A 72,089-nucleotide genomic window follows, 5' to 3' on the forward strand; every position below is an offset into this window, starting at 1 on the left:
CAAATGTATAATCTTATAGTCAACAAGAACACTCTCCATACCATATTTTACATATCATTAGTGAGGTCGAACCAACATAGGCCGATTTATGAACGCCTAGGCTGATGTCCCTTGTGACAAGCTATCCCATGAATTGATATGTTGTACCCTAATGCAATTGATTCAGGAATGGTTTATGCCTGATATTACCCCCTAATTGTCCTTCGTGCCCGCTCCCATCTTCTACAATTCTATCTATCCTTGTCCTTGTGATTGTAGCACATATACAGGTAGACAAGAGAGGCCATCCCTGATTGCCAGAGGACCAATGACCCTGGTTAGAAGCACCTGCACTGTGCTCACCTGTGTTTCCTACAAAGGCTGTTTCTTAATGTAAGATTTGAACCTGCACACTGAAAACGTCTGTGTGTGTTACCTCCATGATGCAGTAAAAATGATACAAATCGAAAAATGAAGAAGAAAGCTTTGAGGCAACATCGCACATTTTTTACTTAGGATATGTGCATGAGATGTAACATTTAAACCACACACATTTTCAATGGGAAATGTGCATTTAATGACTCCACCACTGGCAGTCAGTGCCTGGGAAATAGTTAAGGGATGTTGTTCATTGTCACATGGCATTATGACTACCAACAGAACCTGATACCGCCCCCTGCTTTTCTTTCCAAAACGTCCCCCAACCCCCCTAGCCGCCCAGCTCCCAGCTCAGAACCCCCAACCCCACACATCTTGCCTGCAGATGTGACGAAACCACAAACACTTCAAAGTGCCTCCCCTCAGACCAGCACCATACCCTGACGCCATCTGTAAATGCCCTGGACACGGCGCACGGAAAATATTCAACCCCCTCGGCTCTGCTCTCAATGGCCAGGCAAAAACACAAACCCCCACAAACACCCACTAAAACATTTCAATGAGTCATCATCCTGCACTGCGCCACTGGTAACCACGGCAACAAAGGAAGGAGCCATCTCTTTTTTGTCCGCAGGATAGTTACCTATCCAGTCATCACGTTATGAGACGCTTACCTGGCCTATAGGAGTGGAACCAAGTTGGTCTACACAAACCTGATGACTGGTCGATTTTAGGCCAATTGGTTATGAGAGAGAATTGAAAGAGAGATTTAGGGAGAGAGATTGGATGAGTGAAAATGTGAAGTGAAATATAATGGAGAAATGAGAACCAGAGCGATGGAGGAGGGAGAGAGAGAAAAAGCATGACTCTCCAGATGGATGTGTTTGTGAATTGTTTTAGTGAAGAGGGTCTCAAGGCCTTTTCCTTCAGAGCCTCCCATAACTCTGCCAGATAATTGTATAATTGCTCTGGGCCCCTAAAGAGCTCAATAACACAGAGCTATAATGTAGTGAGTGGTGGGCTGGAGCTGCTTGCCTTACTACACTATGAGGCCGCATCCTCTCTTGTCCCTGTGTTCAAGCCGTTTATCATAGAAGATGAAATACACTCGGTTTCTCCCAGGGGGTATTGGGAAAGGGGAAATATGGCAACGTCTCCTTCTGATTCTCCATCCTGGAGAACTCTGACCTCCAGCTAAAGAAGGAAAATAAAATACCCTCCATAGTGATCCTATTAAATTACTAGAGGTGCTATGTCATAAGCCCATAAAGTTCCAGAATGGGTTGAAAATGGCAGCCATATTGGTCAGGGAGAAATCCAACCAGTCTAATTGGAATGACTGGTAGTAGAGACATAATTCTGAATTTACTTATGCAGGAAAATAAAAGTAAGTATTGTGATATATCACTACCTAAAATATTGTCATATAATTATAAATGCAGTTTATAAGAGATGCCGTATATACACATTTTCTTTATGAATAGACTCTAAAATATGTCTCAATTGTATTCATCTCAATACAATATCAGTACTTGTTGCATTTACAACTTGTCTGGGTCCTATTATCAACTGTTTTCAGCCACTTGTATGGCTGTGGATTGACTGCAAAGTTTCAACGGAATGTTGGCCTATTGGCAGTTAATTAGAAACATTTATGGAATCATTCCACTTAAACTGGCTAGCTAGCTAACAAACATACACTGCAGTTAAATTCTTAAAATGCATTGTTTTACACTATATCTTATCACATGACTGGCAAACCATGGTTGACCAATTCCCTGACCAAAATGGCTGACCTTTATCCCATCATAAGAACATTCATGTCCATTGTAGTATTCTAATGTCTCATTTTATGATCCTCTCTCTCTCTGTCATGTATTGTCATGTTATGTCTTGTTCCTGTTCTTTCTCTTCACTTCGTTTCCCCCTGCTGGTCGTATTCGGTTACCTTATCTCCCTTTCCTTCCCCCAGCTGTTCCTCATCTCCTCTAACTACCTCGTTTACTCTCTCCCACCTGTTCCCTTTTTTCCCTCTGATTAGGTCTCTATTTCTCTCTCTGTTTCTGCTTCTGTCTTTGTCAGATTCTCGTTTGCTTCACCCTTGTCCCGTCCTGTCGTAATCTGCCTCTTCATCAGATTCTACGTGTGATCAGGTACCTCTGTCCTCTACAACCCGCGCCTACCCGGAGAGACCAGCAGTCTGTTGCCGCTAACCCTGCTATTCTCCTCTGCTGCTAGAAGGGGACTCTCCTGTAAAGATCAGAGGACTTTATGATTTATTTGTCGCCCTCTCTGCGGGTTGTCTATTTTGTCAATCGTTACATCTGAAGAGGATATATGTCTTCCCTGTGTTTGGATATTAAAAGACTCTGTTTCTGTTAAACCGCTTTTGGGTCCTCACTCACCTGCATAACAGAAGAATCTGACCAAGAATGGACCCAGCGACTTCGGATCCTCTCCACTCAGCCGTCGAGATCCAGGGAGCGATGCTAGGCAGACACGAGCAGGAATTGTCTGCTGCTCGACATGCCGTTGAGACCCTGGCCGCCCAAGTCTCCGACCTCTCGAAACATATTCACCATATCCGCCTCGATCCACCGGCCACTTCCAGGGCTTCCGAGTCTCCGGAGCCCAGAATTAATAACCCGCCGTGTTACTCTGGGGAGCCCACTGAATGCCGCTCGTTCCTCACCCAGTGTGATATTGTGTTTTCTCTCCAGCCCAACACGTACTCCAGGGGCACAGCTCGTATCGCCTACGTCATATCTCTCCTTACTGGACGGGCTCGTGAGTGGGGCACGGCAATCTGGGAGGCGAGGGCTGAGTGTACTAACCAGTATCAGAACTTTAAGGAGGAGATGATACGGGTTTTTGATCGTTCTGTTTTTGGGGAAGAAGCTTCCAGGGCCCTGTCTTCCCTATGTCAAGGTAATCGATCCATAACTGATTACTCTATAGAGTTTCACACTCTTGCTGCCTACAGTGACTGGAACGAGCCGGCTTTGCTCGCTCGTTTTCTGGAGGGTCTCCGGGCGGAGGTAAAGGATGAGATTATCTCCCGGGAGGTTCCTTCCAGTGTGGATTCCTTGATTGAACTCGCTATTCGCATAGAACGACGGGTTGATCTTCGTCACCGAGCTCGTGGAAGGGAGCTCGCGTTATCCGTTGCCCCCCTCTCCGCATCACTACCATCTTCCTCCACTGGCTCGGGTGCTGAGCCTATGCAGCTGGGGGGTATTCGCATCTCGACTAAGGAGAGGGAACGGAGAATCACCAACCGCCTCTGTCTCTATTGCGGTTCCGCTGGTCATTTTGTCACTTCATGTCCAGTAAAAGCCAGAGCTCATCAGTAAGCGGAGGGCTACTGGTGAGCGCTACTACTCAGGTCTCTCCATCAAGATCCTGTACTACCTTGTCGGTCCATCTACGCTGGACCGGTTCGGCAGCTTCCTGCAGTGCCTTGATAGACTCTGGGGCGGAGGGCTGTTTTATGGACGAAGACTGGGCTCGGGAACATGACATTCCTCTCAGACGGTTAAGGGACCCCCACGGCCTTGTTCGCCTTGGATGGTAGTCCTCTCCCCAGGATTCAGCGTGAAACGCTACCTTTAACCCTCACTGTCTCTGGTAATCATAGCGAAACCATTTCTTTTTAAATTTTTCGTTCACCTTTTACACCTGTTGTTTTGGGCCATCCCTGGTTAGTGTGTCATAATCCTTCTATTAATTGGTCTAGTAATTCTATCCTCTCCTGGAACGTCTCTTGTCATGTGAAGTGTTTAATGTCTGCTATCCCTCCTGTTTCCTCTGTCTCTTCTTCACAGGAGGAGCCTGGTGATTTGACAGGGGTGCCGGAGGAATATCACGATCTGCGCACGGTGTTCAGTCGGTCCAGGGCCACCTCCCTTCCTCTGCACCGGTCGTATGACTGTAGTATTGATCTCCTTCCGGGAACCACTCCCCCCCGGGGTAGACTATACTCTCTGTCGGCTCCCGAACGTAAGGCTCTCGAAGATTATTTGTCTGTAGCTCTCGACGCCGGTACCGTAGTCCCCTCCTCCTCTTCCGCCGGAGCGGGGGTTTTTTTTGTTAAGAAAAAGGACGGGACCCTGCGCCCCTGCGTAGATTATCGAGGGCTGAATGACATAACGGTTAAGAATCTTATCCGCTTCCCCTTATGTCTTCAGCCTTCGAGATCCTGCAGGGAACCAGGTTTTTCACTAAGTTGGACCTTCGTAACGCTTACCATCTCGTGCGCATCAGGGAGGGGGACGAGTGGAAAACGGCGTTTAACACTCCGTTAGGGCACTTTGAATACCACGTTCTGCCGTTCGGCCTCGCTAACGCTCCAGCTGTCTTTCAGGCATTAGTGAATGATGTACTGAGAGACATGCTGAACATCTTTGTTTTCGTTTACCTTGACGATATCCTGATTTTTTTCACCGTCACTCCAGATTCATGTTCAGCACGTTCGACGTGTCCTCCAGCGCCTTTTAGATAATTGTCTTTATGTGAAGGCTGAGAAGTGCTCTTTTCATGCCTCCTCCGTCACATTTCTCGGTTCTGTTATTTCCGCTGAAGGCATTAAGATGGATCCCGCTAAGGTCCAAGCTGTCAGCGATTGGCCCGTCCCTAAGTCACGTGTCGAGCTGCAGCGCTTTCGCGGCTTCGCAAATTTCTATCGTCGTTTCATCCGTAATTTCGGTCAGGTGGCAGCTCCTCTCACAGCCCTTACTTCTATCAAGACGTTCTTTAAGTGGTCCGTTTCTGCCCAGAGAGCTTTTGATCTCCTCAAGAAGCGTTTTACATCCGCCCCTATCCTTGTTACACCTGACGTCTCTAGACAGTTCATTGTCGAGGTTGACGCGTCAGAGGTGGGTGTGGGAGCCATTCTTTCCCAGCGCTCCCGTTCTGACGACAAGGTCCACCCTTGCGCGTATTTTTCTCATCGCCTGTCACCGTCGGAACGTAACTATGATGTGGGAAACCGCGAACTGCTCGCCATCCGCTTAGCCCTAGGCGAATGGCGACAGTGGTTGGAGGGGCGACCGTTCCTTTTGTCGTTTGGACTGATCATAGGAACCTTGAGTACATCCGTTCTGCCAAACGACTTAATGCGCGTCAGGCTCGTTGGGCGCTGTTTTTCGCTCGTTTCGAGTTCGTTATTTCTTATCGTCCGGGCTCTAAGAACACCAAGCCTGATGCTTTATCCCGTCTCTTCAGTTCTTCAGTAGCCTCCACCGACCCCGAGGGGATTCTCCCTGAGGGGCATGTTGTCGGGTTGACTGTCTGGGGAATTGAGAGGCAGGTAAAGCAAGCACTCACTCACACTCCGTCGCCGCGCGCTTGTCCTAGGAACCTTCTTTTCGTTCCCGTTCCTACTCGTCTGGCCGTTCGTCAGTGGGCTCACTCTGCCAAGTTAGCCGGCCACCCTGGCGTTCGGGGTACGCTTGCTTCTATTCGCCAGCGTTTTTGGTGGCCCACTCAGGAGCGTGACACGCGTCGTTTCGTGGCTGCTTGTTCGGACTGCGCGCAGACTAAGTCCGATAACTCCCCTCCTGCCGGCCGTCTCAGACTGCTTTCCATTCCCTCTCGACCGTGGTCTCACATCGCCTTAGACTTTATTACCGGACTGCCTTCGTCAGCGGGGAAGACTGTTATTCTAATGGTTGTCGATAGGTTCTCTAAGGCGGCTCATTTTATTCCCCTCGCTAAGCTTCCTTCTGCTAAAGAGACGGCACAAATAATCATTGAGAATGTTTTCAGAATTCATGGCCTTCCGTCAGACGCCGTCTCGGACAGGGGTCCGCAATTCACGTCTCAATTTTGGAGGGAGTTTTGCCGTTTGATTGGGGCTTCCGTCAGTCTCTCTTCCGGTTTTCTTCCCCAGTCTAACGGTCAAGCAGAACGGGCCAATCAGACTATTGGTCGCATCTTACGCAGTCTTTCTTTTCGTAACCCTGCGTCTTGGGCAGAACAGCTCCCCTGGGCAGAATACGCTCACAACTTGCTTCCTTCGTCTGCGACCGGGCTATCTCCTTTTCAGAGTAGCCTCGGGTACCAGCCTCCTCTGTTCTCGTCCCAGCTCGCCGAGTCCAGCGTCCCCTCCGCTCAGGCTTTTGTCCAACGTTGTGAGCGCACCTGGAAGAGGGTCAGGTCTGCACTTTGCCGTTATAGGGCGCAGACTGTGAGAGCCGCTAATAAGCGTAGGACTAAGAGTCCTAGATATTGTCGCGGTCAGAGAGTATGGCTCTCCACTCAAAACCTTCCCCTTAAGACAGCTTCTCGCAAGTTGACCCCGCGGTTCATTGGTCCGTTCCGTATTTCTCAGGTCATTAATCCTGTCGCAGTGCGACTTCTTCTTCCGCGACATCTTCGTCGCGTCCACCCGGTCTTCCATGTCTCCTGTGTTAAGCTCTTTCTTCGCGCCCCCGTTCGTCTCCCCCCCCCCCCCATCCTTGTCGAGGGCGCACCTATCTACAGGGTCCGTAAGATTTTGGACATGCGTCCTCGGGGCCGTGGTCATCAGTACCTAGTGGATTGGGAGGGGTACGGTCCTGAGGAAAGGAGTTGGGTTCCATCTCGGGACGTGCTGGACCGTTCGCTGATCGATGATTTCCTCCGTTGCCGCCAGGTTTCCTCCTCGAGTGCGCCAGGAGGCGCTCGGTGAGTGGGGGGGGTACTGTCATGTATTGTCATGTTATGTCTTGTTCCTGTTCTTTCTCTTCACTTCGTTTCCCCCTGCTGGTCGTATTAGGTTACCTTCTCTCCCTTTCCTTCCCCCAGCTGTTCCTCATCTCCTCTAACTACCTCGTTTACTCTCTCCCACCTGTTCCCTTTTTTCCCTCTGATTAGGTCTCTATTTCTCTCTCTGTTTCTGCTTCTGTCTTTGTCAGATTCTCGTTTGCTTCACCCTTGTCCCGTCCTGCCGTAATCTGCCTCTTCATCAGATGCTACGTGTGATCAGGTACCTCTGTCCTCTACAACCCGCGCCTACCCGGAGAGACCAGCAGTCTGTTGCCGCTAACCCTGCTATTCTCCTCTGCTGCTAGAAGGGGACTCTCCTGTAAAGATCAGAGGACTTTATGATTTATTTGTCGCCCTCTCTGCGGGTTGTCTATTTTGTCAATCGTTACATCTGAAGAGGATATATGTCTTCCCTGTGTTTGGACATTAAAAGACTCTGTTTCTGTTAAACCGCTTTTGGGTCCTCACTCACCTGCATAACACTCTCTTTCACCGCGGGCCAAACCATTGCAAATAGAGGATGAGGTCGGGAGGAGGAGAGATGGAGAGAGAACAATGAGGCTCTCTCATTTAAAGACTGGTGTTATTTGTTCTACATTCTTTTACAAAGGGGTCCAAAAGGGATCTTCGTCTGTCTCCATAAGAGAACCCTTTTTGGTCCAGGTAAAACCCTTTTTGGGTTCCATGTAGAACCCTCTGTTCCACATGGAACCAAAAAGGGTTCTACCTGTAACCAAAACGGTTCTTATCAAATCTAATAATATGTTATTGGTCACATACACATGTTTAGCAGATGTTATTGCGGGTGTAGCAAAATGCTTGTGTTCCCATCTCCAACAGTGCAGTAGTATCTAACAATTCACAACAATGCACAGAAACCTAAAAGTACAAAAATGTAACAAAGAAATATAAATGTTATAAATATTAGATTGAGCAATGTCGGAGTGGCATTGACTAAAATAGAGTATACAGTATATAAACTCAGCAAAAAAAAAAAAACGTCCACTCACTGTCAACTGTATTTATTTTCAGCAAACTTAGCATGTGTAAGTTAAATGTGTAAATATTTGTAGGAACCTAACAGGATTCAACAACTGAGACATAAACTGAAGAAGTTCCACAGACGTGATTAACAGAAATTGAATAATGTGTCCCTGAACAAAGGGGGTGGGGGGTGGGTCAAAATCAAAAGTAACAGTCAGTATCTAGTGTGGCCACCAGCTGCATTAAGTGCTGCAGTGCATCTCCTCCTCATGGACTACACCAGATTTGCCAGTTCTTGCTGTGTTACCCCACTCTTCCACCAAGGCACCTGAAAGTTCCTGGACATTTCTGTGGGGAATGGCCCTAGCCCTCACACTCCGATCCAACAGGTCCTAGATGTGCTCAATGGGATTGAGATCCTGTCTCTTCGCTGGCCATGGCAGAACACTGACATTCACACACAGAATGAGCAGTATGGCTGGTGGCATTGTCATGCTGGAGGGTCATGTCAGGATGAGCCTGCAGGAAGGGTACCACATGAGGGAGGAGGATGTCTTCCCTGTAACGCACAGCATTGAGATTGCCTGCAATGACAACAGGCTCAGTCCGATGATGCTGTGACACACCGCCCCAGACCATGAGGAACTGTACTGACCTCGCCTTCAGAATGATAGTGGGTGAACAGGCCTTGGCTTGGGTGGTTGATGTCCTTGAGGATCTTTTTGGCCTTCCTGTGACATCGGGTGTTGTAGGTGTACCTGGAACCAAAAAAGGGTTATTCAAAGGGTTCTCCTACATTGTATTCCGCTGTGAGTGTTTTTTTTATGGATGATTCTCAACATTGAGGCTTATATGACAGTTTGTTCCAGCCCTGGGGAGCAGTGGTCAAGAAAAGGTCAGAAACTATGATCCAATACCACTCTGATGTGTTCTTATCCCACCCAACACACACTCGAATGCAGGGTTGGGTAAGGTACTTTCTAAATGTAATCTGTTGCAGTTACTAGTTACCTGTCCAAAATTGTAATCAGTAACACACCTAGAAGGCCAGCATCCTGGAGTCGTCTCTTCACTGTTGATGTTGAGACTGGTGTTTGTGGGTACTATTTAATGAAGCTACCAGTTTCTCAAACTAGACACTCTAATGTACTTGTCCTCTTGCTCAGTTTTGCACCGGGGCCTCCTACTCCTCTTTCTATTCTGGTTAGCGCCAGTTTGCGCAGTTCTATGAAGGGAGTAGTACACAGTGTTGTACGAGATCTTCAGTTTCTTGGTAATTTCTCGCATGGAATAACCTCCATTTCTCAGAACAAGAATATATATTGTATATATTCCATAAAAAAATCAGCTGTTTCCACCTACAATAGTCATTTACAACATTAACAATGTCTACACTGCGTTTCTGATCAATTTGATGTTATTTTAATGTACAGAAAATGTGCTTTTCTTTCAAAAATGTTACGAATCCCTTTTGGCCCGACAGTCTAGGGGGGATGGTAATGAGACCCGTAACATAACTCATGCAATTTATAATAGTGACAAAGTAAAAGTGTGAACGAAATAACCACAATAACTGTAATCTACCGTCAAACTCAGGGTTTATTGTAAAACACACGGTAATGGGGGGAGCAGGAAAAGGGGCTAAGCTGGACCCAAGGAAAGAAACAATAAGCATCCAAAAACACCCCTAAGCTAGACTAGCCTATTTCAACAACAGCTAACTAACTAACCAAAAATACAGTGGGTGGTCCGCCCAGTTCTAACTGGTGTATTTAACACCAGTTAGAACTGGGGCCACTTAGTGTATTTACACGACCAGTCAAAGGTTTGCACACACATACTCATTCCAGGGTTTTTCTTTATTTTGACTACATTTACATTACATTTACATTTAAGTCATTTAGCAGACGCTCTTATTCAGAGCGACTTACAAATTGGTGCATTCACCTTATGACATCCAGTGGAACAGTCACTTTACAATAGTGCATCTAAATCTTAAAGGGGGGGGGTGAGAGGGATTACTTATCCTATCCTAGGTATTCCTTAAAGAGGTGGGGTTTCAGGTGTCTCCGGAAGGTGGTGATTGACTCCGCTGTCCTGGCGTCGTGAGGGAGTTTGTTCCACCATTGGGGGGCCAGCGCAGCGAACAGTTTTGACTGGGCTGAGCGGGAGCTGTACTTCCTCAGTGGTAGGGAGGCGAGCAGGCCAGAGGTGGATGAACGCAGTGCCCTTGTTTGGGTGTAGGGCCTGATCAGAGCCTGGAGGTACTGAGGTGCCGTTCCCCTCACAGCTCCGTAGGCAAGCACCATGGTCTTGTAGCGGATGCGAGCTTCAACTGGAAGCCAGTGGAGAGAACGGAGGAGCGGGGTGACATGAGAGAACTTGGGAAGGTTGAACACCAGACGGGCTGCGGCGTTCTGGATGAGTTGAAGGGGTTTAATGGCACAGGCAGGGAGCCCAGCCAACAGCGAGTTGCAGTAATCCAGACGGGAGATGACAAGTGCCTGGATTAGGACCTGCGCCGCTTCCTGTGTGAGGCAGGGTCGTACTCTGCGGATGTTGTAGAGCATGAACCTACAGGAACGGGCCACCGCCTTGATGTTGGTTGAGAACGACAGGGTGTTGTCCAGGATCACGCCAAGGTTCTTGGCGCTCTGGGAGGAGGACACAATGGAGTTGTCAACCGTGATGGCGAGATCATGGAACGGGCAGTCCTTCCCCGGGAGGAAGAGCAGCTCCGTCTTGCCGAGGTTCAGCTTGAGGTGGTGATCCGTCATCCACACTGATATGTCTGCCAGACATGCAGAGATGCGATTCGCCACCTGGTCGTCAGAAGGGGGAAAGGAGAAGATTAATTGTGTGTCGTCTGCATAGCAATGATAGGAGAGACCATGTGAGGTTATGACAGAGCCAAGTGACTTGGTGTATAGCGAGAATAGGAGAGGGCCAAGAACAGAGCCCTGGGGGACACCAGTGGTGAGAGCGCGTGGTGAGGAGACAGATTCTCGCCACGCCACCTGGTAGGAGCGGCATGTCAGGTAGGACGCAATCCAAGCGTGGGCCGCGCCGGAAATGCCCAACTCGGAGAGGGTGGAGAGGAGGATCTGATGGTTCACAGTATCGAAGGCAGCCGATAGATCTAGAAGGATGAGAGCAGAGGAGAGAGAGTTAGCTTTAGCAGTGCGGAGCGCCTCCGTGATACAGAGGAGAGCAGTCTCAGTTGAATGACTATTCTTGAAACCTGACTGATTTGGATCAAGAAGGTCATTCAGAGAGAGATAGCGGGAGAGCTGGCCAAGGACGGCACGTTCAAGAGTTTTGGAGAGAAAAGAAAGAAGGGATACTGGTCTGTAATTGTTGACATCGGAGGGATCGAGTGTAGGTTTTTTCAGAAGGGGTGCAACTCTCGCTCTCTTGAAGACGGAAGGGACGTAGCCAGCGGTCAGGGATGAGTTGATGAGCGAGGTGAGGTAAGGGAGAAGGTCTCCGGAAATGGTCTGGAGAAGAGAGGAGGGGATAGGGTCAAGCGGGCAGGTTGTTGGGCGGCCGGCCGTCACAAGACGTGAGATTTCATCTGGAGAGAGAGGGGAGAAAGAGGTCAGAGCACAGGGTAGGGCAGTGTGAGCAGAACCAGCAGTGTCGTTTGACTTAGCAAACGAGGATCGGATGTCGTCGACCTTCTTTTCAAAATGGTTGACGAAGTCATCTGCAGAGAGGGAGGAGGGGGAGGGAGGGGGAGGAGGATTCAGGAGGGAGGAGAAGGTGGCAAAGAGCTTCCTAGGGTTAGAGGCAGATGCTTGGAATTTAGCGTGGTAGAAAGTGGCTTTAGCAGCAGAGCCAGAGGAGGAAAATGTAGAGAGGAGGGAGTGAAAGGATGCCAGGTCCACAGGGAGGCGAGTTTTCCTCCATTTCCGCTCGGCTGCCCGGAGCCCTGTTCTGTGAGCTCGCAATGAGTCATCGAGCCACGGAGCGGGAGGGGAGGACCGAGCCGGCTTGGAGGATAGGGGACATAGAGAGTCAAAGGATGAAGAGAGGGAGGAGAGGAGGGTTGAGGAGGCAGAATCAGGAGATAGGTTGGAGAAGGTTTGAGCGGAGGGAAGAGATGATAGGATGGAAGAGGAGAGAGTAGCGGGGGAGAGAGAGCGAAGGTTGGGACGGCGCGATACCATCCGAGTAGGGGCAGTGTGGGAGGTGTTGGATGAGAGCGAGAGGGAAAAGGATACAAGGTAGTGGTCGGAGACTTGGAGGGGAGTTGCAATGAGGTTAGTGGAAGAACAGCATCTAGTAAAGATGAGGTCGAGCGTATTGCCTGCCTTGTGAGTAGGGGGGGAAGGTGAGAGGGTGAGGTCAAAAGAGGAGAGGAGTGGAAAGAAGGAGGCAGAGAGGAAAGAGTCAAAGGTAGATGTGGGGAGGTTAAAGTCGCCCAGAACTGTGAGAGGTGAGCCGTACTCAGGAAAGGAGCTTATCAAGGCATCAAGCTCATTGATGAACACTCCGAGGGAACCTGGAGGGCGATAAATGATAAGGATGTTAAGCTTGAAAGGGCTGGTAACTGTGACAGCATGGAATTCAAAGGAGGCGATAGACAGATGGGTAAGGGGAGAAAGAGAGAATGACCACTTGGGAGAGATGAGGATCCCGGTGCCACCACCCCGCTGACCAGAAGCTCTCGGGGTGTGCGAGAACACGTGGGCGGACGAAGAGAGAGCAGTAGGAGTAGCAGTGTTGTCTGTGGTGATCCATGTTTCCGTCAGTGCCAAGAAGTCGAGGGACTGGAGGGAGGCATAGGCTGAGATGAACTCTGCCTTGTTGACCGCAGATTGGCAGTTCCAGAGGCTACCGGAGACCTGGAACTCCACGTGGGTCGTGCGTGCTGGGACCACCAGAGTAGGGTGGCCGCGGCCACGCGGTGTGGAGCGTTTGTATGGTCTGTGCAGAGAGGAGAGAACAGGGATAAACAGACACATAGTTGACAGGCTACAGAAGAGGCTACGCTAATGCAAAGGAGATTGGAATGACAAGTGGACTACACGTCTCGAATGTTCAGAAAGTTAAGTTACGTAGCAAGAATCTTATTGACTAAAATGATTAAAATGATACAGTACTGCTGAAGTAGGCTAGCTGGCAGTGGGTGCGTTGTTGACACTACACTAATCAAGTCGTTCCGTTGAGTGTAATAGTTTCTGCAGTGTTGCTATTCGGGGGCTAGCTGGCTAGCTAGCAGTGTTGTTTACATTACGTTGCGTTAAAAGAACGACAATGGCTGGCTAGCTAACCTAGAAAATCGCTCTAGACTACACAATTATCTTTGATACAAAGACGGCTATGTAGCTAGCTATGTAGCTAGCTACGATCAAACAAATCAAACGTTGTACTGTAATGAAATGAAGTGAAAATGTGATACTACCTGTGAATGCGACCGGGTTGTTGAGTTCTATTCAGAAGACGTTGGCTAGCGTTGGCTAGCTAGCAGAGTCTCCTACGTTAAGGACGACAAATAGCTGGCTAGCTAACCTCGGTAAATTAAGATAATCACTCTAAGACTACACACTCTAAACCTAAACAACACAATTATCTTGGATACGAAGATACGAAGACAGCAAAGACGGCTATGTAGCTAGCTAACACTACACTAATCAAGTCGTTCAGTTGAGTGTAATAGTTTTCCCAGTGCAGCTAATCAGTGGACGTTAGCTAGCTGGCTAGTGAAGACTACGTTAGGACGGCGAAATACGATAATTACGCAATTATCTTTGATACAAAGACGGCTATGTAGCTAGCTGAGAAGAAATTGCTAAGATTAGACAAATCAAACCGTTGTGCTATAATGAAATATAATGTAGAATAATAGTGACGATATCAAAACTATGAAATAACACAATTGGAGTCATGTAGTAACCAAAAAAGTGTTAAACAAATATACTTTATATTTGAGATTCTTCAAAGTAGCCACCCGTTGTGCCTTGTTGACAGCTTTGCACACTCTTGGCATTCTCTCAACCAGCATCATGAAGTAGTCACCTGGAATGTATTTCAAAGGTGTGCCTTGTTGAAAGTTATTTTGTGGAATTTCTTTCCTTCTTAATGCGTTTGAGCCAATCAGTTGTGTTGTGACAAGGAATGGGTGATATTCAGAAGATAGCCGTATTTGATAGCCCTATAAGTCCATATTATGGCAAGAACAGCTCAAATGAGCAAAGAGAAATGACAGTCTATCATTGACTGACCTTCATGTCTTAAAGTAATCTGGAACATTTCAAGAACATTGAAAGTTTCTTCAGTCGCAAAAACCATCAAGCACTGTGATAAAACTGGCTCTCATGAGGACTGCCACAGGAAAGGAAGACCCAGAGGTGCTACTACTGCAGAGGATAAATTCATTAGAGTTACCAGCCTCAAAATTGCAGCCAAAATAAATGCTTCGCAGAGTAACAGACATATCTCAACATCAACTGTTCAGAGGCTGCGTGAATCAGGCCTTCATGGTCAAATTGCTGCAAAGAATCCACTACTAAAGGATGAAAATAAGAAGAAGAAACTTGCTTGGGCCAAGAAACACGAGCAACTGACATTAGTCCAGTGGAAATCTGTCCTTTGGTCTGATGAGTCCAAATTTGAGATTTTTGGTTCCAACTGCTGTGTCTTTGTGAGACGCAGAGAAGGTGAATGAGATGATCTCCGCATGTGTGGTTCCCTCTGTGAAGCATGGAGTAGGAGGTGTGATAGTGTTTTGGGGGTTATTTCAAAAGTTTTGATGTCATCACAATTATTCTACAATATAAAAAATAGTAAAAATAAAGGAAGAACCCTTGAATAAGTAGGTGTGTCCAAACTTTTGGCTGGTACTGTATGCATTTCTATTTTTCTCTGCCTCAAGATCCCCCTACGGGCGTGGGCCCCAGGTCTCCAGCCCTGTTATAAGCCCCTCTTCATTAATCAGGCCCAGGATCCCCAGCTGTTGAAAGAGTGCATTTTTCACTGGTTGTCCACTGGTTCCAAAAACAATGATTGATAGGCAGCTTAAACTCTTTCAATTCTACCTTTATAGGCCATTCACAACAACCACAATCCATAATGTGCAAAAAGCTAAGTGAGAGAGCAGCAGTGTGATTCACTTCAATGCACTATGTAGAGTACATTCGGAAAGTATTCCAACCCCTTGACTTTTTCCACATTTTGTTATGTTACAGCTGTGTTCTAAAATTGTTTAAATCATTTCCCCCCTAGATCTACCTGACAGGTCGCTCCTACCAGGTGGCGTGGCGAGAATCTGTCTCCTCACCACGTGCTCTCACCACTGGTGTCCCCCAGGGCTCTGTTCTAGGCCCTCTCCTATTCTCGCTATACACCAAGTCACTTGGCTCTGTCATAACCTCACATGGTCTCTCCTATCATTGCTATGCAGACGACACACAATTAATCTTCTCCTTTCCCCCTTCTGATGACCAGGTGGCGAATCGCATCTCTGCATGTCTGGCAGACATATCAGTGTGGATGACGGATCACCACCTCAAGCTGAACTTCGGCAAGACGGAGCTGCTCTTCCTCCCGGGGAAGGACTGCCCGTTCCATGATCTCGCCATCACGGTTGACAACTCCATTGTGTCCTCCTCCCAGATCGCTAAGAACCTTGGCGTGATCCTGGACAACAAACTGTCGTTCTCAACTAACATCAAGGCGGTGGCCCGTTCCTGTAGGTTCATGCTCTACAACATCCGCAGAGTACGACCCTGCCTCACACAGGAAGCGGCGCAGGTCCTAATCCAGGCACTTGTCATCTCCCGTCTGGATTACTGCAACTCGCTGTTGGCTGGGCTCCCTGCCTGTGCCATTAAACCCCTACAACTCATCCAGAACGCCGCAGCCCGTCTAGTGTTCAACCTTCCCAAGTTCTCTCACGTCACCCCGCTCCTCCGCTCTCTCCACTGGCTTCCAGTTGAAGCTCGCATCCGCTACAAGACCATGGTGCTTGCCTACGGAGCTGTGAGGGGAACGGCACCTCAGTACCTCCAGGCTCTGATCAGGCCCTACACCCAAATAAGGGCACTGCGTTCATCCACCTCTGGCCTGCTCGCCTCCCTACCACTGAGGAAGTACAGTTCCCGCTCAGCTCAGTCAAAACTGTTCGCTGCTCTGGCTCCCCAATGGTGGAACAAACTCCCTCACGACGCCAGGACAGCGGAGTCAATCACCACCTTCCGGAGACACCTGAAACCCCACCTCTTTAAGGAATACCTAGGATAGGATAAAGTAATCCTTCTCACCCCCCCCCCCCTTAAAATATTTAGATGCACTATTGTAAAGTGACTGTTCCACTGGATGTCATAAGGTGAATGCACCAATTTGTAAGTCGCTCTGGATAAGAGCGTCTGCTAAATGACTTAAATGTAAATGTAAATGATCTACACACAATACCCCACAATGACAAAGCAAAAACAGGTTTAGAATTTTATTCAAATGTATTAAAAACCCAAAACTGAAATATCACGTTTACATAAGTATTTAGACCCTTTACACAGTTCGGAAGCACCCTTAGAAGCGATTACAGCCTGTCACACCTGTATTTGGGGAGTTTCTCCTATTCTTCTCTGGACACCCTCTCAAGCTATGTCAGGTTGGATGTGGAGCTGCATTTTCAGGTCTCTCCAGAGATGGTCGATCGGGTTGTCCCGAAGCCACTCCTGCGTTGTCTTGGCTGTGTGCTTAGGGTCGTTGTCCTGTTGGAAGGTGAACCTTCACTCCAGTCTGAGGTCCTGGGCGCTATTGAGCAGGTTTTTATCATGGATCTCTCTGTACTTTGCTCCGTTAATCTTTTCCTCGATGCTGACTAGCGTCCCAGTCCCTGCCGCTGAAAAACATCCCCACAGCATGATGTTGCCACCACCATATTTCACCTTAGGGATGGTGCCAGGCTTCCTCCAGATGTGACACGTAGCATTCAGGCCAAAGAGTAAAATCTTGGTTTCATCAGACCAGAGAATCTTGTTTCATGGTCTGAGAGTCTTTTAGGTGCCTTTTTGCCATCTCCAAGCTGGCTGTCATGTGCCTTTTACTGAGGAGTGTCTTCTGTCTGACCACTCTATCATAAAGGCCTGATTTGTGGAGTGCTGCAGAGATGGTTGTCCTTCTGGAAGGTTCTCCCATCTCCACAGAGGAACTCTAGAGCTCTGTTAGAGTGACCATCAGGTTCTTGGTCACCTCCATGACCAAGGACCTTCTCCACAGGTTCCTCAGTTTGGCCGGGCGGCCAGCTCTAGGAAGAGTCTTGGTGTTTCCAAACTTTTTTGCGGACTCTGGCCGCAAAACATGAACATATAGGGGAAGGTCTGGGTGGGCGTCTGTCTGCGGTGGCAGCTCTGGGGCAGAACGTGGACCCCACTCCACCATAGTCTTTGTCCGCCTCTTAACCTGCCTCCGTGGCCTCTTTAGAGCGGCGGCCCTCACCGCCGACCTCGGACTGGGGACCCTAGCCACAGGTCCCGAATGGAAGGGAGATTCCGGCAGCACCGGACAGGCGGGAGACTCCGGCAGCTCCGGCGTGAAGGGCGACTCCAGCAGCGCCGGAGTGACGGGCGGCTCTGGCAGCTCCTGACTGACCGGCGGCTCTGGCAGCTCCTGACTGACGGGCGGTTCTGGCAGCTCCTGACTTGCGGGCAGCCCTGGCAGCTCCTGATAGACGGGCGACACTGGCAGCTCAGGACAGACGGGCGACTCTGGCAGCTTAGGACAGACGGGCGATTCTGGCAGCTCAGGACAGACGGGAGACTCTGGCAGCTCAGGACAGACGGGAGACTCTGGTAGCTCAGGACAGACGGGAGACTCTGGCAGCTCAGGACAGACGGGAGACTCTGGCAGCTCAGGACAGACGGGAGACTCTGGCAGCTCAGGACAGATGGGAGACTCTGGCAGCTCTGGACAGGCGGGAGGAGACAGAGAGACAGCCTGGTGCGGGGGGCTGCCACCGGAGGCCTGGTGTGTGGAGGAGGCACCGGATAGACCGGACCGTGGAGGCCACTTTAGGTCTCGAGCACCGAGCCTGCCCAACCCTACCTGGCTGGAGGCTCCCCGTAGCCAGGCCAGTGCGGCGAGGTGGAATCGACCGCACTGGGCTGTGCTGGCGAACCGGGGACACCATGAGCAGGGCTGGTGCCATGTACCCTGGCCCGAGGAGACGCACTGGAGACCAGATGTGCTGAGCCGGCTTCATGGAACCTGGCTTGATGCCCACTCTAGCCCGGCCGATACGAGGCGCTGCTATGTAATGCACCGGGCTATGCCTGCGCACCGGGGACACCGTGCGCCTCACGGCATAACCCGGTGCCTGCCAGGTACACCTCTCTCCACGGTAAGCACGGGGAGTTGGCACAGGTCTCCTACCTGACTTAGCCACACTCCCCGTATACCCCCCCTCAATAAATTTTTGGGGCTGCCTCTTGTCCCAGTCGCGCTGCCGTGCTGCCTCCTCATACCACCGCCTCTCGGCTTTCGCTGCGTCCAGCTCTGGCTTGGGGCGGCGATATTCTCCCGGCTGTATCCAGGGTCCCTTGCCATCCAAGATCTCCTCCCATGTCCAGGAGCCTGGAGATCGCTGCTGCTGCCCGTCACCACGCTGCTTAGTCCTTTGGTGGTGGGTGATTCTGTAACGCTCGTCTGTGATGGACGAAGAGGAGGACCAATGTGCTGCGTGGTAAGTGTCCATATTGATTTAATAAAACAATTGAACACTGAAACAAAACAATAAAGCGACAACGAACAAAACGAAACAGTCCTGTAGGGTGAAGCACAAAACACAGAACAGAAAATAATAACCCACAACTCAAGGGTAAAAACAGGCTACCTAAGTATGGTTTTCAATCAGGGACAACGATTGACAGCTGCCTCTGATTGAGAACCATACCAGGCCAAACATAGAAATCCCAAATCATAGAAAAAATAACATAGACTGCCCACCCCAACTCACGACCTGACCATACTAAAACAAAGACAAAACAAAGGAACTAAGGTCAGAATGTTACAATATCGCTGTACACCCATAGAAAAACTGGTTCCTTATAGAACCAAAAAAGGCTTCTATCACTTGCCTCATATATGGAACCCAAAAAAGGTTCTATATAGAACCCTTATATAGGTTTGGCATGGTGCCATTTATGAATTATGGCTACTACTATTAATAGTAATATTTTGAGCTAAGAATTTAATTTAATAACCAATTAAATACATATAGAAAAGATTACCAGCATAGTTTTTTAAATGTATTGTCATTATTTGCAATTATACTGAAGTTTGGAAATATGCACTGATGGCCAGAGAGGCATCCCTTTGTTTGAATGATGGCCCAGGTCAACTCTGGATGACTTCTTGATGACAATACAATACAATATACTTTGTCCATTATTTACAGTGACCAACAAAAATGTGTCTTCTGCCTCATTCTCATCCCACCCAAACAGCAGACCTCACACAGACAGTTGAGACAAGCACAGGTTCAAGCTGCATGCAGCACCCCTGGATGGAGAACGTATGGTGGGGTTAAGGGCCTTGCTCAAGAGTCTAACATTAAGGGAATGTTTTGAGGATTGGAACCTATTAACCTTGGTCAGATTTGCCAAATGGAGGGCGTGGGAGAGTTTTGTATGTGTCCCTGTATGTGGAGTAAAGGTGATTTAGAGTTGTTTCGCATCTAGTTGCACAGGTAACATGCTGGTAGAAATGAGGTAAGATGGATTTCAGTTTTCCTGCATTAAAATCACCGGCCACTAGGAGCGACGTCTCTGGTTGAGCATTTACTGTGCAGCCGTCTTCATCGATCTGGCCAAGGCTTTCAACTCTGTTCATCACTGTAGTCTTATCGGCAGACTCAACAGCCTTGATTTCTCAAATGACTACTGTGTCAAATCGGAGGGCCTGTTGTCCGGACCTATGGCAGTCTCTATGCGGGTACCACAGGGTTCAATTCTCGGGCCTACTCTTTTCTCTGATATCAACGATGTCGCTCTTGCTGCGAGTGATTCCCTGATCTACCTCTACGCAGACGTTACCATTCTGTATACATCTGGTCCTTCTTTGGACACTGTGTTAACAAGCCTCCAATCGAGCTTCAATGCCATACAACACTCCTTCCGTGGCCTCCAACTGCTTTTAAACGCTAGTAAAACTAAATGCATGCTTTTCAACCATTCGCTGCCCACACCCGCCCGTCCGACTAGCGTCACTACTCTGGACATTTCTGACTTAGAATATGTGGACAACTACAAATACTTAGGTGTCTGGTTAGACTGTAAACTCTCCTTCCAGACTCATATTAAACATCTCCAATCCAAAATTATTTCTAGAATCGGCTTCCTATTTCGCAACAAAGCCTCCTTCACTCACGCCACCAAACATACCCTTGTAAAACGGACTATCCTACCGATCCTTGACTTCAGAGATGTCATCTACAAAATAGCCTCCAACACTCTACTCTGCAAACTGGATGCAGTCTATCACAGTGCCATCTGTTTTGTCACCAAAGCCCCATACTCCACCCACCACTGCAACCTGTATGCTTTCCTCGGCTGGCCCTCGCTACATATTCGTCGCCAGACCCACTGGCTCCAGGTCATCTATAAGTCTTAGCTAGGTAAAGCACCGCCTATCTCAGCTCACTGGTCACAATAACAACACCACCCGTAGCTCGCACTCCAGCAGGTATATCTCACTGGTCATCCCCAAAACCAACACCCCCTTTGGCCGCCTTTCCTTCCAGTTCTCTGCTGCCAATGACTGGAACGAATTGCAAAAATCGCTGAAGCTGGAGACTTATATTCCAATATGTGTGCGTTTCTATCAAAGTAAGTGCCGTATAACGTTGTAATAGCATCTGCATGTCGTGTCTACTGTAGCATAATCATTTTGTGTATATTCCTTATAACCACGGAGACGCGAGGTAACGTTACTCATTTCATAGCCTTTATGGTGTTATACTCAATGCTTAGAAATGCTTCAGTCTGGTTTTAGACCCCATCATAGCACTGAGACGGCACTTGTGAAGGTGGTAAATTACATTTTAATGGCATCGGACCGAGGCTCTGCATCTGTCCTCGTGCTCCTAGACCTTAGTGCTGCTTTTGATACCATCGATCACCACATTCTTTTGGAGAGATTGGAAACCCAAATTGGTCTATACGGACATGTTCTGGCCTGGTTTAGATCTTATCTGTCGGAAAGATATCAGTTTGTCTCTGTGAATGGTTTGTCCTCTGACAAATCAACTGTAAATTTTGGTGTTCCTCAAGGTTCCGTTTTAGGACCACTATTGTTTTCACTATACATTTTACCTCTTGGGGATGTTATTCGAAAACATAATGTTAACTTTCACTGCTATGCGGATGACACACAGCTGTACATTTCAATGAAACATGGTGAAGCCCCAAAATTGCCCTCGCTAGAAGCTTGTGTTTCAGACATAAGGAAGTGGATGGCTGCAAACTTTCTAATATTAAACTCGGACAAAACAGAGATGCTTGTTCTAGGCCCCAAGAAACAAAGAGATCTTCTGTTGAATCTAACAATTAATCTTAATGGTTGTACAGTCGTCTCAAATAAAACTGTGAAGGACCTCGGCGTTACTCTGGACCCTGATCTCTCTTTTGAAGAACATATCAAGACCATTTCGAGGACAGCTTTTTTCCATCTACGTAATATTGCAAAAATCAGAAACTTTCTGTCCAAAAATGATGCAGAAAAATTAATCCATGCTTTTGTCACTTCTAGGTTAGACTACTGCAATGCTCTACTTTCCGGCTACCCGGATAAAGCACTAAATAAACTTCAGTTAGTGCTAAATACGGCTGCTAGAATCCTGACTAGAACCAAAAAATGTTATCATATTACTCCAGTGCTAGCCTCTCTACACTGGCTTCCTGTCAAAGCAAGGGCTGATTTTAAGGTTTTACGGCTAACCTACAAAGCATTACATGGGCTTGATCCTACCTATCTCTCTGATTTGGTCCTGCCGTTCATACCTACACGTACACTACGGTCACAAGACGCAGGCCTCCTAATTGTCCCTAGAATTTCTAAGCAAACAGCTGGTGGCAGGGCTTTCTCCTATAGAGCTCCATTTTTTTTATTTTTTTTATTTTAATTTCACCTTTATTTAACCAGGTAGGCTAGTTGAGAACAAGTTCTCATTTGCAACTGCGACCTGGCCAAGATAAAGCATAGCAGTGTGAACAGACAACACAGAGTTACACATGGAATAAACAATTAACAAGTCAATAACACAGTAGAAAAAAATGGGCAGACTATATACAATGTGTGCAAAAGGCATGAGGAGGTAGGCGAATAATACAGTTTTGCAGATTAACACTGGAGTGATAAATGATCAGATGGTCATGTACAGTTAGAGATATTGGTGTGCAAAAGAGCAGAAAAATAAATAAATAAAAACAGTATAAAAAACAGTATGGGAATGAGGTAGGTGAAAATGGGTGGGCTATTTTCCTATAGACTATGTACAGCTGCAGCGATCGGTTAGCTGCTCGGATAGCTGATGTTTGAAGTTGGTGAGGGAGATAAAAGTCTCCAACTTCAGCGATTTTTGCAATTCGTTCCAGTCACAGGCAGCAGAGTACTGGAACGAAAGGCGGCCAAATGATGTGTTGGCTTTAGGGATGATCAGTGAGATACACCTGCTGGAGCGCGTGCTACGGATGGGTGTTGCCATCGTGACCAGTGAACTGAGATAAGGCGGAGCTTTACCTAGCATGGACTTGTAGATGACCTGGAGCCAGTGGGTCTGGCGACGAATATGTAGTGAGGGCCAGCCGACTAGAGCATACAAGTCGCAGTGGTGGGTGGTATAAGGTGCTTTAGTGACAAAACGGATGGCACTGTGATAGACTGCATCCAGTTTGCTGAGTAGAGTGTTGGAAGCCATTTTGTAGATGACATCGCCGAAGTCGAGGATCGGTAGGATAGTCAGTTTTACTAGGGTAAGCTTGGCAGCGTGAGTGAAGGAGGCTTTGTTGCGGAATAGAAAGCCGACTCTTGATTTGATTTTCGATTGGAGATGTTTGATGTGGGTCTGGAAGGAGAGTTTGCAGTCTAGCCAGACACCTAGGTACTTATAGATGTCCACATATTCAAGGTCGGAACCATCCAGGGTGGTGATGCTAGTCGGGCATGCGGGTGCAGGCAGCGATCGGTTGAAAAGCATGCATTTGGTTTTACTCGCGTTTAAGAGCAGTTGGAGGCCACGGAAGGAGTGCTGTATGGCATTGAAGCTCGTTTGGAGGTTAGATAGCACAGTGTCCAATGACGGGCCGAAAGTATATAGAATGGTGTCGTCTGCGTAGAGGTGGATCAGGGAATCGCCCGCAGCAAGAGCAACATCATTGATATACAATGGCAGACCGGTCTGCCTACCCATGTCAGAGAAGCAAACTCGGTCTCAACCTTTAAGTCTTTACTGAAGACTCATCTCTTCAGTGGGTCATATGATTGAGTGTAGTCTGGCCCAGGAGTGGGAAGGTGAATGGAAAGGCTCTGGAGCAACGAACCGCCCTTGCTGTCTCTGCCTGGCCGGTTCCCCTCTTTCCACTGGGATTCTCTGCCTCTAACCCTAATACAGGGGCTGAGTCACTGGCTTACTGGGGCTCTCTCATGCCTCCCCTGCAGGGGGTGCATCACCTGAGTGGGTTGATTCACTGTTGTGGTCATCCTGTCTGGGTTGGTGCCTCCCCCCACTTGTGCTGTGCCGTGGCGGAGATCTTTGTGGGCTATACTCAGCCTTGTCTCAGGATGGTAAGTTGGTGGTTGAAGATATCCCTCTAGTGGTGTGGGGGCTGTGCTTTGGCAAAGTGGGTGGGGTTATATCCTTCCTGTTTGGCCCTGTCTGGGGGTGTCCTCGGATGGGGCCACAGTGTCTCCTGTCGTCTCCTGTCTCAGCCTCCAGTATTTATGCTGCAGTAGTTTGTGTCGGGGGACTAGGGTCAGTTTGTTATATCTGGAGTACTTCTCCTGTCCTATTCGGTGTCCTGTGTGAATCTAAGTGTGCGTTCTCTAATTCTCTCCTTCTTTCTTTTTCTCTCTCTCGGAGGACCTGAGCCCTAGGACCATGCCCCAGGACTACCTGACATGATGACTCCTTGCTGTCCCCAGTCTACCTGGCCATGCTGCTGCTCCAGTTTCAACTGACCTGAGGCCTAGGACCATGCCCCAGGACTACCTGACATGATGACTCCTTGCTGTCCCCAGTCCACCTGGCCATGCTGCTGCTCCAGTTTCAACTGTTCTGCCTTACTATTATTCGACCATGCTGGTCATTTATGAACATTTGAACATCTTGGCCATGTTCTGTTATAATCTCCACCCGGCACAGCCAGAAGAGGACGGGCCACCCCACATATGCTCTCTCTAACTCTCTCTTTCTTTCTCTCTCTCAGAGGACCTGAGCCCTAGGACCGTGCCCCAGGACTACCTGACATGATGACTCCTTGCTGTCCCCGGTCCACCTGACTGTGCTGCTGCTCCAGTTCCAACTGTTCTGCCTTGTTATTATTCGACCATGCTGGTCATTTATGAACATTTGAACATCTTGGCCATGTTCTGTTATAATCTCCACCCGGCACAGCCAGAAGAGGACTGGCCACCCCACATAAACTGGTTCCTCTCTAGGTTTCTTCCTAGGTTTTGGCCTTTCTAGGGAGTTTTTCCTAGCCACCGTGCTTCTACACCTGCATTGCTTGCTGTTTGGGGTTTTAGGCTGGGTTTCTGTACAGCACTTTGAGATATCAGCTGATGTACGAAGGGCTATATAAATACATTTGATTTGATTTGATTTGATTTGGATTTGATTTGATTTAGATAGCTAGCTACATTATTCTATTAGCTCTGTAGACGATGCTAATTGCATCAGAGAAGTATTAGCATGTGTTGTATTTTGAAGCTACCCTGACCTTATGACTCCCAAGTGGCGCAGCTGTCTAATGCACAGCGTTTCAGTGCTAGAGGGGTCACTACAGACACCCAGGTTGTCACGTCTGCTCCACTAGAGGGGGGGTTACTGTCACGTCTGCTCCCACTCTTCCCTCCCCTGGCGCTTGAGGGTGCCAGGCTTGCCCTGCATCACGCACTCCTGCCATCAATTACGAACAACTGCCTTCCCTCGTCACGTGCTTCAGCGATATTGGACTCACCTGGACTCACTTATCATCTGTTTATTACCTCCCCTATATTCGTCAGTTTCTCTGCTCTGTTCCCCAATTCTGCATTAATTGCTTTTTGTCTGTATTACTAGTTTGCTGAAGCTGTTCCTGTCTCATTCCATGTCTGTTCTGTATTAAATGTTTGACTCACCGTACCTGCTACGTCTCTACAACGTCATCCACGTGACAGAATGCAGAAGCCAACACACAAGCATTGGGGAGTACTGGAGTTCCGGTTGGTATGGTGGCATCGGCTCTGGGTCGCCACCGATGGAACCGGGGGTGCCTAGCCAGCTCGTTGGGTTCCCACGCCCTAGCTGGCTTAAGAGGTTTCCTTGCCCCGGTAGGCTCGGATGGCGCCCATCTCACGTTGGGCATCAGCTGGATCGTCAGTTCTTGTTCGCCCAGCTGGTCCAGGAGGTTTTTTTGTTTGTTTTTTGTTTTGTTGGTGACGTCGGGGTGTATTCCACCGCCGATGGAATCGGAGGTGCCTAAGCCAGCCCGTCGGGCTTTCACGCCCTGGCTGGCTCGAGAGGTTTCCTTGCCTCGGTTGGATCGGCGGCTTCCTGGCCCACATCACACTCCACCGGATCTTTTGAGGTCCTTCTCTGCAGCGGGATCTACAGGTGTCTTGCCTCAGCCGGATCGTCAGGCTCTCACACTCCTGCCGGTTCGTTGGGCTTCCACGCCCCAACCGGCTTGCCCAGCACCCATGTCTCGGCCGGTTCGCCCATGTGGGACGTCGGCGCCCCTAGAGGGGGAGTACTGGGATGTCGGGTGGTGCCCCTAGAGGGGGAGTACTGTCACGTCTGCTCCCGCTCTTTCCGCCCTGCATCATGCACTCCTTTCATCAACACCTGCCTTCCCTCGTCATGCACATCAGAGATATTGGACTCACCCGGACTCACCTGTTATTACCTCCCCTATATTTGTCAGTTCCCCAGCTCTGTTCCCCGCTTCTGCATTGATTGTATTTTGTTTGTGTTGCCTGTTTGCTGACGCTGTTCCTGTCTCGTTCCATGTCCGTTATTTATTTAATGTTTTAATGTTTCCATGTGACACAGGTTCAAATCCAGACTGCGTTACTATCAAAGTAAGTGCCTTATTACGTTACAATACTTTCTGTAAGTCGTGTTATATCGTTTCTACTGCAGCTCACTCTATGTATGGAGCATAATATAGTTGTGTATATTCCTCATAACCGCGGGCACGCGAGGTAAGGTTACTCCTTTCGTAACCTTTATGGTGTTATATTCAATTATGCTTATGTAGCTAGCTACATTCTTCTATTAGCTCTGTAAAACAATGCTAATTGCATCAGAGAAGTATTGGCTTGTTGTATTTTGAAGCTACCCTGGCCTTATGACTCCCAAGTGGCGCAGCGGTCTAAGGCTCAGCATCTCAGTACTTGAGGTGTCACTAGACAATCTGGTTCAAATCCAGGCTGGGTTTCTATCAAAGTAAGTGCCTTATTACATCAATAGTTTCTGCATGTGAACTGTATGTCCAATTCCAAAAAATCCCTTGTTCAGTAATCATCTCAGCTGTTAGTCTGCAGTGAACAATGAGGGCTGCGTCAATCAGATGGAAAAAATATCTTCTTATACCACTTGGTCATTTCCTGAGTGCATTCCATAAAGCTGTTTATCATGTCTGCCTTATCCACTGCCCCCATTTTGAGGTAATCTGGTTTGATTTTTCTCTCTCCCGTCAGGTGGTCCACATTCCCTGTGGCCGACATGATTGCTATATGGACAGTGGAGAGGACATGGACATCTCGTTTGTCATGCCACTTTATTGCCAGCTGTTGACCGTTCTCCTTGAACTCCGCCTCCCCTCTCTGCATCTTCCTACATCCGAATGCCGGCATCCCCTTCCTGTTTGATCTGACTGTGCCACAGGCCCCTGTGCTGTTGGAGAGCAGATTCTGGAATAGTGTGGGACTGCTGTAACAATTGTCCACATACAAAGTGTGTCCCTTGCTGAAATGAGGAGCCAGCATGGTCACCACCACGGACCCGGACACCCCAAACCCCTCATACTCATCAATGCATACGTGCTTGTATGACACAAAGACTCAACCAAATGCTATTGTCAGGCTGGTAAGAACATTACTTATTTTGTATAACGGGTCATTCAGGATGGCAGTAGCATTGTAGATGAAATGCAGTCATCGCAGCAGTACTAGGAAGCGGTCTTGGGAAAAGAAGGGAGTTGCAAACATAGGATCTGTGCTCCAGTATTCTCTTAAGGAGTTCTTCTTTACTATCCCCATGAGAAGGACTGTCACCAGGAAGGTATACATTTCACTAATTGTGGTTGCCCCCCCCCCCCCCCACTCCCCACTCTCTCTTCTCCTGTAGCTCCAAGGCATAGTGATTGGTCTCTACTATGTCTCCCACCAGCTCCTGTGTCAGAAACAACTTGAAGCACTCTGCCTCAGATGGAAATGGCAAGGGGCGTTGCACTCCAGACTGGGACTCATCAAAGCAAACAGCAGGGCCAGGAGGGGTGAAATGGCTGGTGGCCTTCCAGCTACCACAGAACTCCTATACTTCATCCACTGTTGGTCTGCCTCCATCACCACCAGCATCTTTAAAGGGAACTGGGACTTTGTCAGTGGATAAGGGGTCCTCAGATTCAGGGTTCTCAATGACTGGGGGGAAGCTCCTCACTGTCAGAATCAGAATCTGATTCCTGATTCCATACTAAGACTCATTGTCAGAACTTTAACCAGTTCATATGGTATAGGGGACGGTTGCGTCCCACTTAGAAAAAAAACAGGGAAAATGCAGCGTGGCAAATTCAAAGAATTATATAAAAATCTAGCTTTCATTAAATCACACATGTAAGATACTCAATTAAAGCTACACTCGTTGTGAATCCAGCCAACATGTCAGATTTTTAAAAGGCTTTTAGGCGAAAGCATAAGAAGCTATTATCTGATGATGGCACAATGTCAACAAAGAGAGTAGCATATTTCAACCCTGCAGGTGCTACAAAACTCTGAAATAAAATATAAAACATGCATTACCTTTGACGAGCTTCTTTTGTTGGCACTCCAATATGTCCCATCACAATTTGATTAATTCCGTCCATATATATCCAAATGTCCATTTATTTGACGTGTTTGATCCAGAAAAAAACTGCTTCCAGACAACGCAACATCACGACAAAATATTTCAAAAGTTGCATATAAACTTTGCCAAAATATTTCAAACTACTTTTGTCATGCAACTTTAGGTATTTTTAAACGTTAATAATCGATCAAATTGTAGACGGCCAATCTATTTTCAATACAGGAAGTAAACAAACCATGCTTCTTTTTACGTCTTGCGCAACTCTCAATAGTGTAACGTTGTTCCTGGATGTGCTTCTTCTTCGTTGCACAAATGAATAACCTCAACCAAATTCCAAAGACTGGTGACATCCAGTGGAAGCGGTAAGAACTGAAAACAGGTTCCTAAGAAATATCCCTTTGTAATGACAGGGAACAGTCAGAGGCAAAAAAATAATAATTCTGAACAGTTAGTCCTCAGGGTTTTGCCTGCTACATAAGTTCTGTTATACTCACAGACATGATACAAACAGTTTTAGAAATGTCAGAGTGTTTTCTATGCACATCTACTAATAATATGCATATCTTATATTCCTGACATGCGTAGCAGGAAGTTGAAATTGGGCACGCTATTTATCCACAAGTGAAAATGCTGCCCCCTATACCTTAAGAGGTTAAAAAATATCCAGAATTTCCGCGTTTGTGAGTTGTCTCCTTTTGAAAGACGTTGCTAATGCTACAGCTTAGCTCACTAGCTACATACATTAACAACACTGAATGGCTCAAAGTGGGAGTGAGAGGTTACGTGATTGACTGCCAGCACGCACCATTTGTATCAATAAATCACAATCAGAAAATTATTTTTGTGGTAATTATTGATATATTTAGTGCTTTATTCACATGTTTTCAATTAACGGTGATAAATCATGCATTGTAAATAAATTGTAATGGTCACATATTATGTGTGTGAAATACTTTTTTGAAGGTTGTACTGATTACGATGAGCTATGCTAATTCCAGCTATGTGTGTGGAGCCATGTTTGTTGACATACAATGCATTCCGGGTTTCACATATTTGTCTGTTGGACCAAAGATGCTAAAAAAAATGAGGTGAGTAAAGGGTTCACTCATTTTTTGAGAACTTCAGGAAGTGACTGGTGAGATGTGAACGATGGTAGATGACACACCGCTTCAACATGCATACTATTAACTGACCAAATTAATATTTTGGTCTCTTATTATCTTTAGTTTCTGTGAGGAAAAGAAGCATGGCGGCACGCTGAAACTAATCATCGTTGGGTTACTTTCAATTTCTAGGAAGTGTTTTACTCAATTATTTTGATCTATGGTGAGCTCACCCATGATGTGATTAATTATAAATAGAAAATTCTATTAGCTAATTGATATTGTAGTTTATGTCAGCCGAGAGTTATACAATTATGACCTGTTGTGTTGCGTCAATCTTTCCTCAGTTAACGCTACATTTTTCCTGTTTGGATGATTGTGTTATGCTATAGATACTTCTGTGAATATCTGAACATTGCATCTAAAAAATAAACTGCTCACATTCTGGACATAACTTTGTAAGGACTGTGTTTGTGTAAATAGTTTCTGAAAAAAAGTGTGGCCAGCTCAAATGCTGATTGTTGCGTCATTAGAAACTGGCCGTTCTAAATAAGCATTTTCAATACGCATTCTAATCACACGGGTGTGATCATACGCTTCAGGGACCCTTGTAGAATGATCACACTCGTGTGATGGTATGTGTGGAAGGGTTAGTATTAGAGATCGAGCACAGCTGTTGTTGACAGACAGACACACAAAATCCCCATTGAGTTTACACAACACTGCCGTTCTGTCTTGCCAATGTACACACTCGCACACACAGAACTTCAGGGACTGCGTGAGAGAGTGACTCTGGGCTAACCTGTGTGTGTGTGTGTGTGTGTGTGTGTGTGTGTGTGTGTGTGTGTGTGTGTGTGTGTGTGTGTGTGTGTGTGTGTGTGTGTGTGTGTGTGTGTGTGTGTGTGTGTGTGTGTGTGTGTGTGTGTGTGTGTGTGTGTGTGTGTGTGTGTGTGTGTGTGTGTGTGTGTGTGTGCGCGGCAGTCCTCCGAGAGTTGGATGGCTGAGGTATGAGCCTGGCTTTATTCTCCTGGCTGTGACAGAGGAGCAGTCAAGGTTCAGGGCATAGTCCCACACGTTTCCCTCTATCGCTCTTTCATGCTGAATGAGTGAGTGGAGGAGGAGGCAAACAGTGACATGACTTTATTAGCTAAGAAAACAACTTGTTTTCAATTACAGTCTAATTTAAGCCACATCCAAACCTACACATCCCAATTATAATCCTATGTCATATGTCATGTTGTTGTGGTAGAGAGCCACGTTGCGGTATTTCAACTCTTCCCCATGGTCATATAAACTCATAGAACGGTTTGGGGTTTTGTTGAAACCTACTGCTCCCACCAGGTAGACTTTCCTTCTTATTCCCTTTTGACAGGATCTAATGCTTGAATCTTGAGTGTATGCATGGGCAGTACAGTGTATGCATGGGCAGTACAGTGTATGCATGGGCAGTACAGTGTATGCATGGGCAGTACAGTGTATGCATGGGCAGTACAGTGTATGCATGGGCAGTACAGTGTATGCATGGGCAGTACAGTGTATGCATGGGCAGTACAGTGTATGCATGGGCAGTACAGCAGCTTGTAAACAAAGACAATGTCTAAACATTTCTATGGCTGTTCTGATTGATTTCCAGTCCACTACAGTGTGGTGTGTGTGCCCGGGCATGCATGTCTGCATATCTGTATGTCTGTGTAGATTTGTCTGGATAATATGGCCTTGGACATTTCAAAGCTAACAGATTCTCCAGTTATGAGTGAAAGTGGGAGCAGATGTTTCTTTTTTTGATGTATTTTCTCACAAATTTGCTTCCATAAAGATATGGCAAGCTTCCAGTCATTTACTTGATAATGGCATAATGTTTATCTGTCCATTCTCACTAAACCAATCTCTTAGAATCATCAGCATTGTTACAGTGCAGAGTTAAAGGGTAGTATAATTTATGTCCACAAGTCGTGCATGCCAAGCACACACACACAGTAACTGACATGAATGTTAACAGGTGCCGTAGTTTAGCTTGATCATTATGTCAATCATGAGAGCTGCTGTACGTGCTTGGAGAGTATGTGCCTGTGTATGTGCACGTGTGTGACATAGAGAGCTTGTGTGTGTTTAGGGTCGCAGATGGTACTGTATGTCACTCCGCATTGACTGAACCTGCTCCTGAGCCTGGCAAAGAGAAAACACTCACACTTGCACGCACGCACACACACAAAGTATCAATCATGTCCATTAATTATAAATGCCATGACTTTGATTTAATCAGTGCATGAAAGTAACAGCATTCAAGCTTGTTCTACTCGTGTAATTCCATACAAATTAAGACAGATGCTTTGAGTTCTCTGCCCTCCACACATCAACAGAAATAAGCAAAAACACATTACTGGTGACTGTGTTGGCTGTCTGTGCCTGTGTGTTGGTTCTCTATGACCGTGTGTGTGTTTGTGCGTGCATGCGTGCGTGCGTGTGGGTGTGTTGGCGTACACGTCTGTGTGTGTGGGTGTGCACGTATGTGTGTGTGTGCCCTTGTGCATGCCTGTGCACATATGTGGCTGTGTGTGTGCGCTCTATACCCTGCAGTCAAATGTCCTAAACTAGAGGAGAGCGGGTGTCTGTGTCAAACCCAGAGGCTCCTTCCCATCGTCAGGCAGAAACATGAGTAATGAGCTCTGTCAGACATCGGTGGCTGACTGACATTTTCCACCGCACTAGAACCTCCCTTAGTGCTGACGGCTACATGCTAACGACAGCTCCATGCTAATGATGGCGTGTCTGACACAGCCTTAAAGAGGCAGCTGATGAAATGATTGGCCTCTGGTTCCCCTACAGGAAGCGCTGGGCTGACCACTGAGGTGGGTAACTGTGACTGTACTGCTGTAAAGACGGATAGAAATATAGACATGTACAGTATCTATATAGGGCTCTGAAATCCCAGATATAGAATGACAAACAGCCATGTTTTCTATTACCATTTAGAATCCTTTGATGGCTAGAATAATAGAGCACTATTAAGACTTTCATTCACTCATATACGATTTCTATCCCAAACATGAACCGAAACAAGAGTCGCGTGTGTATGTTTAAGAAATGTGGTTACCCTTAGGCCTATTTTTCATTTAGAGTGATTGCATCCCTTGTGAGGATTGCAGGCCCATTGAGGAGACATACAATAGAGAGCAGCAAAAACAAAAACTTAGAATACACTGTTTTACAGGACACACCCTTCATGTTACTGACACGTTAAGGAAACCTTGCGGGCTCTCATAAAATAAAACAACGTCCTTCTCTCCCTTACTCATAGAATAAAACAACATTTTATCCTTCCACAAAAACACACAGGCAGCACTTTTCCCTGTGTTTTTTTCTGGGACTAAAATATTTGTAGAGTGTAATTAGATTCATAAATAGTACTGGGTAGTAAATCACAGCCACTATCTGTGTGTGTGTGTGTGTGTGTGTGTGTGTGTGTGTGTGTGTGTGTGTGTGTGTGTGTGTGTGTGTGTGTGTGTGTGTGTGTGTGTGTGTGTGTGTGTGTGTGTGTGTGTGTGTGTGTGTGTGTGTGTGTGTGTGTGTGTGTGTGTGTGTGTGTGTGTGTGTGTGTGTGTGTGTGTGTGTGTGTGCGTATATGTCTGTGTATAATGGATGTTGTTTGTGTATGCGTTTGTGTGTGTTTACGGTAATTGCCTGCGTGTATGTATGTGGCTAAGGGGTGTGATGCTAAACAATGGTAACAAAATCATTAAATAAATGTTCCCCTAACCCACCAGGCCTGGCTCCCACTGCATTACCTCTAGCGGTTGGCTGGCTGGGCTAGGGTGGAGCAGTGGTAGGGTGGTGGTGATGTGGTGTGCTGGATTGTGCCAGTTTCTGTTGTAATAAAGATGTTAAAAAGCTCCCCGTTAAGCTATTTTAGGCACAGGGGTTGGCAAGGTGGGGTGCTGGGGCTTTAAAGGGGGCATAAACATAAAGAGAGTTAGAGAGAGGCCTGCGCTGAGCTCCCAGGCAGCCAGTGTTTCTGTGCCAGGACACCTCTGTGCCGCTGATGGCTGGAATGAAGTAATTACTAACACATGGTTATTAATGGGCTTACTGGAGACCTGTGGTATGGATGGATAGATGGATGAGAGAGAGAGAGAGAGAGAGAGAGAGAGAGAGAGAGAGAGAGAGAGAGAGAGAGAGAGAGAGAGAGAGAGAGAGAGAGAGAGAGAGAGAGAGAGATTCAGATTCAGAGACAAAAAGGAGTAAGGAGAAAGAGAAAAAGAAAACAAAGGAGTCAGTTGAGGTATCCTCCCTGGTTGGCGTGTACCCACAACTCTTTAACACCCCGAGAGATGGAACAATGGGTACCATCTGACTGATGAGGGTTGATGGGAAAGAGGGGTTTGTAGATCCATGAAAGCTTCTCCATGGAGACGGATCTAATGTGAGACATATAACGCAGAGCTTTTTCTTGATGTGGTGTAATGGTAATTATGTCACCCAGAGTCTGACTGTGCCGGTAGTGGAGACGCTGCTTGGGGAATTATCAACACCTACAAACCAATGCTGATGAAAGGGCTTGGCCACTGTTTCAAAACGCCTCATTGCGTTAAGAAAAACTCTTGCGGTGGTGACAGCAACATTTACAAGGTTGTAACACAAATTCGATAAACAAATAGCTGAAATCATATTACTAAGTGACTCCTCAACTTCTCACCCTGAAATGGGTGTTGCAGGACGAGAAGGTTCAGGACCATAATTTAACCTCCAAAGGTCAAATTCAGGCAACACCTAGAGGGCAACATTTTCTTAAGTAGCCTACATCATTTTCTGGTTAACAGGTCTTCTGGTTAAAGACACATAAAATAACAAGAGTACAACAAGGACTTGTAAAATCCAGGCAATACAACCAAATAATACAACTTGAACATGAGGTCAAAGTCAGCCTGACTTTATTGCAACTAGTTTTGCCTGCTTGGATTGTGTTGACACTTTAAGGTGCCGATCACTGGTCTATTTCCCACAGTCAGCATTACATCTGTCCAGTCATTCCTTGCGTTTAGTAATTCTGTCACATAAACCAATCACAGTACGACTATCTAGACTACTGGGATCTGCAACGTTAATGTGAAACTAATCTGAGCAATAAGGTGCACATGTAAAGCTAATGATCAAAGGGTGCCTGTGTGTGTTACTGGGTTCCCATGATATCAGACCACCATGTTGTCTGGGTCTCAGTATCAGCTGTGGTTATGTGACTTCATGAACGGTTTGGGGCATCTGTCACCAAGAGCTTAATGAATCCTGATGTTCATAATCGGAATACCTCAGTGCTAGAGGCCTGGATCTAATTAAGAGTGTATTTCTGTGTGTGTGTGTGTGTGTGTGTGTGTGTGTGTGTGTGTGTGTGTGTGTGTGTGTGTGTGTGTGTGTGTGTGTGTGTGTGTGTGTGTGCGTGCGTGCGTGCGTGCGTGCGTGCGTGCGTGCGTGCGTGTGTGTGTGTGTGTTGCATGAGCCTGTATTTTTAGACTGCTGGCTGGTGGCCATAATGTAATTACTTGTTCAGAATTTAAAGTTCAAATTCAAACATTGCAGATTGTAAAATGAATTTTTGATACAACAGCTTACTAATCAGCTACCAATAGATTTTTGGAAAATACTACTGTCCTGTATAGGCTACCTGAGCCGTCCTGGCGCTCTCTCCCAGCTTGGGTAGAACGGTGCTGTGCATAAAACCAGTCTACGACTGCCAAACAATACGGTCATAATACATCATTTAAAAAATTCTCCAAGCTCTGTCAACTTGGTTGTTGATCATTGCTAGACAAACATTTTCAGGTCTTGCCATAGACTTTCAAGTAGATTTAAGTCAAAACTGTAAGACATTCACTGTCTTCTTGGTAAGCAACTCTAGTGTATATTTGACATTGTGTTTTAGGTTATTATCCTGCTGAAAGGTGAATTCATCTCCCAGTGTCTGGTGGAAAGCAGACTGAACCTAGGATTTTGTCTGTGCTCCTTTCCAATTATTTTTTTATCCTGAAAAACATCCCGGTTCTTAACGATCACAAGCATACCCATAACATGATGCAGTCACCACTATGCAGTCACCACTATAGTCACCACTAATTGGAGAGTGGTACTCAATAATGTGTTGTATTGGATTTACCCCAAACACAGCACTTTGTTTTCAGGATGAAAAATGAATTGCTTTGCCATATTTTTTGTAGTATTACTTTCGTGCTTTGTTGCAAACAGAATACATGTTTTGTAATATTTGTTATTCAGCGCAGGCCTCCTTATTTTCACTCTGTCAATGAGGTTAGTAGTGTGAAGTACAAAAGCTGAAGAACATACGCACATCCAGGTACTTTTCGCAGGTGCATGGACAAAAGAAAGGAAATGCCACACACTTCTGCTCACGCTCCCAGGTGACATTTAGTTATAACAATATTTCAACCCTTAGGTCTTCATCAGGCATCCATTTGGATTATTGTGGAGTAACTACAATGTTGGTGATCCATCCTCAGTTTTCCACTATCAGAGCCATTGAACTCTGTAACTGTTGTACAGACACCATTGGCCTCATGATGGAATCCCTGAGCTCCTCTCTGGCAACTGAGTTAGGAAGGTTGTCTGTATCTTTGTAGTGACTGGGTGTATCGATACACCATCCAAAGTGTAATTAATAACTTCGCCATGCTAAAAGGGATTTTCAATGTCTGCTTTTTTTTTTTACCCATCTACCAATAGGTGCCCATCTTTGCAAGCTATTGGAAAACCTCCCTGAACTTTGTGGTTGAATCTATGTTTGAAATTCACTGCTCAACTGAGGGACCTTGCAAATAATTGTATTTGTGGGGTACAGATGAGGTAGTCATTAAAAAATCATTAACTTCTTTGGGATTGGTGTCCCTTCCACAGAACGGTTGAGCTAACGTAGGCTAATGGGATTAGCATGAGGTTGTAAGATACAGAAGGTTGTCTGACAACCTCTTCTGACAACTTCTTCTTAAGTAGCAAGAAAATGTCCCAGGACAAAGACATATCTGATATTGGCAGACAGCTTAAATTCTTGTTCATCTAACTGCACTGTCCAATTTACAGTATCTATTACAGTGAAATAATGGCATGCTATTGTTTGAGGAGAGTGCACATTTTTGAACATGAAAAGTTATTCATAAACAAATTAGGCACATTTGGGCAGTCCTGCTTAATAATTTTGGTTCATTGGATCAGTCTAACACTTTGCACATACACTACTGTCATCTAGTGGCCAATATCTAAATTGCACCTGAGCTGGAATAATACATTATGGCTTTTCTCTTGCATTTCACAGATGATGGTATAAAACATTTTCTTTTTAAATGATTCGTTTTTTCTTTTTATTATCTTTTACAAGATCTATTGTGTTATATTCTCCTACATCCCTTTCATATTTCCACAAATTTCAAAAGTGTTTCCTTCTAAATGGTACCAAGAATATGCACATCCTTGCTTCAGAAGAGCCTGAGATACAGGCAGTTAGATTTGGGTAGGACATTTTAGGCGAAAATTGAAAACAAGGGGCGGATCCTTAAGAGGACACAGACTGAGTCCATGCAGGTTATGTGACTTGCTAAGCAAATCCGTACTCCTGAACTTATTTAGGCTTGCCATAACGAAGGGGTTGAATACTTATTGACTCAAGACATTTCAGCGTTTAATATTTAATCAATTTGTTTAAAGAATTACAACATTATTCCACTTTGACATTATGGGGTATTGTGTGTAGGCCAGTGACAAAACATCTAAATGTAATCCATTTTAAATTTAAGCTGTAACTCAACAAAATGTGGAAAAGGTCAAGGGATGTGAATACTTTCTGAAGGCACATTTAGATGCTATTTAGCTGATATTTATAAACCTTTTGTAAAAAATTACACATCGAATACCCTAACAATGAGGGAAAAAGTACATTTAAATCTACATTTGACTTATTTTGCAGACGCTCTTGTCCAGAGCGACTCACAGTGGTGAGTGCATGCATTTTCATATTTGTTCGTACTAGTCCCCAGTGGGAATCGAACCCACAATAGAAACCCAGGATAAATTCAGCCATTATGTATTGTTGAACTCACTGGGTTTTGTCTAAGAGCCTACACAAATGGGCTGCAATATTCAAGATAAATTGAATTAAATCAAATCAAATCCAACTTGAGAGACTTCCCCGGTCTCCTTTCTTCTTCTTTTTTCACAAAACATAAAACATTCACAGACAAAAACAACTTAGCATTACATACATTGCCACAAACATGAATGACATCACACTTGCTCAGACCCACATGTTCCCACCGTATCCACACCCAATGTTGTTTCTATACACCATATGACTTAAGATTGCGTTATGTTGTTACCGTCTGTAGACATATTTTTTTGATTCTAACATTCTCTTAATGTTGGAGTATCATGTAACTTGCAGTGTTCAAGTAATACACTACATGTCCAAAAGTATGTGGACAGGTGTTCGTGGAACATCTCATTGCAAAATCATGGGCATTAATATGGAGTTGGTCCCCCTTTTGCTGCTATTACAGCCTCCACTCTTCTGAGAAGGCTTTTCACTAGATGTTGGAACATTACTGCAGGGATTTGCTTCCATTCAGCCTCAAGAGCATTAGTGAGGTCGGGCACTGATGTTGGGCGTTTAGGCCCGCAGTCGGGGGTTTCAATTCATCCCAAAGGTGTTTGATGGGGTTGAGTTCAGGACTCTGTGCAGTCCAGTCAAGTTTTTACACACTGATCTTGACAAACCATTTCTCTATGGACCTTGCTTTCTGCACAGGGGCATTGTCATGCTGAAGCAGGTAAGGGCCTTCCCCAAACTGTTTCCACAAAGTTGGAAGCACAGAATCGTCTAGAATGTCACTGTACTGTATGCTGTAGCGTTAAGATTTCCCTTAACTGGAACTAAGGGGCCTAGCCGGAACGATTAAAAACAGCCCCAGACCATTATTCCTCCTCCACCAAACTTTACAGTTAGCACTATGCATTCAGGCAGGTAGCGTTCACCTGGCATCCACCAAACCCAGATTCATCGATCGGACTGCCAGATGGTGAATCGTGATTCATCACTCCAGAGAATGCATTTCCACTGAGTCCAATGGCGGCGAGAATTACAACACTCCAGCCAACGATTTGAATTGTACATGGTGACCTTTAGCTGCTCGGCCATTGAAACTGATTTCATGAAGCTCCCAATGAACAGTTATTGTGCTGACCTTGCTTCCAGAGGCAGTTTGGTACTCGGTAGTTAGTGTTGCAATCGAGAACAGACGATTTTTACACACTACACGCTTCAGCACTTGGCGGTTCCGTTCTGTGAGCTTGTGTGGTCTACCCCTTTGCGGCTGAGCCGTTGATGCTCCTAGACATTTCCACTTTACAATAACAGCACTTACATTTGACAAGGGCAGCTCTAGCAAAGCAGACATTTGATGAACTGACTTGTTGGAAAAGGTGGCATCCTATGATGGTGCCACGTTGAAAGTCATTGTCATCAGTACGGGCCATTGTACTGACAATCCACTGAATCCACTAATATGAAGGGGTGTGCACATACTTTAGGCCAATATAAGTGACAAAAATAATATTGTCTAACCCACAAGTTCTCACCACACCCAATATGCATGTCTTGAAATATGTTGATAGACGGATTAAAAGTTAATTTACATTGTAAAACTTCTGACAGCCAACTTTCCAACTATGCCCATTACTGTTTGACTTCATAGCGCTCCCAGAAGGCATGAATTATTGAGTCATTGTTCGTTTTTACACTTTAGACATGACTCTGCCGTTGTGCTGTAGAATTTGTGAATTTTGTCTCTTGCATAATAAATTATATACATTTGTTGGTACCGGATTACATTTTTGCATTTTAAGTCTTGGTTCCAATCGTATATTAATTTTCTTCTAAGAGATTGTCAGTAGGATAGGCAATCTTTTTCTGACTCAAGTAGGATTACCTCAACATTGCCCTGATGTCCAAAAGCTTTCATGTCGAAATGTTGTGATATAAAACTTTTAAGTCGCATATATTTGAAAATGTTTACATTGTTCAGTCCAAAATTGCTTTGTTGTTATTTTATGGAAATCGTTTTATTTCCTATTACCACTTCATTTACGTTTTCTATGCCTTTAGTTTCCCATGTTGGCCAAATTATCAGTGAATTCTGAAAAGCTGTCCAAGAATTGTTCCATATGGGGTGTGTTTTTAGGGAGTGATATTGGTTCTTGTACAATCTCTTAGATTTTCTTCCATGTTGTGATGGTGTTCTTAATTATGAAGTTGTTTTAGTGTTCTTGGCTCCATCCTTTGAAAACAAGCACGTGAAAAAATTGTGGGGATGAGCATGCGTAGCTTCAATATGTACCCATTGTCCCTCTTCAGTGCATTTAACGATATGTCACAAGTGAAAGCCTTGGGTGGCAAGTTAATACAAATCCAAACCTTGATGGTTAAAACTACCCTCAGATTTGTACAACTTTCTGTTATGGTCAAGTATACTTTTTTAAAGAATGTTTTTGGTGGGGTAGTTGGTATTACCAAAAAATAAATATAAAAGATTTGGGAGCCATAATCATTCTAAATAGGTTTATTCTACCTGTAAGATTTATGGGGAGATTATTCCATTGAATTAGATCTGCTTTCATGTTGTTGATGTTACGGTAAATGAGTGAAGAGGTGTGGAGTCAGGCGCAGAGAGCAAAAGATGTGGGAAAAACAACACGCTTTAATGTCCCGGAAACATAACATGTACAAAAGTGGAAACACAAATGAACAGAAATATAAACGGACAGCGTGAAACCCAAATGCCAACAAAAATACACTCAAACAACAAAACAGACGAACAAGCCCGCACGAAACAGAAGCGGGCTAAACAGACTATATATAACCCTATCCTAACAACCAAACTAGAAACAGGTGCTACCAATTAGACAAAACTAAACGAACACAGAACAACGGATCGGCGATAGCTAGTAGACCGGCGACGACGACCGCCGAGCGCCACCCGAACAAGAAGGGGAGTCACCTTCGGTAATATTCGTGACAGTACCCCCCTCCTGACGCGCAGCTCCCGCAGCGCGCCGACGCCGGCCTCGGGGACGACCCGGAGGCCGAGGCGCTGGGCGATCTGGACGGAGGCGATGGAATTCACTCAACATGGATGGGTCTAGAATATCCCTCACCGGAACCCAGCACCTCTCCTCCGGACCGTACCCCTCCCAGTCGACGAGGTACTGCAAGCCTCTCACCCGGCGTCTCAAGTCCAGAATAGCTCGTATCTTGTACGCCGGGGACCCCTCGATGTCCAGAGGGGGCGGAGGAACCTCCGGTACCTCATTTTCCTGCATGGGACCAGCTACCACCGGCCTGAGAAGAGACACATGAAATGAGGGGTTAATACGATAATACGAAGGAAGTAATAATCGATAACAAACCTCATTTATTCTCCTCAGGACTTTAAATGGCCCTATACACTGCGGACCCAGCTTCCGGCAGGGCAAGCGGAGAGGCAAGTTTCGGGTCGAGAGCCAGATCCTGTCCCCAGGTGCAAAGACGGGGGCCTCACTGCGGTGACGGTCAGCGCTCTTCTTCTGCCTTATACTCGCTTGGCGTAATGACTCTTGGACTGCCCTCCAGGTCTCCTTAGAGCGCTGTACTCACTCCTCCACCGCAGGAGCCTCAGTCTGGCTCTGATGCCACGGTGCCAGGACCGGCTGGTACCCCAACACGCACTCAAATGGTGACATGTTGGTAGAAGAGTGACTTAGTAAATTCTGGGCTATTTCTGCCCAGGGAATATATCTCGCCCACTCGCCTGGCCGGTCCTGGCAATACGACCGCAGAAACCTACCCACCTCCTGGTTAACTCTCTCCACCTGACCATTACTCTCCGGGTGATACCCTGAGGTAAGGCTGACCGAGACCCCCAGATGTTCCATAAATGCCCTCCAAACACGGGAGATAAATTGGGGGCCCCGATCAGAAACTATATCCTCGGGCACCCCGTAGTGCCGGAAGACATGGGTGAAAAGAGCTTCCACAGTCTGTAGGGCCGTAGGGAGACCGGGCAATGGGATAAGACGGCAGGACTTAGAGATCCACAACGACCAGGATAGTAGTGTTACCCTGAGAGGGGGGAGGTCAGTAAGAAAATCCACCGAAAGATGGGTCCACGGCCGTTGTGGAACGGGAAGAGGTTGTAATTTACCTCTTGGCAGGTGTCTAGGAGCCTTACTCTGGGCGCACACCGAACAGGAGGAAACATAGAATCGCACATCCCTCCTCAAAGTGGGCCACCAGTACTTCCTCTCAAGACCTCTCACTGTCCTATAAATACCTGGGTGACCTGACGAGGGTAGACAATGAGCCCATCGAATCAATTGATCACGAACAGCCAGCGGCACGTACCTACGACCCTCCGGACACTGTGGAGGCATAGGTTCCCCCCTTAGCGCCCGCTCGATGTCCGCGTCCACATCCCATACTACCGGTGCCACCAGCTTAGCTGCCGGAATGATGGGAGTAGGATCAATGGACCTGTCCTCAGTGTCATAGAGTCTTGACAGCGTGTCAGCCTTAGTGTTGAGGGAACCACTATCTCACTATATGAGATAGTGAAACGAAATCTGGTGAAAAACATGGCCCACCTTGCCTGACGAGGATTCAGTCTCCTAGCTGATCGGATATACTCCAGGTTACGATGGTCAGTCCAGATAAGGAAAGGGTGCTTAGCCCCCTCAAGCCAGTGTCTCCACACCTTCAGGGCCTTAACCATAGCCAACAACTCCCTATCCCCCACATCATAATTCCGCTCCGCTGGCCCGAGTTTCTTAGAAAAAAAGGCACAGGGGCGGAGCTTTGGTGGCACACCCGAACGCTGTGAGAGCACCGCTCCAACCCCAGCCTCGGATGCGTCCATCTCTACTATAAACGCCAAGGAAGGGTCCGGATGTGCCAACACCGGCGCCTTAGTAAACATCGCCTTCAACTTATGAAAAGCTCCGTTCGCCTCTGCTGACCACTGTAAACGCACCGGCCCCCCCTTCAGCAGTGAGGTAATAGGGGCAGCTACCTGACCAAAACCCCGGATAAACCTCCGGTAGTAATTGGCAAATCCCAAGCACCGCTGCACCTCCTTTACCGTGGTCAGAGTCGGCCAATTACGCACGGCATTAACGCGGTCACCCTCCATTACCAAACCAGAGCTGGAAATGCGATAACCCAGGAAGGAAACTGATTGTTTGGAAAACTCACATTTCTCCGCCTTCACATACAGGTCATGCTCCAGCAGTCGTCTAAGAACCTTGCGCACAAGAGATACATGCGCAGAGCGTGTAGCGGAGTAGATCAAAATATCGTCAATATAAACCACTACACCCTGTCCGTGCAGGTCTCTGAGTATTTCATCCACGAAGGATTGAAATATAGCTGGAGCATTCTTTAAACCGTATGGCATGACGAGGTACTCATAATGGCCCGACGTAGTGCTAAATGCAGTTTTCCACTCATCTCCCTCCCAAATACGCACCAAATTATAAGCACTCCTGAGATCCAGTTTAGTGAAGAACTGCGCTCTGTGAAATGATTCCACTACCGTAGCAATGAGAGGTAGTGGGTAACTAAAACCCACTGTGATGGAATTTAGACCTCTAGAATCAATACACGGACGCAAACCACCATCTTTTTTCTTCACAAAAAAGAAACTCGAAGAGACAGGTGACATGGAGGGCTGAATGTACCCCTGTCCCAGAGCCTCGGTGATATAATTTTCCATAGCCACCTTCTCCTCCTGGGACAAAGGATACACATGACTCCTGGGGAGTGCAGCGTTAACCTGGAGATTTATCACGCAATCCCCCTGCCTATGGGGTGGTAATTGGGTCGCTTTCTTTTTACTGAAAACGATAGCCAAATCGTCATACTCAGAGAGAATGCGCACGGTGGAAACCTGGTCTGGACTCTCCACCGTTGTAGCACCGATGGAAACCCCTACACACCTGCCTGAACACTCATCAGACCACCCCTGTAGAGTTCCCTGTTTCCACGAAATCGTAGGATTATGAATAGCTAGCCAGGGAATCCCCAGAACAACTGGAAACGCAGGTGAATCGATAAGGAACAAACTAATTCGCTCCTTGTGATTCCCCTGCGTAATCATCTCCAACGAAATTGTGGCTCTCTTCACCAGCCCTGACCCTAATGGTCGACTATCTAAAGAGTGCACGGGAAAAGGGGGGTTTACTTTTACTAACGGAATCCTCAACCTCTGAGCGAGTCCGCGATCTATAAAGTTTCCAGCTGCGCCTGAATCTACCAGTGCCTTATGCTGGAGAGAAGGAGAATAATTTAGGAAACAAATTAATAGGAACATGTGACCAACAGGAAACTCTGGGAGAGTGTGGTGCTTACTCACCTGGGGTGACCGATGAGTGTTCTGCCTGCCCTCATGATTCCCAGATGAATTCCTCCAACACCGACCAGACGTGTGCCCTCTTCGGCCACAACTGGTACAGGAGGAGCTTCCTCCTCCGATCTCCCTTGACGCGGTACCTCCTAGCTCCATTGGGATAGGGGCGGGAGGATCAGGAGGTAGAACTGACAGGACCCTTTCAGAACGTCCACGAGCAGCTAGCAGATGGTCCAACCGGATCGACAGGTCTATCAGTCCATCCAGGCCAAGTGTAGTATCCCGACAGGCCAGCTCCCTACGGACGTCCTCTCTCAGGCTACACCTGTAATGGTCTATCAGGACGTCCTCTCTCAGGCTACACCTGTAATGGTCTATCAGGGCCCTGTCGTTCCACCCTGCTCCCACAGCCAAGGTCCGGAACTCCAGCGCGAAGTCCTGCGCGCTCCTCGTCCCCTGTCTCAGATGGAACAATCTCTCACCCGCCGTACGACCCTCTGGAGGGTGATCGAACACACTGTTCGTCATATTTTTTATTAAAACTGAACACTACACAAACTGAAAACGAAACAGTTCTGTGTGGAAAACACAGACACAGAAAACAATCAACCAAAATCTCAATCAGAGACAACGATCGACAGCTGCCTCTGATTGAGAACCATACCAGGCCAAACACAGAAATACAACATAGAAAAAAAGAACATAGACTACCCACCCCAACTCACGCCCTGACCAAACTAATGCAAAGACATAAAAAAAGGAACTAAGGTCAGAACGTGACACCCGACTGTTTTCTATAATGAGTATTGCCAACCCAGACAGTCTTTCCTGAGACATTGTGCATTATATGTCCATTGCGGTGCACACAATTTGAACGTAGTCTTGAATGATGCATGCCGAGATATACCAGCGAGAAGGGACTTGATATTGCCACCATACAACTCAAACGTCAGTTCACCAGTATGAACGAAACCGCAAACTGCTTTTTCTGATCAAGCCCATACTGTTGTCTGCTAAAGATGATCATCTGTTTGCATCAATTTATTGGCTGTCCAGTATCCCAGACAACCTGCCCCCAGAGATTCCTATACAGTTCATCTCTTTCTGTATTGTGTTGAGGTGGCAATGAAGGAGAATGAGAAGCTCAATTAAAGATGTTGCAGAACTGCTGTATTTGAAGCACCACCCCCTTCTGCCCAGTTTCCCTGGTGTTGCTGCTACGGCAATAACGTTGTTTTTACTATCCCTGTAAGTGTTGCTTCTGCGGAGAGATAGTTTTCTAAATTAAGACTTAAAAAGAACTACCTAAGAAGCATTAGGCTCTCGGTCTGATATGTGTTTTTGAAAACCTGAGTAAGCTCCAGCCATTGCATTGGCGCCATCATAGCCTTGACCACGGCATTTGTTCACCGATATTCCCTTATTTAGCTTCCTAGTACATAAGGAAATTAGAAAGGTTTATGGAGGGTTACTGACTTGGAGGTTTACTGTCAAAATGGTTTATTAAATACATTTACAAAAAATAGACATCAATGACAGGCACATGGGCCCCTAGAGTTCATGGGCCACCTCCCCCTGTGGGGGTGTCCGATACGCCAGTGTGTGTGTGTGTGTGTGTGTGTGTGTGTGTGTGTGTGTGTGTGTGTGTGTGTGTGTGTGTGTGTGTGTGTGTGTGTGTGTGTGTGTGTGTGTGTGTGTGTGTGTGTGTGTGTGTGTGTGTGTGTGTGTGTGTGTGTGTGTTTACAGTATATGCTTGTGCAATTTACTGGATATACCCTCCATCAAAGTCATTTTTGCCTGATCTTATTACTCTACATTGAAGCATCTTTCTATTCATTCATTCAAGAGATTCCATCATGCAACTTTTCCTGATTAGTTTAGAAGCCAGATAACAACTGTATCCAATCACAGCAGATGTCTTGAGGCCAAACATCACTGCCTTGCCTTCCTACTTTTATACACTCTTGTTTACAGGAATGTTTTCTATTAATCCATTTGTAATCCCCCAAAGTGTACGACCTCTCATTTCAAACAACATATGTGTTGTTTTATTACTTCATTATGTCTCCAAGAAGGGTTTTAAAAATAATGAAATACATTTTATGTAATTGTTTATAAAGAACATAAAAATCCCTACCAGGCAAAACGCTGTAAATTAGGGAGAGATTATAACAGGTCTTTCGTTGGAATAATGACTCATTTTGTTCTTCATAGCAACAGAACACCAACCATAGGCCTTTCTAATTCAATTAGCGTCCGTGGAGGCTGACGAGGCTGGCGGGAGGCGTTTCTAGCCCATAAATCTCTACTCTCTGCTCTCCGCAGGGTCTCCTTAGCCCTGAGGCTGCTAACAACCCAATCCATGACTGCTGTTAGTTTTGTTCCCCTCGTTTAAAATGTAATTAAATCAGGTAATAAGGGTGTGGCGAATGGGTTGGAATAGAGGCCTTATACGAGGCTACTGTAGCTCTAGGGGAGAGATGGATGAGGGACCGTTGGACATGAAGACTACTGCCAAACCATGGACTGCAAATGAACATGCATTCTCTCTCTCTCTCTCTTGTTCTCTCATTCTCTCTCTCTATTTTTCACTTTCTCTAATTTCTTTCTTATTCTCTCTCTTTCTCTGCCCCTCTCTCTCCCCCTTCTTCTCTCTCTCTCTCTCCTGATTGGGACCAGATGTGAGCTCTACTCTGGGACAAGGCTGAGATGAGAAACAGTGAGCCCGCCAGACCCACAGTTACATTTATTAAACCAGTAATGAACAAAACAATAGCAGATTAAATGTGCCATAGTTAAAAAATAAGTTGATTAAGAATGTGATTTTGAGTCCAAATTGTGGGGCCGTGCTGGAGACAAACTAGTGTGTTTGTATTTGAGTATTGTTGTGTCACTGCGAGTGAAAGTGCTTTTTTCTCTCTGTTCATGTGCTTCTCTGATTCCACAATCTAGGCCCTTTAGGAAACTGGACGAAGCCTGTAGCAGACCATTTAACCAGTTGTCATCACCATGACAGTTGGCTGTATGGGAGCTCTGTACTCTGTGAGTCATCTGTAGCTGTTATCAAGTCCAGTCTCGATCAAAACTATTCATTCAACCACATCCCCATTTCAACAACATTTCGCTCCAACTACACGTCTCTTCCCTAATCAACTTAGTATCTACGCATCTCCACATCTCCTCCACAGGCTGGCCCATTCTCCATCTCTCTTTCTCTGTGTATCAATCCCATCCTTCTGTTTATGGTTTACCGACATCATCTCAAGACAAACTGACAGGCTGGATCTTCGCATGGATGCTTCATCCCCTCCAACTAAATCTCCAACCTGCTACTTAGCTCTGGGGCTGGGGCCTGGGGTTCTGGCTCCCTTGCCAGGGCTTGAAGCTAGCTGGATGTCAGGGCCTGGTGTGTACAAAGGTCAGCTCGCTGGTGTGTACAAAGGGCCGCACAGACGAGGGCTGCCAGGGGAAACAGAGGAGCGGGGAGGCAGGTGAGACAGATAGACTGGGCTCCATTGTTTCATTGTGTTTCTATTTTCTACAGGTGTGACACCTCTGAGCCCGGAGCCCAGCCCATGTGTGAGAAGAAGACTCTCCAAGAGCTATACGAGGGTTTGGCACTGGTTTAGCATGGCACAAAATTAGAGCCACTTTGGGGGAAATAATGATGGCAATGGGACTCTGGCAATGACTCCCTGGGACAGCAAAACCCACATAGCAGAACGTTACAGCACATTGAATATTAATATATCTGAAACTACTCCAGTGCAGGCACACCTAATTAGGGAGATGGAATGGGGAGAGTGGAAAAAAAGGGAGACCAAAAGAAGTCGGTAGAGACTAGGGAGAGAGGAATAAGAAAAAAAGTGGGAATTGTGCATATCTTTCCCATTTTCTCCTCTCCAAAAGAGGATATAGGAATAGTGTGTATGTGGGAGGTGGGAAGATAGAATGAGAGACAGAAAAGGGGGGGAGAGAGAGTGACAGAAAACGGGAGAGGGGGAGAGAAATAAAGACAAAACAGTGTGCATGATGTCAACTGGGGTCAGCGCTTCAAACTCACTGCAGATGGCAGGACGAGAGGTCAGGGATGGAAATTAAAGAACAAATTTTGGACAGGAGCAGGGAAGGTTGTTCTGGAGTTGGATAGGGAAGGGGGACAGAGGGGTCAGAGCAGCCCCAAACATATGGGCTTTTTAAACAGCAATTAGATGCGCTGCCGCGTCTACCTCGGCGCTACGGGTACAGTTTGACCCCCAATCATCCCCAATTTCTCCTGAGCCCTCTGACTCTCTGAGATGTGTCCCCTCAGATTGGTTGTTTATCTTTTGGCCCGTTTCCTGTTTGACTAAAAGCGAAGATTATGGATGACAGTGAGGGCAAGGGCAACGCATGCACTTGCTGCATGGCCATGCTTTCACCCCCCCCTCACCCCTATTAGTCACTCTTTTTAAAAATGAAACCTGATTGATTGTGATGATAATGCGCACTCCCATTTGACATTCAAATTCATTGTCTATTCAACACTATACTAGCTATATGAATTTTCTCCATTATTTTAGGCAAATAAAATGACAAGGTCTATCGCGTACTACTCCAATATCACACATAATGTTCATTTTATTCCCCTGTTCGTCTTTCTCTGACTAAGCTGAATTGTATTTCATGAGAGAGCATCATCTATAAGAGAATGCTTTTTATGTTTTTTTAATTGATTTTTAACATCTGCAGCAAAACATTTGGTTCAATCTGACTTCTGACATACTGTAGAAGTGTTACTGAAGATAATATGTCCCCTAAGAATTCTTCCCTTTTTCTTGTACTGCATATTACTGTACATGCATATTTTTTGGGTTCATTGGGCTGTAAGAAATCATGCTGTCGGTGACTTCCTTGTCCTAACATCTGTACTACAGTATAAATTAATCCTGGTTATAAATGAGGGAGATTCAAGTTGATGATAAATAAATGGTCCTTTTTTTTCATGAATGTCCCAGATGTCCCGTCCGTTCTGTGACATGTTGTTATGGACCTCATGGACATAGATTGTATTTATTCATTACATTCCACCTTCAGAGACGTTCTGTTCTAAAGACATAAATAAACGCGCTCCAAATTGATGCTTAGTCGCTGTACGTGAAAAGGGGGCGCACACAAAGAACTTTCTCCCAGGCTTGCACACACACAGCCATACCCCTACACATGAACAGCAAACTTGTCCTCTGACACTTTGAACCTTTGAACCCTGCACAGCCATCAGCAAAAGCCATAAACCTCCCCCACCGTCCCCTGTATGTCTTCTCTATACTAAGGGGCCCCCCCATACATCCCAGTAATCAGGGAGCCAAGATCGTGGCCGCCCCATCTTAGCTTGCCCTGACACAAGCAGCCAACACACTCTAAATGACCAGCAGCAGGTCTTTCCTAACCCTGGCGGCCATCTGGCACTTAATGGCCTGGCCATGGCTATTAAGTCCACTGACTCCACAGCAGAAAGCGATAGGTCTACTGTGACTGATGAAGTAAACATAGATCCCTGACTTATCGCTCGGATCCCTCTGCTTTCTATCCAGTCTATTTGAACTTCATGCTGTTAAGCATTGCAAAATGATTTCATTGACCTTTGACTCCTCTGACCCCAAGGGTAAATTGAAGGAGATGATTAGGATAGAGTTTAATTAGGTAAAGAGGAAGACGAGATAAACAGATATTTCCTGTGAAATGATTTAAATATTGCTTAAATAATCCATGTTTGGTTTTGTCCTTTTGTTTTTACCAAATATTGAGTACAGGGTTTGACAAATAAGTCAGTGACAGACCCATGAAGCCGAAAGTTATCTCTGAAGTCTGGCAACAACAACAAAAAAGTGTTTTCAATGGTGTCAGGGAAATCTCACCCTAGGCCAGTGCTTATGGGCAAACTCTGGCTCTGAAGCATACTAGCATCCAAAGTATATCCGAGTATTTTACTTTTGCCATTATAAAATAATAAGCTTTTTGCTCACTGATGAATTTCAGTTGAATATTTTTGTGTGTTCAAACAGGTACTCTAGTGTCCCTTCACTGTTCCTATTTGTCTTTTGGGTTGTTTGACGTGGCATCAACAAACAAAGATTCAAGTTTTGCTCAAATGTGATTAACTTTGGCCATTTTTAGCTGGTGGTTTTGCTAAACGTTTAATTTGATTAGTTAGTTTATTAGTATTAGTTTATTAGTTAACAAATATGTTGTCGCTAAATTCCTGCGATATTAAACGGCTGGAGGGCAGGGTTTTCGGGAAGAGGAGCTACAAAAGTTGCAGCAGAAAGGTAACTTCAACTTGACTTCAAGCTAATGCGTTAGCATAATTTAGCCATAGAGGATCTGTCGGCTTTCCACAGATATCCATTTGTTCGTAAATGAGGTTGTTACTTCAGTGAAATTTATCGGTATCCAGTATCTCTGTATCTGTTCTTTCACCTCATTTATCAGACCAGGCCGTGCATGTGGCTTTAGGTCGTGGACTGAAACTGGCTGCTACTAACCGGAGTCGGCAGAAGTTGCAGCAAGAGAGAGCCCTCCTGTTAGCTTCTCAGCAAAATAGTTGACCCAGTTTGCCTGCATAACCACCCGAGCAGCAGCTCACTAAGACCCCCCCGCAGTTGACTAAGCCATTCAGACCGTCAGTCCATCGTCACCCTCACGACGCCTGTTGAGGGATCCAGCCAAAAAGAACCCCTTGCCATAGACCATGCCCCTGCACCAGCAGAAGTCAAACCACCGATTGCCAAGGAGTTGGAAATACAAGAGATGGAATTGTTAGTCAGTCTTTGATATAATAGCTATGTTAGATATAGAGCCATGTGTTATGATGATCTTATCATAGTTTCATTTGACATGTCAGTGATGTTTTTGACACTCACTGGGTCAAAAAACCAAGAAGAGTGCAGTATTGCGTTAGTAAAAAAAAACGTATCTAAGGCAGATTACTAACTGACTGTCCTTTATTGTTTATAGATCATATGAATAATTATGTCTGTTGACTGCCTTTCTCTGTGTTGTGTAATGACTCCTCGTTGGTATTATAGGCGGAGAAGACTTGCATAGAGCTGCTTCAGCAAGACCAAAAGATGAAAGAAGAGAGGAAAAGCGCAAGAAAGCCCTCCTGACCAAAACCATCGCTGAGAAGTAAGGACATGACCCATAGTTCACATGATCAGTCCTAACTATTCTCTGATACCAATTGTTTTGTATGAACACTTTCTGTTAAATAGAGAAACTTCCTGGTTACACATCATGCACAAATTCACTCAACTTCCTGTTTTGTGTGAATCCTGATCCAAACAGACCCAGGCCAAGGCTGTGAAGCAGAAGAGGATCCAGAAAGACTCTGGCCGACATGCCAATGACACTGGCATCCTGAGAGGTGTGATCAAGCAGGCCAGCTGGGACTACAACACTGCAAGGTAGACACTGAATGCAGAACATGCAGAATCCTTGCTACAGAGATGTATTTCTGTTCAATCAAGATCATTTTTCACACGGGAGGGTTAGCCTGTTCCCTACTATGGATACTAGGACTCACCACACTCAACTAATATAGTTAGTCTATTTATGCTCAGTTAATTCACCTAATTAATGTACTAACACACATTTTTGTTATTTGTATCACCAACAAAAAAGCACAATAGTCTGTGCTGTGCTCATACGAACATCTGTGATTTTGTTACCTCCATTCAACCCCGGAAACAATGCCTCCTACAGGTTATTCAGAGTACTCCTTCAATACATCACAATATACACTGAGTGTAAAAAAACATTAGGGCCACCTTCCTACTCAGGGATTTGACCTACCTAACCTCGAGTTACACCCCCTTTTGCCCTCAGAACAGCCTCTTATTGTTGTGGCATGGACTCTACAAAGTGTTGAAAGCATTCCACAGGGTTGCAAGCAAAAGTTGACTCCAATGCTTTCCACATTCGTATCAAGTTGGATGGATGTCCTTTGGGTGGTGGACCATTCTTGAACCACACACAGGAAACTGTTGAGCGTGAAAAGCACAGCACCGTTGCAGTTCTTGACACACTCAAACCGGTGCTCCTGGCACCTACTACTATACCCCGTTCAAAGGCACTTAAATATTTTGTCTCGCTCATTCACAACGTTTTGTCGTGACCTCTTTATTCCACTGAATGGCACACATACACAATCAATGTCTCAAGGCTTAAAAATCCTTATTTAACTTCTTCGAGATAGGGGGCGCTCTTTTAATTTTTGGATAAAAAACGTTCCCGTTTTAAACAAGATATTTTGTCACGAAAAGATGCTCGACTATGCATGTAATTGACAGCTTTGGAAAGAAAAAACTCTGACGTTTCCAAAACTGCAAAGATATTATCTGTGAGTGCCCCAGAACTAATGCTACAGGCGAAACCATGATGAAGTTTCTTACAGGAAATGCCCCAGATTCTGAAGGCGCTGTGTTCCAATGTCTCCTTATATGGCTGTGAATGCGCCAGGAATGAGCCTGCCCTTTGTGTCGTTTCTCCAAGGTGTCTGCAGCATTGTGACGTATTTGTAGGCATATCATTGGAAGATTGACCATAAGAGACTACATTTACCAGGTGTCCGCCCGGTTTCCTGTGTCGAAATTATTGCGTAATCTTTAGGTCCATGCGCGTTCCATTTCTTCAGAAGAGAAAGTCAACTGCCACGAAGGATTTATCGTCGATAGATATGTGAAAAACACCTTGAGGATTGATTCTAAACATCGGTTTGCCATGTTTCTGTCGATATTATGGAGTTAATTTGGAAAAAAGTTCGCCTTTTAATTACTTCATTTTCGTTTTTTTTCTTACCCAAACGTGATGAAGTCTCCTCATTGAAAACATCTGAAGTTCTTCAAAGGTAAATTATTTTATTTGAATGCTTTTTTGGTTTTTGTGAAAAAGTTGCATGCTGAATGTCAGCCATAATCCTATGCTAGGCTATCAATACTGTTACACAAATGCTTGTTTTGCTATGGTTGAGAAGCATATTTTTGAAAATCTGAGATGACAGTTTTGTTAACAAAAGGCTAAGCTTGAGAGCAAATAGATTTATTTAATTTCATTTGCGATTTTCATGAATAGTTAACGTTGCGTTATACTAATGAGCTTGCGGATAGATTTACACAATCCTGGATACAGGTTTTTTTCGTAGCTAAACGTGACGCAGAAAACGGAGCGATTTGTCCTAAACAAATAATCTTTCAGGACAAACTGAACATTTGCTATCTAACTGAGAGTCTCTTCATTGAAAACATCCAAAGTTCTTCAAAGGTAAATTATTTTATTTGAATGCTTTTCTGGTTTTTGTGAAAATGTTGCCTGCTGAATGCTAACGCTAAATGCTATGCTAGCTATCAATAGCTATCAATACTGTTACACAAATGCTTGTTTTGCTATGGTTGAGAAGCATATTTTTGAACATCTGAGATGACAGTTTTGTTAACAAAAGGCTAAGCTTGAGAGCAAATAGATTTATTTAATTTCATTTGCGATTTTCATGAATAGTTAACGTTGCGTTATGCTAATGAGCTTGCGGATAGATTTACACAATCCTGGATACAGGTTTTTTTCGTAGCTAAACGTGACGCAGAAAACGGAGCGATTTGTCCTAAACAAATAATCTTTCAGGAAAAACGGAACATTTGCTATCTAACTGAGAGTCTCTTCATTGAAAACATCCGAAGTTCTTCAAAGGTAAATTATTTTATTTGAATGCTTTTCTGGTTTTTGTGAAAATGTTGCCTTGCTGAATGCTAACGCTAAATGCTACGCTAGCTATCAATAGCTATCAATACTGTTACACAAATGCTTGTTTTGCTATGGTTGAGAAGCATATTTTTGAACATCTGAGATGACAGTGTTGTTAACAAAAGGCTAAGCTTGAGAGCTAGCATATTGATTTCATTTCATTTGCGATTTTCATGTATAGTTAACGTTGTGTTATGCTAATGAGCTTGAGGATAGATTTACACAATCCTGGATACAGGTTTTTTTTCGTAGCTAAACGTGACGCAGAAAACGGAGCAATTTGTCCTAAACAAATCATCTTTCAGGAAAAACTGAACATTTGCTATCTAACTGAGAGTCTCCTCATTGAAAACATCCGAAGTTCTTCAAAGGTAAATTATTTTATTTGAATGCTTTTCTGTTTTTTGTGAAAATGTTGCCTGCTGAATGCTAACACTAAATGCTATGCTAAATGCTACGCTAGCTATCAATACTGTTACACAAATGCTTGTTTTGCTATGGTTGAGAAGCATATTTTGAAAATCTGAGATGACAGTGTTGTTAACAAAAGGCTAAGCTTGAGAGCTAGGATCCAGATGCAGAGGGAGATGTTAAGTCCCTGGGTCCATAACTTAGTGATGAGCTTTGAGGGTACCATGGTGTTAAATGCTGAGCTGTCATCAATTAACAGCATTCTCACATAGGTGTTCCTTTTTTGTCCAGGTGGGAAAGGGCATTGTGGAGTGCAATAGAGATTCCATTATCTGTGGATCTGTGGATTTCCGTGCGGTAGCAGAGAGAACAGTCTATAACTCGGATGGCTGGAGTCCTTGACAATTTTTGGGCCTTCCTCTGACACCGCCTAGTATATATGTACACACTACTCTCTGTAACGCCTTACGGACAGATTCCAAACAGTTGCCATACCAGGCACTGATGCGACCACTCAGGATGCTCTCGATGGTGCAGCTGTAGATCTTTTTGAGGATCTGGGGACCCATGTCAAATCTTTTCAGTCTCCTGAGGGGGAAAACATGTTGTTGTGCCCTCTTCACAACTGTCTTGGTGTGTTTGGACCATGATAGTTCGTTGTTGATGTGGACACCAAGAAACTTGAAACTCTCAACCCTCTTCACTACACCTGTCGATGTTAATAGGGGTCAGTTCGGCCCTCGTTTTCCTATAGTCCACAAACAGCTCCTTTGCAGATGTGGTAAAATGCTTGTGTTTCTAGCTCCAACAGTGCAGTAATACCTAGCAACACCCTTTGAGAGTGGGGTCACGGCCAGTGTCTGCCATGAACAACAGCGACTCTGGAGCAATTGGGGTTAAGTGCCTTCCTTGCTCAAGGACACATAGACAGGTTCTTCACCTTGTTCGCTCGGGGATTTGAACAAGCAACCTTTTGGTTACTGGCCAACGCTCTAACTGCTATGGCTATGCTCCCTACCCGCTCTAAACGGCTCTCGCTCGACAGGTGCAGTCCCTTTTCTCTGAAATTCCACGAATCGCTAGAAAACAAACTATTAAGTATATTCCCAATTCCATCCGTCTTCTCTCCTTTCCTGTTCAGGAAGCGCTATGAGAAGGCGGAGGCTGGGCATGTGACGGCCAAGCTGGACCTGCACAAGAAGACTGAGATAAAGAGCAACTGACGGAGCACCTGTGCCATCATCCGGCAGAACAAGCTCTGCAAGGCCCACAAGCTGGAGGAGCTGCTGCAGCAACTACACCTTTCAGGCCACAGAGGAGGAGCAGGAGGAGGATAGGAAGAGCGAGGAGAAGCGGGAGGAGGAGAAACAGAGGATGAGTGCCACAGAGAAGCAGGGAGTGGAGAAGGTCCAGGAAGAGGGAGGGAATGCTGCCCAGTCTTACCCAGATTTGTATGCATGTGATGCCTGAGAACTAGCTCACTGAGAACTGAGTCTTCGTTGTGGAACAAACACGAGTGTTTTGTTATTGTTTGTTGGGGACGCTTTGTCTGTGTGCTCTTAATGTGGCTGTGTCTAAAATGCTCTGCCTCGAGCTCTTCTTTTACACAACATTTGACCTTACATCAAAAGAGAATGCTCTCTCTTTCTTTCTCTCTCCCATCATTTCTTCCCGAAGCAAAATGTAGAATTGAAAGCATATCCGTTTTAGAGATGGTCTGGTTTGAAAGGAGGTGGTTAACTTTTCTCTGTGCAGTTCCAGGGTACAGATGAATATAAGATACTAATGTTCAATAAAGCAGCACTGTACCAGATCTAGTCTGTCTGTATGTCGTAGATCAACATATTATCTTGGGGGTTTTGCTATCAAGTGCTGGTATTTCTCAAACCCCAACTTAGGCTCTGCCAGTCACAGTGGGCTTCCTTGGTAAAGACTTGCAGAATGGTAAGGTGATATCTCATAATGTATGTATGTATTCTCTGGGAAGAAACTGCTCCTCGGCATGTTACTGCCGTTACGTACCACTATGGCTTTAGAAGAGCTGGTTTTCAGTGGCGCTCTATGGAACAAATGTGTCTAGAGCAATATATATATATATTTATCTAATATGAATGTGCTGCAGCTAGTTGTTTTGTGTGTAGAACAAACTTCCCATCCCTGTGTGTGCCCCGGGTACCAAATGATCAGTTGTGTATACTTTTTTTTCTTCTTAACCTTTAAACCCAAAATATCTGAAGTTTTGTATTGAAATGGGATTATTTAAAGCGGGTGGATATTTCAACATTTATTTTACACTGCAGTTTGTATTTAGGTATGTTTTGTCCTTTCTTTTTTTAAAGAAAATACATATTTTCTGAACATATGCAACTGCACAAAACCTATTAACAGTAACACTTGTTAATATGTTGCCCATGTCATCTTGGTCTGTTGAATTAATGTGAATAAAGTATTATAATGAAATGGATAAGAAACCTGTATGTCTTTTATATCTGATTTATAGGTTTTGTTTTTGTCATTTTCATCTTCAGAAAGATGTATTTTGAATGATCTGTTTAAATCTGTCTTTCTAACTGAACGGCTGAAGGGTATCTGGGTGAAATTCCTTGGAGTTTGTGCTGCAAGGGTGGAATTAACTGAGAATATTTTCGAACTCAAGTCATTTTAAAGTCCAGTGTTCTGTAAACCACTCTGAGATTTTACAGCGATTTGGTCACATCTGGCCGTCTGAAAGAGAGACCATAAACCCAAGTATTTTAATTAGTTAGCGAGTAGTGAGTGACCACTGAATGTCCCCTCCACCTCACAGGTCACCGCTTTAATGCGTTTGATATCCTGCCTGAAATTATATTTTACTAATTTGTTTTAATAACAACAATGTGTTGTTTACTGAAGAATGTTTAAAGGCTAGTTGCGTGCAGGCCTATGCTTCCTCAGAAAATAGTTTAGCGACTTTTCTTGTATGGGATCAATCAAAATGGAAAAATCAGAGCTGACATTTCATTTAGCTTTTTATAGTTTTTGATAATTCAGCAGTAGTATAATTGGGGTATTGGCCCAATGATTTTGAGATCTATAGGCTATAAGGTAGAAGACTACAATAACACGAATTGGAAAAGACTATTAGCCATTTGGTTTGGTGAGGCGGTGGGGCCAAACAACTTCAGAGAGCGGCGGACTTCTAGAGCACTGTGTGATTTATGTGGCGCTAGCGTCCCTATACAGGTTGAGAAAAGCCGTGTAATCCGAGAACCGACCACAGAGAAGCGGTGAGATCAACTTTTACTGAAAATCTCCGCCATCTGGCTCATCGGCGTTATTGAATTTTGACGTTGGCACTGTGGGCTATGGGAAATGTTGGCCCAATAATGAAATTAATATAATTTGCACAAACGATTATTAATTAAGGTATAGGACGAATAGCATATGCCCAAATGTTTTAATGAATGAATATGCTATATTATTTTAGCCTCAGGCTGATCGCTGCCTTCACCATTCTGTTTAACTTGTGAACGCAGAGATCAGCTTGGATCCATGAGACACGAAAATAATATTGCCAATTCATTAATTAAAAGAAATCACATTGGTTCCACCACGAACAATTCCTCAAGATGTATATGGAAAAGTACACGTTTGATTTCAAGTCAGGTCTATCAAGAAAAAGTACACTGACATTAAACAACTGATATTTGTTAATTATTTGTAAATTATACTTAATGGTGGAGAGTTAAATTATAACTGCACTGCATAAAGTCTCTATGCAGTTTACGAATGTTTGTGGAAAAGGCTCTGACAAGCCAATGTGTAGCCTATATTTGGGATTCTTGGGTCAAGTTATTTATCAAGAAGTTATTTCTAAATGGGAAGGCCGATGTGTTAATCACAGCCATATTGAAATCGATGAATCATTAATCATTGCATATATATATGAACCCTGAATTTACCTTTTGGAGAAAATCTGTTTTTGCATTTTCATGTTGCTAGTGACGCTGGAAGACTCTTGGGCAAATAAACATCGCCTGAAAACGACTATCAGCAGTATAATAATCATTTAGACTTGGCCTAGCCTAGTACTAGCCTATATGAATAGACACAGTTGGAATCAGACATATTCATTTTTTCTTTAAACAACATTTGTATTGCAATGAATCATTTAAAAACTGTGCTAGGCCTATAGTTTATTGAACGAAAGTCAATAGCCCATCGAATATGATTTCAGTTGGCCTTTAGTTATAATTTTCGTTACTTGTTAAACATTTATGCTTAAATAATTGTAGCTACTTGCAGCTATGGTCAACCAGCGCTTACGCAACCCCGAAGAAAACTCACACTTTGTGTTTTTCTATTGCATTATTGTTGATTCTGTGGTGTCTTAGGTAAAAGTGTGTCTTTTCCTTGGCTGAATGACGTGCACCCATGCGGCGGCATGCGTCTCTATCGGCCGGGATGGCTGGCTGACAGCAGTGCTGTCCAGTGACCCTTGGTGCTGATTGGACCTTATTTACCTAATTGAGAGTAAATGGCCTCCTTGTTGACTTTCCATATTCTGTACGGGATACCATGTGTTGCCTACAGCCCCCACACCCCTCCTCTCCATCCCTGATTGCAGCAACAAGGGAATTCTCATCGTCAGATCTGTTCTGAATACATTAAAATCCACAATTGGCAGATGCTTTCAATAACAATATAAAACAAATTGTACATTTCTAATTGAGATAATCTAAATCAATTTATCACACAGAAGCTATTTGATTTTAACTGGTTCGAGGTAATAACGGTAGATAATTTACTACAAAGGTTTCCACTTATATAGTATTGATAACGGTATTGCTGGTGCGGCATAGTGTGTGCGTAATTTCAGGCACCTCTTCGCGGTTTGGGACTGGTTTCTGGCTAAAGGGACATGAGCCACTCTCTCGCTCTCTCTCTCGCTCTCTCTCTCGCTCTCTCTCTCGCGCTCTCTCTCTCTTTCTCTGACTCTATTTAAGAAGAACTTTGAGCGTTAATTGCGAACTGCCTGTGTGTGGTGTTCCGACAAAACAATCTGTTCCCGATTAAACAACACACAGAGTTTACAAAGCCCTGCGCGAGTGAAATTAATTCACCCGCGCTGATTCTGATTATAAAGCCAACCGCTGCTGTTGCACTCTTCTGTAGGCAACGGTTTCATGCTTAGAGCGTGCATATTTTTTTTATGTCATTGCGCTATAAATCTCCATTTTAATTCATTATAAATGCCTTGTTATATAGTATTGATGTATTTATTGTTATTACAGTTTCTGTATTCCTGTCATGGTCTAAACAGCTTCCCAAACATTCATTTTGTATAAATGTTTTCAGCACTGTAGGCCTAATTGTGGTACACAATTGAAAACTGAAGACTTTATATGAAAAAGATCTTTCTATGACGTGTCTATACGATTCCCTGTATCCCTGTATTTACTTGCAGCTGCTTCCACAAACAGGCCTACGTATCAACGTGATCCTGGTACATTACGTTTCCCTTATTTCTGTAGCTACTCTTTGAATAACCAGTGCATTCCTTAGATGCACGAAACAATGATTGGATTTGTAATGGAACAAAATAACAGGCCAAAAGTAAGTGTGAAGTGTGTGATCAAATGGTCTTATTGAACCTGAGAATTGAAGGTCGTTACATCAAGGCAATAGGGGGCAAATAATAACTACAATAATGTTATTTCATGGTGACTGAGGCACGTCTCACTTTCGTCGCTTGCCATTTACATGAAATGAGTTTCATCTTCTCCACTGTTCGTAATAACTCAGTGAATCTGGGTTTATTACGTTTTACAAGGTTCAATAATGAATTGAAATAGTAAACATATCATGTAAAAAATAAAAATAAAAAGATTGCCTACATTTGCCCTATAAAATGTGCGTGCGTAAAGACGCACCTGTATCGCAGGGGGATATTTGGTTCCTTGTAAGATGGGCAACGATGTTTCTGATTTTAAGCACACATATGAATTATAAAACGTTTTGTTCATAATTTGAACTTTTTTTAATGAAAATAAATACATTAACACTGATTTTCTATTCTCCTCTCATAAAAGTTCCCATTACTACATTGAATAAGACATTTAGTACATACATGTGCCACGCTAAACAAGGCATACATATGAGTATTCCATCTGAGGATGACTTAAAAATAATAATAATATCAATGTTGGTTCCTTAGGTGTACACTCCCACTGGGCATAGACATTAGTTCAATGTTGAGTTTTGATTTACAATTGGTTGAGTTGTCAACTAACGTAAATGCAACGTCAAATTCAACAAAACATTTCAACAAGCCATTGGACTTAGATGAAAATTTGAATGAAAAAAGACGAAATGCCCTTTGATTACTTTTTGCAAAGCCAATCAGTTTTCCACTGATTCAACGTCATCACATTGATTTTGGGGTTGGAATGACGTGGAAACAATGTCGATTCAAAGGTAAGGTCACACCTATAGGATGGCACATTTCATGGAGTTACATTGACTTTTTGGTCAGACCAACATGAATGATAGGCTTTTAACTTTGTCGTATAATATATATTTTTAAGCCGGAGTGAAAATAGTATATGGAACTTGAAGAAGAGAAGAGGTTTAGGTCGAGACTTTTGGGGAGGCTTTTTTACGCTGGCACCAGCATGGACGTGTAGCCAGGAAGAGAGAATCTGGCGGGAAACTAATGATGAAAAAGTCTACTTTACCCTCGCGCCTTCGTTAAATTAAATACATGGAAAGAACTAAAGCAGCGCATCTGGATTCAATTGAATGCCTTTGATGGCATCAAGTGTTCTTTTCCCAGATCAGGGGATGGAAGCTGGGATGTCTATAGCAGCTTGGAGCCTATATAGTCTACTCCTAGCTCCCATCTAAACACATGGACCCCCCCGCACCCCCCCCCCCCGCCCCTCATTCTCCATCCTTCCTTCATTCCTACATCCCACCCCTAGCCCTCCTGTCAAGACCCCCACTCAGAGCGTGCACAAAATGAGACCCCAATTCTAAACCCAAGTCTAACAAATATATGTTTGTCAGACAACGGCTTGTGTAGCCTAATAGAATGTCTGGGGTTTGGTTTTGGTTGTACCATTGAGTGCCAGGGGGAAACTTAGCTAAGCTATGACAATAATGGCAACATCACAGTTTATTAATAATTATATATTGGTTGACATTGTTTTATGTTGGGATTATGTTGAACTTTACCTATTGTAGCCATCCATGTAATAGCTGCAACGGGCAGACGAAATGTCTTGTCAATGTCTCTTCTTAAAAGCTTTTATCAAACATAGCATTTACAGTCCTTTTTCCACATATCTGAGGAAAAAGGAGGCATGGGCCACGGCTGAATCCCGTGCAGTAATAGTGATTTGATCTGTGTCCGAGTACCCCGACAGTTAATATCTCTTTACTGGCTCTATCATCGCACTGGGGGATAATTATGCCTCCCCTACAGAGCTCGCGGAGCTCTTCGTGCTGCTGGTTCCAATTAAGGGTTAGGTTAAGGTTGCCAAAGGTTCGTTAAAAACCTTAATCAGTGGGTTCTGGGTGGTGGATATGTTGTTGGTGTGGTGTGTGCTGCTGAAGTGGAGGGCAGAGCTTTAGGAGGACGGGAGAATAGAGAGGGGGTCTGTGAAACGTCAGAAACAGCACAAAGGCATCGCCAAGTAATTACGGGTTCCTATTAGGGTCCATATACCCTCCCAGGGGTCTCAGTGTTTCATTTACTCCCCGGCTGGTACAGGCAGCATCCGCAGCGTGCCAGCGTGAGGCTCGTTTGAAGTTGCAGGACGAGAGAGAAGCAGCTAGAAAGAGAGACAGAGAGAGAGAGAGAGAAAGAGAGAGGGGGGGGGAGCAAGAGAGAGAGAGAATGTCGACTGATTCTCACTGAGAAAAAGCAATAGCTCCAAGAAAGGCGGCGGCGTCCAGCCTCTCAGTGCCATAGCTGAGCCGAGCCAGCTTTACGCACACACGAGCGCATCTGTTCGCCATCAGCACTTTCTACTAAACTCAGTCAGTTGCGACCGTGAGTCAACAGGAGTGGGAAGTGGGACAGGGCTTTTTAAGAGTACTTCTTGAAAACCCAGCTGCAGGATGCTGTGATTTTATATGGTGACCTATATTTGTTGTTTATGCGCGTGTATGGATGGGCCAGATGCATAGAGATTTGTGATCCCGGGAAACAAACGAGGAGAAAAGCTTTTCTCCTCTGTCTGTAGAAGTTTGGTTTACCACTACTGTTCCGTCTGGATGTGAGCCGCAACTTTGCTTTGCTTGGAAAACGTAGGCTTCTCTGCTGGTTTGGAAGCGCTGTTTCTGTTCGTGAGTTCTGGGATCAATTTGGCTCGCTTATTATTATTGCTCAATTTTTTTTATTCTACTGCATCCTATTTGCGTCATGACATCTAGCTATGCACATGGAATGGACAGGCAAGCAACGATATCAAATCGTTTGGAGAGCTCGATTACATCCAATCTGGAAAACCTTCAAGCCAAAAAGAACTTCTCCGTGAGCCACCTGTTGGACCTGGAGGAGGCCGGAGAAAGGGTTGGAACCCAGGCGGACGAGAGTGTCGGTGAGGCGGGGAGGAATATGCTGGAGTCCCCTGGGCTGACCAGTGGGAGCGACACCACTCAGCAGGAGAGTAAGTGCAAAGTGCACTCCAAGTGCAGCCTATACACTCGGGACTGAGGTTGTCATCAACACCTTATCGCAGAAATATATTTTCTAGGCTACATTAGCAAATGCAGGCTACAATCTTGAAAAATGGGTTCCAAAAGGGATCTTAGGCTGTTCCCATAGGATAACCATCTTCAGTTCCAGGTAGAACTGTTTAGGTTCCATGCAGAACCCACTGGGAAAAGGGTTCTACATGAATCCCAATTAGGTTCTTCCTGGAACCAAAAGGGTTCTACCTGTAACCAAAAATTGTTCTTCAAAAGCTTATCCTATGGGAATAACCGAAGACTCCATTTATGCTCTCGATACCCCTTTTTTTCTAAGAGTGTAGGTCTATATAGGGTATATAAATCCATTTTGAGAGGGTTTTAATCCGCAAAATAATCCGCATTGTTTGATGGTTGAACCCATTTTGGTGTGCGCCATCTGTAATTTAAGCGGGACTCTTTGGAGCCACGAATTGTATGACCATCACACAGGCTACTGGAAGCTACTTTAATTTATTTTCATTAAGTCTTGTCCAGGCTTGTCCAGCAAACCGCGCGCGTGGAAGCAATCCTTCGTGACTCATGGTAATATATCATTTCTGACGGCTACACTAAAAATGGCCATTCATTTACCATTAACACTTTGATGTCAACGAAGTATGGCAACGTTGGTGGATATGGTCAGTAAAATAAGTCAAGCTTTACAATAATAAATCAAACCACTACTATTGAGCCGTTCACAACTGCCTAGATTACTTCAAATGGGCCTGACCTATGGTTTGTCTATGACTCTTTTAAAAAGGCGATTGATGAGACTGAAGTAAACTTGAATTACACCCCAGTAAAAGCTAAATAACACAGTGGTGCTTTTTCCCACTCAGCCATGCCGTTGAGAGAGTAAATAAACCAGTCAGGTCCCGGGTGATACGCCCTCATATCCAGAGTCATTTGGAGAAGTTGACAGAAACGTTCGTGTTTAATGACTGTTATTGTTATGATATGGGTAAATCGGACCTCGAGGAGAGGTGTGTGAGACATGGGTAAGGGAAGGCGCTAGGTGATGTCGTTAATTCAAAGCTATTTCGCTTGTCAAACAACTTCAGCATATTTATACCTAATCATTTTGTCATAATTATCTGATCTGTCTGCTAGACATGGCTCTGTACCGGATCAATTAACGAAACCTCAGTTGATCTGCTTCTCAAGAATAAATATGTTCCTTAATGAATCACGTTGGAAGTTTGTGTCATGTTTGGAATTCTTAGACACATTCATCGAAAACAAACAATACCCGTGTTGTGATATTAGGAGGTGCACATAGCTTGGATAATTACCATCAAGAAAGCCAATAAATAAATCATTGTAGTGAATTCTCTCACTTTGACAATATATTACAATCATTTTCACACGAGCTTTAACAGATTCCCAAAACGAGTTTTGCATGGGGGGGTCACCTCGCAGTAGGCTCGAGACTATTATAATTTGGTTTAGGCTTAAATGCACATGATTTATAACCATCCGCTTTAATGCAATGGTTTTCACCCCATTTACCACCTAAAAGCTTTGTTGGAAGTGTGCTAGGTCAGCCTCCAGTGAAGCATCTCACAAATTTTCAGTAAGAAAATAATAACTGCACTTTTGGCCGAATGTGTTAAGATGATTATGTCGTAAGCCTTCCCATAATAAAAACATGTTTTAAATTAATTCCTGTACCAGGGACAAACATTTTCCTAGTGCAGAATTAGCCTAGTGATTTTCATTTAGGCTTAATTTTTAAAGTTAATTTCGAAATGACACATTAGCCTTATTGGCAAGGGAAAAAAGCCGCAAAATTGTATCCAAAAACAAATATTATGATTATAATATTATGGCAGGTGTTGTCTTGTGAAAATAGTGTATATTAAATTTTTCCATGCTAAATTTATAAATGTTTATTTTTGAAGGCAATTTTCCAAGCCCATTACAATAGTGTACATATAATTCATATTAATTACGCAATAATAACACAACATTTAAGTCCTGTAATGTGGTCTGCTGCGAGCCCCTTTTGACTTGGCAGTTTTTCTTCTTCCATTGTTAGTTTACAACGAAATACAATATTTAAATGAGTGTATTGCAGCTTTACAGCATTCAAAATTTGGTTACAGATGAATAATATCCTATGGTTAAGACACGCGAATTAACACTGGAATTGTGTTCTCAATGTGGATGGACAGCGCGCATTCTGTTTCGGTATTATTAGTCTGTCCGGTTATATTCTTTATATTTGTATATTCCTGATATTAAACATATGTATATGAAATGTGGACATGGAGAAGATACGGATTTAGTATTTTATTTTAGGACTGCGCTATGGGCTCGCATGCATTTTTGTTATGCACATCATAACCAAACTTAAGATAAGATAATGTGATTGGTAAAATACTCCAAACTATACTCTATTCTGTTTCACACAATGGCACACACAATGCATGTGTAAAAGTGCAAATGTGTGCGCGTTGTTGCATTGCAACAAAATCGTTATTGCTATGAGATTAGGCCTTCAATGATACACCCAGAAAGGATTAATCATGTCACATTGACCATAGGCTTCCTCTACAATGGATGGACAAAAATCACCTCCATGTATTGTGGGAACAGTAAATTTGTTTGTCCTTCAGTATGCAATTACAACTATCCCGCAGAGTGGATGTGTAGGGTTATTTTTTATTAACACGTGACTGTAGCAACAGTAGAAATGTCTGTTATGCTTAGCACAATAAGATCATAGAAGAAGTCAGGTCATACATCATCTGAGAAGAGAAATGAAGCAGATATAGTTTCTGATCTACAAGAAAAAGCCTTTTCGCTCCTTCTCTCATCACACTACACGATGACAACAACCTGAGCGTGTTGCCACGAGAGTTGTAGAAAATAGTACACAGTGGATACACTTGATGACAATATGGTGATCTTGACCAGAAATGTGTTTATGTGTACCGTAAGCCTGTGTGTGCCTGTATTCCGTATATTATACACACTATATCTCTATCCTAGTAGAGTTTGAGTTAGAGACGTTTATTAAAGTGTCCCTCAACAATGACGCAATCATTTACAATACAAAATACAGGGGAAAAACGCACATTGTGGACCACCCAAATAGAGTTTTCACTCAAATAGAGTTTTCACCCAAATAGAGTTTTCACCCAAATAGAGTTTTCACACACAAAAAAACAATCATAGTCTAAACATGGTAGTGTGCTTGTCTATGTGAACATGTATGTGTATAAATTCAATAATCAAATGTGGGATATAAAAATACATATGCGGAGCAGGCCGCAAACAGTGAGCGGACATTTACTTTCGTGTCTATAGTTAGATTATAGCTAATCCCGTGCCAGCGCAAAGGCGGATGTCTACAGTTCTCCTATTTCCTGCGTCTGACAATGTTGTTGTTGTTGTTGTTGTGTTGTAGATGAGCAGCTGAATGCGGAGGAGAAGAAAAAGAGGAAACAGAGAAGGAACAGAACTACATTCAACAGCAGCCAGTTGCAGGCTCTGGAGAGGGTGTTTGAGAGGACACACTACCCTGACGCCTTCGTCAGAGAGGACCTGGCACGCAGGGTCAACCTCACAGAGGCACGGGTGCAGGTAGGACCATAGTAAGCGATTTTGTATGCGCGCATTTATTTGTTGTATGGGTGGACCCATCGGGGACAGAACCCACAGCTTTGGTGTTGCAAGTACCATGCTCCACCAACTGAGCCACAGAGGACCCCCCTCGTCATAAGAAAGACTCCCCAGCAAAATCCTAATAGGACCTAATAGGACCAATTGAACCTTGTAGCCTATTTACGTAACTCGGACAAGATAGTGTACAATATCTACACATTCTTCAATCATCTCGGGTAGATCTTGATGGTACACTTGTGTATGTGTGTGTGTGTGTGTTTGTGTGTGTCTGTGTGTGCGAGAGAGAGAGAGAGAGAGAGAGAGAGAGAGAGAGAGAGAGAGAGAGAGAGAGAGAGAGAGAGAGAGAGAGAGAGAGAGAGAGAGAGAGAGAGAGAGAGAGAGAGAGAGAGAGAGAGAGAGAGAGAGAGAGAGAGAGAGCAAACACATCTGCGATTAATGCGTACCAGAGTGAGATGCAGAAATCCTTTGATAAAAGAGACTTTGGGCTCATTCCTGAAGTAGTGCGTAAGTGGACACTGTGCCTCCAAGAGCCTCAGCGCTCCCAAAGCGTTAAATAATGGATTTGATTTCAGTGTGGAACGCCATTATTAGTAATCCCAGTCAGGCCCCTTGATCTACTAATAAAGGAGACTTGTGGCAGTGTGTGTGTGTGTGTGTGTGTGTGTGTGTGTGTGTGTGTGTGTGTGTGTGTGTGTGTGCGTGCGTGCGTGCGTGCGTGCGTGCGTGCGTGCGTGCGTGCGTGCGTGCGTGCGCCGTGAAGAACAAAACGTGTGAGTGTGTGTGGTTGAGTGTCACAGGCTCGAAACACTGTGAGGAAGTTTGGTTGTTGAAAGGACAGTGTTTGGTTATCATGCTGAGCGATACTGCTGTATTATGTTACAGTATCTATAGATATGAACAAAGGTTTGAAGAATTGCCTGTTCGAACATGCATGTAAACCTATTTTACACATTGTAAACATGTAAAACATGGATGTCATGGAGAAGTAGTTAATATCATTACATTTAGGAGCTAGATATGATATAAGTTCTAAAATACTGTATAAAGATGAGTGCTAATTTACATAGATGTATATTGTCAAGGATTTATAAAAGGTATTAAAATATGGTTATTTACTATAATTTATATATATATCATTATTGTCATTATCAATTGGACTGCTTTCATTCGAGGGTCCAATGTATGTTAATTCCTTGAATGAGAATGTTCTCTCACATTCTGCTGTTTTTCTCCAGGTGTGGTTTCAGAATAGAAGGGCCAAGTTCCGTCGGAATGAGCGCGCCATGTTGGCCAGCAAGAACGCCTCGCTCCTCAAGTCCTACTCCGGGGACGTCACGGCCATAGAGCAGCCCATCGTACCCCGCCCTGCCCCCCGCCCAAACGATTACCTGTCATGGGGTAGTGCCTCTCCTTACAGGTAGAACCTCTCGCTCCTGTCCTGACTCCCCTGCGTCCTCAGTCTCCCTCTCTCACTCTACCCACCCATTCCTCTAGCAATAATCACATCTAACCGTACCACCCCTTCCTGACCACCACCCTTACCTCAGACCCCAAACCCTCCATAACACCCCACCATCCATAACCCCCAACCCTCTTTCCCCTCACTAACACTAACACCCCCACCACCCCTAACCTCCAGCCCTCTTTCCACTCACTAACACCCCACCACCCCTAACCTCCAGCCCTCTTAACACCCCACCACCACTAACCTCCAGCCCTCTTTCCCCTCTAACACCCCACCACCCTCACTAACACCCCACCACCCCTAACCTCCAGCCCTCTTTCCCCTCACTAACACCCCACCACCACTAACCTCCAGCCCTCTTTCCCCTCACTAACACCCCACCACCCCTAACCTCCAGCCCTCTTTCCCCTCACTAACATCCCACCACCCCTAACCTCCAGCCCTCTTTCCCTCACTAACACCCCACCACCCCTAACCTCCAGCCCTCTTTCCCTCACTAACACCCCACCACCCCTAACCTCCAGCCCCTTTCCCCTCACTAACACCCCACCACCCCTAACCTCCAGCCCTCTTTCCCCTCACTAACACCCCACCACCCCTAACCTCCAGCCCCATCTCCCTTCCATTAACACCCCACCACCCCTAACCTCCAGCCCCATCTCCCTTCCATTAACACCCCACCACCCCTAACCTCCAGCCCCATCTCCCTTCCATTAATACCCCACTGCTGTCTGTTGTTGTTTCATTTTCCTCCCTTTACATCTCACCTCCCCCACCTTCTACACTCACCTGTACATACTCCTCCTATTTACACTAACCCCTATAGATCCCTCTTTTGGTCCTCTTGCCACCTGGGAAACTGTCACTTTATTCAACCTTGGCTTTGATAAACAATAGTCAGGTTTAGTTCATAGTGTGTTTAGTTTTGGGGATTTGTGCTATAAGTAAAGTTAGAAAAGCATGACCTTGTTTATCAAAGCTTCAGTGATAAAATTCAGTCAGACCCCCCTCTCTCTCTTTTCTCTCTCTCTCTCTCTCTCTCTCTCTCTCTCTCTCTCTCTCTCTCTCTCTCTCTCTCTCTCTCTCTCTCTCTCTCTCTCTCTCTCTCTCTCTCTCTCTCTCTCTCTCTCTCTCTCTCTCTCATTTTATTTTCTCCAGCTCTACACTCTCTCCAAGGACTTTCCATATACACTACCATTCAAAAGTTCGGGGTCACTTAAAAATGTCCTTGTTTTTTAAAGAATAGCACATTTTTGTTGTCCATTGAAATAACATCAAATTGATCAGAAATACAGTGTAGACATTATTAATGTTGTAAATAAGTATTGAGAGTTCCTCTGTCCAGTGTCTGTGTGCTTTTGCCCATCTTAATCTTTTCCTTTTATTGGCCAGTCCGAGATATGGCTTTTTCTTTGCAACTCTGCCTAGAAGGTCAGCATCCCGGAGTCACCTCTTCACTGTTGACGTTGAGACTGGTGTTTTGCGGGTACTATTTAATGAAGCAGCCAGTTGAGGACTTGTGAGGCATCTGTTTCTTAAACTAGATACTCTAATATACTTTTCTTCTTGCTCAGTTGTGCACCGGGGGCCTCCCACTCCTCTTTCTATTCTGGTTAGAGCCAGTTTGCACTGTTCTGTGAAGGGAGTAGAACACAGCTTTGTATCAGATCTTCAGTTTCTTGGCAATTTCTCGCATGGAAGAGCCTTCATTTCTCAGAACAAGAATAGACTGACGAGTGTCAGAAGAAAGGTCTTTGTTTCTTGTCATTTTGAGCCTGTAATCAAACCCACAAATGCTGATGCTCCAGATACTAAACTAGTCTAAACAAGGCCAGTTATTTTTGCTTCTTTAATCAGGACAACATTTCAGCTGTGCTAACATAATTGCAAAAGGGTTTTCTACTGATCAATTAGCTTTTAAAATTATAAACTTGGATTAGCTAACACAACGTGCCATTGGAACACAGGAGTGATGGTTGCTGATAATGGGCCTCTGTATGCCTATGTAGATATTCCATAAAACAAATCTACCGTTTCCAGCTACAATAGTCATTTACAACATTAACAATGTCTACACTGTATTTCTGATCAATTTGATGTTATTTTAATGGACAAAAAAATGCTTTTCTTTAAAAATAACAAGGACATTTTTAAGTGACCCCAAACTTTTAATGTTAGTGTACTATAATGATACCCTGTCCATGGCAGTTGCAATCGGAGACCTGTATTTCCAAACCATTATGCATGAATGTTTTGTATAATATATGGTGGCATTGCACAATATAGATCTAGTCCTATTCCTAGATCTATAAAGTATCTATAAAAAGGTCAGTCTCTCTCTCTTTCTTTTTCTTCCTTCTCTCAATTCTTCTTAACAGAAGGGATGGGGCGAGATCCAATGACCCTCATGAGGAGGTGATAATCTGAAAACAAACTGTATTAAATCCACTGTTGACCCTTGCGACCTTCTCTGCAATACAAAACCAAGTAATGAACATTAGAGCAACAGCAGGCTCCACTGGGCAGGATTTTTTGTGACTCTGGTTACATTGGTTGTGATTTACAGTCTTCCCCCCCTTATGAAACTCAGTATAAAAGGTTTGACCTGGTTGCTACAGCCAAAAGCTCCATTCTCCAATTGGACCTCAGTGGGGAACACTTTTCTGGCCTGGCTGTATGCACTAGTGGATAGTCACATGACCAGAAGTAATACCAGTGAATACTATCGCACTAATGTGGTCGTGCTAACACATACATTTAAACACCATTTATATATTCTTATTAAGCTGGTACCCAATGCCGGAGGGAGGGCCAATGCGAGTACCACAGAAAATGCTGCCCTCAGAAAGCAAGTACTCTTTCACTTTACTTCATGTGGTTCCTTTCTTTTTTTCTTCTTTTTTTTTGGCTTGTAGTCCTGATATTTAAAAAAACAACAACATTGCCATCATTAAAAACACTACCAAAATCTTGACTTTCACAGCCATGAACAATTCAACACATTTAATGTTTTTCATCATTATGAGTTTTGCGATGTTAATATCGATGCTATTCTAGTTGAACTCACACTGCTATGTTGGCTCGATCGCCGCTGGTTACAGTTCTATCTGACCGTTTCCCTCTGTTCCGTTCTCTCCTCCAGTACCATGGCAACCTACCCCCCCACATGTTCCAACCCCAATACATCCCAGGGAATGAACATGGCTAACAGCATCGCCAACCTGCGGCTCAAAGCCAAGGAGTACAGCTTGAACCAGGTGCCCACGGTTAACTGAGGAGAGAGGGGGGAGAGAGTGCTTCACGGTGGGGCTGGGGGCAGGAGCAGGGACTCTCTCTCTCTCACGTCTGTCCCACACAGAAAGACAGTCAGACCCCAGCCTGACCCCCACAGGGATGATCAAGATCTGACCACCCTCCATGGAATTTTAGCTTGAAGTCTCCTCTCGCTCCAGAGCGTCGTCGCTATAGTGATGGACGTGCTTCCTATACTGTCCTCATACCTGAAGCATCAGATGAGAAAGCAAGTGACGCGGGGGAAATCTGAGAGGCTGTTTCTGTGAGCTGCCTCTCTCCTGTCCTGAGCATCGCTGAAATGTCGCTGTCTGTACCTTCCAATGATACCAAAGACATCGAGACTGAGACTGGATGCTTCAGTAGTTTCTATTATTTCTTTCAATTTGGTGTTGACTGAATGAAAGGCTCATTTCCAAAGATATCAATGGAGAGGTGTTCTCTCAGACCCTGACAAAATAAATCTGATTGTCAGACTGTCAGTGTCCGTCTATAGTTTGACTCACGTTCAAGACCACAGTGCCTTGCTGGGGGTGAGGAGGAGACACCAGTATGGGCTACTTTTCAAATGGAATGTCTTTTTATAATAGAGCTGATCAATAGGATTATAACACCAGGGATGGGATGAGCAACATAACGCTCAACAACAACAAACAACAACAAGGACTTATCCATGCAAATTGGGAGGTCGCAAACATTTATACATTTAAAGAATTTTAGTTTTCACATACTGTATCTTTCTATTTTATGCCACTGACAAGCAAACTTTATTTTCCCGACGCATTCCGATTCATGTAATGGTGCACCATACCGGAAAGGCTAATGTAACCTATTTCTGAATCCAAGACTGTAGTTTCTCTTAATCTTGGTATGATATCCTTTATTTGTAACAGATAATCATGTATATG

The 72,089-nt window shown here is 44.8% G+C and overlaps 2 protein-coding genes and 1 pseudogene across 4 annotated transcripts in view; 2 read left to right on the plus strand and 1 right to left on the minus strand.

Moving 5' to 3' along the window:
• Positions 1 to 10,115: 10,115 nt before the first annotated feature.
• LOC124038687 lies at positions 10,116 to 27,279 on the minus strand. The gene is made up of 5 exons (XM_046354775.1): positions 26,885 to 27,279; positions 25,938 to 26,042; positions 25,647 to 25,839; positions 11,106 to 11,219; positions 10,116 to 10,910 (listed from the first exon to the last, which is right to left on the minus strand). The coding sequence occupies exons 1-5, from the start codon at positions 27,277 to 27,279 to the stop codon at positions 10,116 to 10,118; spliced, it is 1,602 nt and encodes a 533-aa protein (XP_046210731.1).
• A 19,901-nt stretch (positions 27,280 to 47,180) lies between these two features.
• Positions 47,181 to 55,414, plus strand: LOC124038688 (annotated as a pseudogene).
• Positions 55,415 to 61,714: 6,300 nt separating this feature from the next.
• LOC124038004 (paired mesoderm homeobox protein 1-like) overlaps positions 61,715 to 72,089 on the plus strand; it is a 10,397-nt gene continuing 22 nt past the window's right edge. Inside the window, exons 1-5 of one of the 3 annotated variants that reach the window (XM_046353348.1) lie at positions 61,715 to 62,731; positions 66,208 to 66,383; positions 67,661 to 67,842; positions 70,677 to 70,742; positions 71,033 to 72,089. The exon at positions 71,033 to 72,089 is cut by the window's right edge and continues 22 nt beyond it. In XM_046353348.1, coding sequence (XP_046209304.1) covers positions 62,485 to 62,731; positions 66,208 to 66,383; positions 67,661 to 67,842; positions 70,677 to 70,742; positions 71,033 to 71,165 — 804 coding nt within the window. In that variant the 5' untranslated portion in view covers positions 61,715 to 62,484 and the 3' untranslated portion in view covers positions 71,166 to 72,089. The remainder of the gene's footprint in view (positions 62,732 to 66,207; positions 66,384 to 67,660; positions 67,843 to 70,676; positions 70,743 to 71,032) is intronic. The other 2 variants (XM_046353347.1, XM_046353345.1) reach the window with 2 other exon arrangements.

This window comes from Oncorhynchus gorbuscha, linkage group LG06 (genome assembly GCF_021184085.1).
Source record: "Oncorhynchus gorbuscha isolate QuinsamMale2020 ecotype Even-year linkage group LG06, OgorEven_v1.0, whole genome shotgun sequence".
Lineage (NCBI taxonomy): Eukaryota > Metazoa > Chordata > Actinopteri > Salmoniformes > Salmonidae > Oncorhynchus > Oncorhynchus gorbuscha.

What these genes read in the sequence shown, in the direction of transcription:
- LOC124038687 (XM_046354775.1), bottom strand. Translation starts at nt 27,279, where the DNA reads ATGCTGGCTCCTCATTTCAGCAAGGGACACACTTTGTATGTGGACAAT. An exon ending in CCCAACGAACCGGCAGGAGT is followed by an intron (nt 25,840 to 25,937) that starts GTGAGAGCCTGA and finishes TGGGCCAGGAAG; the next exon opens with CCGCCGATCCAACCGAGGCA. An exon ending in CGATCCAGCTGATGCCCAAC is followed by an intron (nt 11,220 to 25,646) that starts GTGAGATGGGCG and finishes CTAGATCTATCG; the next exon opens with GCTGCCTTCGATACTGTGAA.